This window comes from Lactuca virosa, chromosome 2 (assembly GCF_052849685.1).
Source record: "Lactuca virosa cultivar CGN04683 chromosome 2, Lactuca_virosa_CGN04683_v6, whole genome shotgun sequence".
Taxonomy (NCBI): domain Eukaryota; kingdom Viridiplantae; phylum Streptophyta; class Magnoliopsida; order Asterales; family Asteraceae; genus Lactuca; species Lactuca virosa.
In genome coordinates this window covers 197,249,875-197,321,963 of record NC_136427.1, presented here as the reverse complement: position 1 = coordinate 197,321,963, position 72,089 = coordinate 197,249,875, and the positions used below count along the sequence as shown (strand labels likewise).

At 39.1% G+C, this 72,089-nt stretch overlaps 1 long non-coding RNA gene and 1 pseudogene across 2 annotated transcripts; both read right to left on the bottom strand.

Moving 5' to 3' along the window:
• Positions 1-26,859: 26,859 nt before the first annotated feature.
• LOC145156713 (uncharacterized) lies at positions 26,860-28,492 on the bottom strand. 2 transcript variants are annotated; one of them, XR_013736878.1, is made up of 3 exons: positions 28,346-28,492; positions 27,221-28,256; positions 26,860-27,146 (listed from the first exon to the last, which is right to left on the bottom strand). It is a non-coding gene; the product is annotated as an uncharacterized LOC145156713 (long non-coding RNA). The 2 variants fall into 2 exon arrangements; XR_013736877.1 differs by having other exon boundaries at positions 28,174-28,256.
• A 6,030-nt stretch (positions 28,493-34,522) lies between these two features.
• On the bottom strand, positions 34,523-52,011 carry LOC145158115 (uncharacterized; annotated as a pseudogene).
• Positions 52,012-72,089: the final 20,078 nt, after the last annotated feature.

Genomic DNA, 72,089 nt, shown 5'->3' with positions numbered 1-72,089 from the left:
TTCCTTAGGATGATCCTTAGGAACGAATGAACAAGAAATAGTTGATTCTTAGGGTAGATCCTTAAGAGTAAATAAGATAATGGGGATGGGTAATTGGGTTAATTGTTTGATGATTAAACATAATAACTATATTATTATGTGTTGAAAACCCTATGTACTCACCAGGTTTCCCAACCTGACCCACTCAGTTTATTTGTATCACAGGTCTCTATATGAAGTTACATTACACTGAGAGATTTAAAAGAGATGTAGATCACTAGTGTAAATGAATGTAAGTTCTGTTTATGATTATGTTTCTGTATTGACGATGACATCCCAATGTTTTAAAATGAATAAAAATACATTTCTTCGGAAATGATTTGATAACGTATTTATCATGTTTTTCTGGGAACAAATTCCGCAACATTTTCGTTAAAAGAGGTACTCTGATTTTTATAAAGCATAAACAAAATTGGCCTTTTCTGGCCGTGAAAATGGGGATGTCACAGCCTCTTTCTTGGCAGAAACCCTAGCATGCTTAAATATGTCAAACAAAGCATCCCTAACTATATCGTTTCGGTATTTGAACCTCGAGAGTTCTTTACAATGAACTGCATGCTCTCCAAAAAAAGTCCAAACATGCCTTGTGGCACACCAGACACATCTCATCAGCTGGAAATATTGGGATCATGAGCCGATAGTTAAGGATAGTGAGATACTCATCAGCTAGAAGAAAATATTGAGCATGTGTTGCTCATAAACACTCGAAAAATGTTTTCTGCCAAACCGTCATGTCGAAATGCACTTCCATATCATCGACAGTTTTACTAAAAAGGCCACTCACCAATGTATGTTGGGATTTAGAGGGGTGGTGTCCTTATTAGTGAAACTGTTAAAGTCAATTCTCAGAAGCTTGTCACGAAGAGAATCCAAGGCACAAGCACAATTAGAATCCATACCATATATGTCGCTATGCCGTAAGATATGGTCTTGTAACACCCAAAATTGGACCCTTGAGGCAACAAAATCATATAAGGAGGCCTCTAGTGCCGAGTACAAACCCAACCCACCAAACCCAATGGGTAGGGAAGCAAGTCGTCACTATATGTCGCCAAAGAAAGGGCCACCACATAACACAATGTCCTCAATCACCCCGTGTAGTCCTTTGTCAAAGAGCAATGCCGCCTCCTCCATGTGAATGGTTTGGCATGTCCTCAACCCAAAGAAAATTTTAGAAATACATATACAAGATCGAAGCAAAAGGAGCTCACTCTGGTGGCCCAGCAGCTGTGGGAGAAGGCACATCAAATTCACAACGTTTTTGGCTCTCTTTATGGCTAAACTGCTAATGAAATTAGCATCTCTACTAACAACTCATCCAATAAGCTTCACCCCCAATGGCGGCCTCCTGATGCCAATGGGAAAAGCCCCTCACGAATCTTCCTACCATATCGCGAGGGCCAAAAGAGCTCGGTTTTCTTGATATTTAACTGAAGGCCCATTTTTGGACCCATCACCTGAATGATGTCCAACGCTTTGGCCACCTCCTACGAATCTCCAATAAGTGTTCCATCATCAAGGTACCATGCATGGAGAATAAGCTTGCAATTGCCTCTAATATTATACAAGAGCGGGTGCAACACAAGAGCAAATAGAAGTGGTCCTAAGGGGTCTCCTTGTTGAATCCCAGTGGTGGACCAGATATGTGTGCCTTCTAGATACAACCTTGTTGCATGGCCATATAAGAACCCTACCCACAAGGATATAAAAGGGCAGCTCAATCTGACCTCATGAGGTAATGTAGATATGTCCACAAGGTTAAAGGAATTCGAATGGTAAGCATGGAAAGAGACTCATCGTCGTGACACTCCCTCAACAACCTGTTGATGCTATGTAATACGGCCTTAGTGCCACCCGACACTCCGACCCCGCACTGAAAATCATTGAGATACTTGGTAATTTCTTTACCAATACCTTTAATAGCCAACTTGGAAACCAATCATCTCCATATAGTGCCTACTGCAACAGGTCATATTCCATTGTCAGGTTTTAAGAGCGGCATAAGAGGAGTAGAGGCAAAAAATTCTACCAAACTCAATAGGCATCTTCCCCCTAGCCATAGTATAATGACATTTGTAATAGCATGTAGGAGGTCTTTGGCTATATTTGAACCTTCACGACAAAGAGCATCCAAAATGTGTTAAGCCCTCAACCCATCTCTACCACATAAGGTTCCTTTAGGTAAGGATTTAATGCCCCTAAGGACATTGTCAATATCCATGAAAAGGGGAGGTTATGAAAATATGGAACTCGACATTGATGGTGGTGGCTTTTATGGATGCTTATCCTCTAATGCCTTTATGGTATCACCCCCGTATAGAGCGACCCTGAGGAACATAAAACTTTCACTATTGCTATAAAATGCCCATATGTGACCTTAAAGAGACATTGCCTGAAGTTGGTGTTGCCCGGTGTTCTTTCCTACTCAATGTACTTTTTTTGCCTTGTTGCTCCATTCTTGCTATGTCAACCATGTTTTTAACAAGCTTGGCTATACCGTCTTCTGTCCCCCAAGTAGCTAATGTGCTTAGGATATTACGATGTTGCAAGGACTTCCTGTTACCATACCTACCTTCTTGCCTATTCCTGGGTCTAAACAATTGTAGAGTGCATCTAGGAAGAATTAACAATGTTACCCACGCTTCAACAGATCCGGGATGAGAAATCACCTTGAAAAGGGTTGCTTTCAAAGCATGGGAGAATGTCATACGATAGTTATGAGGGATGTTTTGACAATGGTGATAGGTAGTTTAAAAATATGATCAAGGAGTTGAACATCCAACACCAACCCCTCATTGAGGTCGGCCTCCGATTCATTGGGTGACGGCTTTTGAATACTAACAATATGTCTACTCATGTCATCAGCCCCATCACTAAACTTAACTAGTCCACCAGAGTGGTGAAAATAATGACTCAGTGCATGTAGACTCATGCAATCCCTACATATCCACTGACCAAACACCTTCAATGTTGTTGCCACTGACATAAACAATCCATGGTCTGAAGTAATAGCCTCCCGCAACACATCTTTGCGTTCATTAGTTGGAGTAGTAAGGTGTGAGTTTTTTAGATGAGAAATCATATGAGAAAGTCCCCTACTTCCTACTTCATCATTCAGACAACAATGAAACCCCCGAAAAGGACACATCCAATTCCGCTCATAAAAGAATGAGAAGACGTCATGAACACACAAACAAAGCTTGTTTAAGCCTCAAAATGAAGCTTGAAATTAAACCTAGAACCCCAAAGTAAAATGTGACACCCCAATTAAAGTTTGGAGTGTGCACAATGTAACACAACACTGAGTAGGAACTCTACATCTTCTTGAGCCTAAAAATGATTGCAGCACTTGAAAACTTTATTTAAGCATTTTATCGAACGCTTGGCGGGCAGAAAAAGAAATGACTGATTTGCACCAACAAGACTTGAAAATTTTACCCATGCATAACCCTTGAAGAGGGCATCAAGCAAACAAGCATCAAACACAAGAGTACAACAATAGCAACAACATTACATATAAATTTATTTGAAGGTTTATGGTTTGAAAATTGACATTCTGATGAGCTTCGTTTCTTGTTATTAATTCAGTTGACTTTAGAATTGTGTTGATGTTATTAATCATTTCAAGCTTGTGTGAAGTCAAAATCAATTGAAGATTGTATGTTGTTCCGATGGCTACCAATACCTCCGGTCGAAGGCGGATATCATGAATTGTAGTTGTAGCTTGTTAAGGCTTAAGTTGCACCTCAATGGGTTTGTTGATTGTTCATTTTCTTGTTTGATAACGATTGATTACTCAAGAACTAATTACTGAAATGGTCCCTGTGGTTTGCACAAATTTCATGTTTGGTACCAATTGTTTATGTTGCACGTTGGTCATCCCTAACATTTGCTTTTAATACGCGTTTGGTCCCTACGTCCGTCTGTCGTTATCCCTCTCAGTTAATACACCCTACGTGCCTGGCACACCAGGTGTATTTTTGTCTTTTTAAACATGGCACCTAATATGAAATAGACTCTAGTCTTTTACCATTCCGATCATCTTCTTCCCTATGTCAAAAACCTCTCCCAAATTCATCACCCCTTTTGGAAAACCTTAACGTCAAAACCCTCTCCTAAGCAACGATGGTTAGATGGAAGATTAGAGCATCTATGGATGAAATTGACCTTCATGAAGTATATAGTAAGCATATATTTATTGTTCATTATATTCATTTTAGAACATAAATGTAAGAGAGTAAAGCCAAGTTTTTCTCTCCACAGCTCGTCACTCGACTGTGTTCTCAATCAAGTTGCACTATAGTGGAGAGTTCACAACGTTCCCTGGCAGAATATATGTGAAGGGAAAATTCAAATATATTGATCTTTTGGATAGTGATACATTTTTTGTTCACGACATTGATGAAATAATGGAGGAGCTTCATCAAGTTGAGGAGGGTAAGTTGTTATATTATCACTTCAGAAAACCTTTATCAGATTTGGACATTGGTTTGTATGCTTTGGCTAGTGATAGTGACACTAATCACCTGAGTACATTCATGGCTAATAACAAATTGATAGATGTTTATACTGAGCATGGTAAAACTATGTTGCACACATACTTTGTGTCCCCTAACCCAAGTAAAGTTAGGATAGAAGAAGTTGTTGAACCCCCTCGTAGAAGGCTAATGTTGGAATGGAAGAGCTCTAAAACATGGGATTAAGTCCAAACATAGGATATTAGTCAAGGGGAGAGTAGCCAAGGGGATAATAATGTAACACAACTTATTGAGACTAATGATCAATCCAAACATGGGATATTTATCAAGGGGAGAGTAGCCACGGGGATAAGAATGGACACCACCAGTTGAGGCCAATGATCAAAAACAAGCACCCCATATTGACCAAACAGTGGATGATGATGAAGTTCAAACACCACCTTCTACAATTGATGGAGTTCAAACACACCCTTTTACAACTAGTGATTACTTGAATTTGGAAGATTTCATTGTCTCATTGATGGAGTTCAAATTCAAGCACCACAAAACAGCTCCCTTACAATGCCAACTAAGCACCACAAAACAACTACCAAGCAAAACCTTATGGAAACAAAGTCGCACACGATCTACAGATACGATAACGGTTGCACTCTTGCTCCAAATCGGAAGCTGAAACCCAAGAGAACCAAGCACATACTCAAACCAAGATCCCCAAATCCATCTTGACCAGCTCACACGGAACACCCCTATACACATAATTAAGGAATCCATAAACTCATCCGAAGAGAAAAGAAACACTAGAGATAATCGGAATGCCACCTTAACCAAAACAGAATCCCCATGATCGGACAAAACAAGACCCCATACTGGACTGAAAGGATTTCATCACTACCCAACTAACTTGAGAAAATCTCCAAGATGATCCTGAAGGCTACCAAAACCTAAGTCTGCTATGAACCAAGCTCCCACTCTACCACTAAGGATAAACACACCTGAAGACCGAAGGAACATGGAATATACTGAACAAGAGGGTATGTGACGCATTCCTTGCTCCAAACTGCCACCACTTGAATCCTTTGGAGAATTTCCGCTAAATAACGAACTAAACGACCAATGGTATCGAATACCTTGACACCCAAACCAGAGAAACCCCAACCCACTTGGAGCTGAACACCGGCTTCTGGAAAGGGTTCAACGACCGACATCTGCCCAACAAAATTGAAAGCATCAAACCCAACAGCGAACTGACAGAACCCTCAGTGGCTGATGATCAATCTAAGGATCCCAATTCTCCCCCACTTAGAACTTGAACCACCGCCCGCTGGTGGTGATACCAAAACATAACCCAAGCAGCCCTTCCAGGTACAACCACACTTGACCATGAAATGAATATCATCCGCAGAATGGCCCTCCAGGTACGGACCGAACGAACCCCCAAGAGAAACCTGAAATCCAACTGAAACCTCTGAAATTCTAATAATAACCACTTATAGAGCATAGACAACTACCGATTTACGATTCAATCATACACCCCTTGCTTGCAACCTTTATGACAATCCAGCACCGAGCTCTTCCCTCTCCCAAGGATACGACCCTTGCTCGCATCACTAAGGTACTCGAGCCACATCAATCCATTTCCGCACACCGGTGCTAACATACGGTCGCCGAATATCATGACCAACAGACCTGAAGATGAGAATCTGACCTACTCAGGAGGTCACAAGCCTGCCTACTCCTTCGGAATCAGAAAAACTGAAGGGAAAGATCCCTGCCAAAGATAATGACAATCTAATCCGAAAATCTGCCACTCAAATCCCATATGCAATTTCCAAGCCGATCATATCCACCACTTCTCGTGTCTCGAGGTCCGAAGCATGACCTTTAACAAAACCCCTGAGACTTCCAACCAACATACTTATCTGCATTTGAACCACTCATCCCACATCAATATCGCCACAGGGTCCTCTCGGGTCCTCTAAGACCTAATCATCAAATACTCCTGAAACCTGCTCAACACCGAAACAACTGCACCATAATACCCCCTAGGCTATTCTAGGATTCACCCACACCCCTCTGCCATCAACTGCTGAAGAACCCCTACCAACGCCAGCTAACCACTTCACGAATACAATTACATGCAACCATGCTTAAATAATCCTCTAGCTAAAGGACTCAGCCCTATAACGGCTGGACTCAGACAAGAGCTGCGCAATAGGTCCAAGTCCTTCATCCTAAGATTATTTAACCCTCATAACATATAATCTAATGTATTCATTTGATGGTTAGCTCCCATCAGCATGGGTCCCAATAAGCACAAAGCAAGAAACATTCGAGCAAAGAAGCCGGCTAACACTCATATATAATAAAACCAGACACATCCTCGTGTGAACTCCTCGATTTTCAACTCCCAACACCACCGGTACACTTTCGTCCTGATCACACTTCCCCCGGGTGGCTAATCATTCCTCGTGATGACCTGTTATACACTACACCCGCTCATGAAACTTCCACCAACCCTGCAGCACTCACATATGCTAGCCATACATAACACTAGATCCTATAGACAGTCGAATACTCGGTCCTACTCTAAGCCCACAACCAGACAAGGAACAGGAAATAAATCCAAACCAAATATTCTCGGGCTATATAATCTTAGTTATGTACAACTATGATGCATACACTAAGCAACTACAACAATAATGTCAATTTCATATAAGGAAGAACTCTAGGCTATCAGGCATCATATAATCAGGCAACTCTATCAAGCAATCCTGAAGATCCCTAGCCTATCACGAGCATGTTGTTCTAACATATCACAGGATCAAATAACAGTGTCGCAATTTGGGGTCAACTTACTGACTCCGACTGATCGTACACATCACATCTTCCTTGATTATTTCGAAAACCATTTGAAAATTGTTTTTTTTTTTAAATTTCCTTAGTTTGAGGCTGGATTCACACGGGTGTTCCTCCAATTCACTCAAACCAAGGCTCTGATACCAACTTTTAACATCACAAAATTTTCAATAAATTTAAACTTTTCAAAACAACCCTTTTTCTATAGAGGTGTTTAGAAAAACTGTTATTCCCAAAACATTATTTTAAAAGTCATAATCTTTTTCAAAATAGTTTTCAAAACATTCACATTATCAGAGTTTCCCAGAAATCATAAGTCCAAAACGTGAGGATGTGTACAGTCACGCTTTTACCCAAACAAGATCCACTGAAGTACCTGAAACCATAAACCAAAACTATAAGCACGAAGCTTAGTGAGTTCCCCCAAAGTACCAACACCCAAACAGAGAACATATACAAATAACAGCATGCATACAGAGCCTTCAGCATGTCTGGACCGCCTCAGCATGCCTACAGCCTGTCTGGACCGCTCATAGAACCTTCAGCATGTCTGGACCGCCTCACCGAGCCTACAGCTTGTCTGGACCGTTCTCCAGGCCTTCGGCCTAACTGGCCTGCCTCGCAGGCCTTCAGTCTATCCGGACCGCCCTGTGTATATTGGCCTTCAGTACAAAGCAGGGCCGCCTCAACCCAACCACACACACAAACACACATGTCGACATATACATAACAATAAACATATAACCAGTCAACAGACAAACATGCAGATCTTACAGATCACTAAGCATAGCATCATCCTATCTACCAGGATACAGATCATAACAACGTATAAGCATACGATCAACCTGGATAACAATCCAAGTAGGCCGGCATTGGTGCCTTCGACCCACAAATACAGTAAGGAAAACTATCCTCGAATGCAGAAGCTCCCCAAAAGAAAACTCTAGCTACTGCCTTGCCGGCATTCCGAGCTATCAATACCAACAATACTCCCAATTAGCTATTGGATTCCATGCTATAATCCCTAATCCTTACTTGGGGTAAAATAACCATTTTACCCCTGACCTAACATGAACCAAAACTGAGGCCCAAAACCAAAGGATCCACAAGGCCTACTAATGACCCAATTTTCCGAATTAGGCCCAACCCCATATGGATCTTATTGTAAGTCCATACTTTCCTTAAATATAATTTGGATTACCACAAACACCCCTTGGGAAAAACTTGGTCAAGGGCATAACTTAAAAGTCAAAGTCAACGGTCCAAGTTGACCCAACTTGCCGAGTTGTCCTTCAACTCGTCGAGTTTCTCCATCAAAAAGCATAGATCGGGAAAAACCAAGTCAACTCGCCAAGTTTACCCACCAACTCGTCAAGTTCTTCTATCATTCCGAAATATCGGGAAAAACCGTGCCAACTCGCCGAGTTGACCCACCTCTTAACATATTAAGCACTTAATCCATGAGGTCAAGACTCCAAAACATAGATCTGACTTCCTTGAGCTGGAAAACCACGTAAAGTTGCCAACTTTACGTTCATGCATGTCTAAATGAAGCTCTTAAGCTTGGAATGGACTTAATGATTGACTTAATGCATGCATGACAACAAAATCCTCTTAAATTTTGCACCTTTAAGCTCAAGGGCACCAAAACCATCATAGATCTGAAAGAAAAACTTCTAAAATGACTTCATTGTTGGATTAGATGTCTAAGCCCAGAAATATTATTGGTATGTACTCGACCCGAGGGTAGCATGGTTCATTTGGGTTGCACTTCACTGGAACAATTTGTATGGATAGTCTTTTCAGAATAGTATGTCTATGGTTTGTTAATATATTATAAGTTATAATATATTTATATGACATCACATTATTTAATTAGTATTGGTCAATAATTAATTTGGAATTAATTATGTGATCAAAAGGAGACTAATTAAATATGGACTCTTATAAATATATAGAATGGGCCGATAATTATTTACTATTTAGGATGGGCTAAGCTTACATGGATAGTCCATGGAGCTTTGAACCCATGGATACTATGTAAATGAAAGGTCATGAGTATTAGGTTTTACATGAATGTAACCCTAATCCACCATACTATATAAAGAGGTCCTTGGCACTTGAAATTGGCACTAGAGTGTGAAGAAAGAGGGCATAGCCGATTTGAACACGTGTATACTATTCTCTTAAGTTTTCCAAGTTGTTTTGGTGATTTGTGATTCCATTTGAGGCTTCCACACTATTGGGGCTAAGCTCATAAAGGTTCAAGACTTTAAGCTCCATCAAAAGGTATGTCATCTAACTAGACTTTTGTAGTATAATTGCTCCATAATATGCAAGTTAGGATGATGCTTTGGAATTTAGTATATTTGCATGTATAATAGTGAAAACATAGATCCAAGGCACATAGGGTTGCATGCACACCATAAGAGTGTTAGAATGCTCAAAAACCATCATTCATTTCATTATCATCCCCAAAAAGGAGGCCAAAACACTACAAGACCCAAAATAAGGAGATCTAATCAAATAGTGAGCAAGGTTAGAACTTTATACCAGAAATGAGTTGGAAATGGAGCAGAGAATCTAGATCTGAAAGCTCCAATTCGATCCACCACCTTACACCAAGATTTTCTTCCTTCGATGATCTTCAAACACACCATAACACACCCACAATGAGCTCATAATACTCAAGGAAGCTCTAGGGTTTCACGATTAGGGTTAGGGGCTATGGAGGATGGAAATGAGGCCAACACCTGGGACTTAAGGTGTTTAAATAGGGTGCAAAACCGCAAAATTAGGTTTTCTTAAACAGCATCCAACTCGTCGAGTTGGCTCCTTAACTCGCCGAGTTTTCTCATTAAACCCCGCGACCAAAAAAACTTCTACTCGCCAAGTTGAGGCTCCTCAACTCGTCGAGTATACCCTTTAAACCTAATGATTCTTCATCTTCAACACGTCGATCTGGCTCCTCCAACTCGCCGAGTTCAACTCCAAATTAGTCTAAATTCAAAAATTAACCTTCTAGATTCTAGGTGTTACAACTCTCCCCCACTTAAATCAGATTTCGTCCTTGAAATCGTTCCTTGCTAAAACTCATATCTAAACGAACAACGTGAGAGACACAAACGAAAAATTTTGCGCATAGAACAACCTTCGCAAAACATCCAAAACCCAAAACGAAACTTCCATCCCGAAGACACTAATCAAACCTTCAGCCCTTGCAAACCACCTCTGCCTTTCTGAGACCCAAAATCTACAATGACCTGACTTCCCGACAGACCGCCCACGCTAAAACAATCCATACCAACTCTCAACGAATAACTAATCGATCATAACACTTCCAACTCTAATCATACAACGGCCTATCCAGGTCTACTGAAACCACCTTCAAAATAGTTCTTCAAGCCTAATGAAGAAGGAATCCTCAATTTTTTGAATATAACCAATCTTACCTCCCCTAAAATCCGAAACCGAAAGTCTCAATGGTATGACTCCCTATTAGACCTCCCCCACCGAACTGCTACCTAGCCAATCTCATAAACTCTCGCACCAAACAAACGGATTCTAACCCCTGATAACATTGTTGCTTCAAAGGGAAACAAGGTCACTGACCATATACAGCGACATAACACTTATACTTGACAGAAGGCTCAGATAATCCTTCGAGTAGAAGATCCACCCCAGCATCGGTTTGACTCAGACGAGAGTTGCGTAACAGGGTCAAACCAATTACTCTGAGATTATTTAACCATGCTACGAGTGACTTGTCATTTCCCAAACACCCAGACCCTCCACACTCACGCGAAATCCCACGTCAGTAATACAACCCGAACATTGATACCACCCGAAACATTGATACTGCCCAAAACACTGATACTAGGAGCCTGAACGCTCCGATTGATGTCTTAGACATACGGATTTCTTAACTCACATCGATATGAATACAGACCTAGCACATACCCACTCGCGATTCCCAACACAAGTTCCCACCAAAAGCCTGCTCGAAAATAGCTACCCATGATACCTACTCACAGAACCTTCCCTAAAACTGATGAATATCCATTTGATTCTACCCCCAACCCCCGAATAGGGAACTACCAGAACCATGCAGAATGATCCTTAAAACACACCGACCGCAAACTTATCCCAAAACCGAACCATATGATGAACCAAAAATCTTAACACCCTTAACTATATGATATGCCATTACCGACCAATACTTTGACGAGCAACTACGATCAAACCATGAACTTTTACGATGCATCCAATCCTTACCGACCCCGGTGTACTCCCACTTGGGCACCTACTCGGTACAATCACCAAGTGTAAGTCCCCAAAATGCTTGTGTATCAATCAGATCCGTTTGATGGTGCGAAATCCCAATCAAACGGATGATGTCAGATCAAAATAGAAGAGAAGGAGAAGAAGAAGATGATGAATCTTGTATGTATTGATATGAATGAAGATTCGGATACAAGATTCACACACACTAACACACACTCTCTTTTCTCTCTCTGTAGAACACCTTCAAATACACACACATAAGCTCCTCTAGACCGTACACTCTCTTCTGTTCATCAATCCCTCCTCAACCATCTAACACCTATATATATACTTGGGGAATATGGGCCATAAATGGGTTTACGGTCGGGCCGTAAACAGGGTTTACGGCCGTAAACACCTCCCTGGCCGTAAACCTGACCGTAAACTCATAAAACATTACAGAAAAATACAGTTGCCTAGAAAAGCAAAGTATAAACCATAATTTTGACCCAACAATCTCCCCCTTGGTTTATAGCTTTCTTTTCTTAATTGACCCAACAAGCTCCCCCTAAAAAGTAGCTGGCTTTTCTTGATAATCTTCATTGGGAGCTTGGCTTCAGCATTTATCTTCAATTTCTTCACAACTTCAAGATGAACTTGATTAATCTTCAATGAATGACTTCATCTTGAGCAGTTGGGCTTTTCTGTAGAATTTGACATTGAACGCACATTGGATGAGGAGGCTTGACGTACTGATTCTTGAAAGATAGCGCTTTCAGCTTGAGAATCTTCAGAGAGAACATCAGAGAGAACTAATCTTCTGGATCACTTCAGCAGATTCAAGATAGCAACAGACTGATTGAGGAGGCTTCAATGCAATCCGTCACATAATCTTCAATTTCAGCTTCACCTTGCTTCTGGGGTTGAAAGATTGAATGTCGAAAGAATAATCTTCATTTCTTGCTCCTTCAAATGAGAATTCTTCGATGATCACGGATGAAGCCTTGGCTCAGAAATCTTCGACACAAACTCCATGAGTTTCATCTTCACCTAAATTCACTATTCAAGACAAAACAAAATTAAAAGAAAAATTTAGCACACAATATTTTTGGATTTTTCATATTTTCTGAAAAAGAAATAAAACTATTTGTGGATTTTTAATTTTCTGATTTTTGTTTGGTTTTTAAAATTTTTAATTCTCCCCTAATATTTAAATTAGAAGAAACTATGAACAAATTTAACAAAAATAAAATGATATCTAACTTTAAGAGTGATTTGGGATCAAAGTTTTTAGACAGCCTTTATCCGTTTATTAGTACCTCTCCCTTCATGAATAGATCTGGTCAATCACCGGTATTGTGGTCCACTTAAACACAAGAGATTGTGACAAAATTAGGACATACTATAAGTGACAAGACAATGTGATCCTAAGATCCTAGATAATATTCCTTAAGGACCATTCAGCTGACGACGACCAAAGATATTGTTGTCCACCTAAATTGAGCAACGAGATCTACAGACAACCTAGTGATTGTTCAATTTTAAATGTACTAGAACATGTTTCCCGCTTCCTGACATACCCCAATAATCAGGAACTTCCTAAGTACTCCTTACTTTAGGTGAGCAGACAATTATTATGAGAGAAGTCAGATTCAGAGTGCATATGCTATACACCCAGGTCAGATCTCTTCTAATCTCGCAGAGGGTGAAACATATGACTAACCAGATTTAGAGGGATTGAGAAGTAGAATGGTGCATATGTTGTGTACCAGGTCGGATGTATTTCAATCACGCAAAGGAGACAACATATGACTAACAGACAGGAAGAATTGCATAGATAGAAGATGCAGAGAAATAGAATTGCATATGTTGCAGTCCAGGTCGGATGTATTTCAATCACGCAGAGGAGGCAACATATGACTAACAGAAAGAAAGCAAGAAAATAATTTCCTACAGACCTACTTTATCGGAATTCCCCAGTCGCCCCATCAATACCGGAATTAAGGACAGAGTCCGTACATCGAGGAAGAGTTAAACCACAGTTCTAGATACGGATTACTTTAATGTGACCGGTGGATTATCATGTATATCTCCCTGCTCAACCTATCTGAGCGTCGTATTTTCAGGCTAAATGGATCTATCTAGGTCAAGATTTTTCAAGTCTCTAGCTTCCTTAAGTTCATTAATGCCTAGTCAAGTCCATTTTAATCTTTCGTTCCTACCAGCGCATCGAACACAGAGCCTAGACAATTCAGATTCAGTCCCTTACACAGATTCAGATTGCCTGTTATCACATGATTATATCACTTCCCATCACATCACTTGCAACCACATTTCATTAACACCATATTTTTGGATTTTTGGATTTTCTAATGTTTTTGGATTTTTTTTGTTTTTATTTCTCCCCCTAAATTTGTGCATAGGAGAGAAACGAAAGTAAATGCGCAAATTTAAACTACCCTAAAAAAAAAATTTGTCTTTGAAGCGAATCAGCATAAGAAAAACTCAGGAGTATAGAGAAGAAAACTCAAACCGTAAGTCACCGATTGAATTTGCATCCAGAAGGTCTGAGAACAGCACGCGTAATCTCAGAACAGATCCAAAAATTCTTCACATCGTTAAGCACTAACCCCATGAGTGATCCCTTCCTTTTTTCCCTTCCCGCAAAGGACACATACTCCCAAACAAAGTTATGAATGTTGTACAGTTGAGAGATGTCCCCTATCATGTGCCTGGAACAGCCACTACCAACAAACTGAAGTCTGATGATATGCCTCCATAGCTGCTCCGACACAGAGCGGGATCAGTTGGTCTTTGGAACCCATTCCATTTTGAAACTGGGTCGACCTTTGTCATCTTTGCAAGGAACATTCTCCCATGACATGTCCTGTTTATCACAAACAGAAGATGAAGAAATATTAGAATCATTTGTTGATTTGGGAGAGTGAGCCTTCGGAACCTATTTGTAGTTGGGTTTAACCCATTTCTTTTTCGATCAGATGGGTGGTTCAGTACTTGCTTTTGATCTTGATGTCGGCCGTTGAGATGACTTTGACCTAACCGGTCTTTGTTTCACTGGAGCATCTCTTGGATTGGGCTTCTTGGCCGACATTCCCTTCTTGCCCTTGGGATTCGGATTCTTGGCCTTGTGGATTTGATTCTTGGCCTTCTACGCATTCCAGTCACCATTGTCTGAACGTGACCTTGAGGGGTTTCTTTTGGAGTATCTCCCTCTTGGCGCGTTCTGCCAACCTTGTGCATAGTAGGGAACGTATGCGCGATTAGGACAATTTCTGGCAATGTGTTCAGGTGTTCCACAGTGAAAACATGTCTTTTTCTTCACTTTGAAGTTGTTTCTTCCTGCCCCTGGTGGCGTATCCTTGCATTGTCTCTTATTTTTCCCACAAGCACAATTACAACAGGCACTCTGTTTCATTGGAATTGGTGGCCTGTATTTCTCAATAGCAGGTTGATCAGAAGCAGCTGAGTTCGAAGCAACAGATTCAGAGTTCAAGGAGATGTTGGTTTGTTCAATGGTGTTCTCCTTGTTCTCATCCTCTGCTACTTTACCTGCACATGAAGTAGATGTGCTAGAAACAGGAACATCAGTATTTTCAAACAAATTATCAAATATGTCAAAAAAATTTAACTCAACATGATCCGATGTAGAAGCATCACAAGATGTATCATCAATTTTAACATCAGAAACAATAGAGTTTTCATTCGAAACAGAAACATCATGTTCAGACTCAGTTTTGTTATCAGAAACAGATCCTTCAACTTCATGCGTTGACTGATCTAAGGATTGATCTGCAGGGGAAGTAGAAACGTTAGTACTTTCAACATTAATAAATCCTCCTGAAACAAAACCAGATGGCCTGCCATACACCATTGAAGGTTCGTTGGCAATCTCCTCTTTAGACAAAGGTTGATACTGATATGTATGATTAAAAGGAGGAGGTACATTATCGTATCCTAAACCCTTTTGCTGGTTTCGTTTGAACTGCAGGCAATGGTCAATCATGTTGGCAACTACCTCGCTTGATACATCAAACCTTTTAAAATCAAAATTCGCAGTTTCAAATTGTCTCTTTAATGTATCAAGCTCAGTAATTAACCCATCATTTTGTCTCTTGATATAATCATAATTTTCACATTTTTCACTGTAGTCTTCCTGATTCTCTTAAAATCCTTTATTTTTGTTTCTAACTGGGCCTTTAGGGGTTTCTGTCCTTTCCTGAGTTGATATCCTTCATATCTCAGGTCCTCAACTTCTCTTTTTAATAAATCAATTTGTTCCCGAAGAAATTTAATCGTAGTTTCACAAGATTGAGAACATGAAACTTCATTGACTGGAACGTTTGAAAAACTCATTTTTTTTTAATTTTAAATATGCCTTTTGACTAAAAACTCAAAAGTCAACTTTAAAAAGTCAAACTTAAAAGTCAAACCGAAAAGCTAAATTTGAAAATTTAAAAGTTAAACAAGAAAGTCAAAGTTTAAAGTCAAAGGTCAAACTTTAAAAGTAAAAGTCAAAATTTTAAGTAAAAAGTCAAAAATAATAATCAAAATTTAAAAACTAAAATTTTTGATTGAAAATGGAATTTTAAAATAAAAGATTTTGAATTTTGGGCTAAAAATGACAAAGTTGCGAAACTGGGTTCGAAAAGGAGTGTTTTTGAATAAAGAATGCGAAGGAAAGGAACAAAGGTGATGCCAGAGGAGTTGGTTAAGGCGCTGAGTTAATCAACAAGAGGTCTAGTGTTCGAATCCAGGCAGCCCCAAAACTCCTTTCCTTTTTTTTAGTGTATGCTGCGCTGCTAGGACTTCACTTGTGAGGACGTCTACTGAGATGCGAGGTGAGGACGAGACGAGGTGCGAAGCGCGAGATCGAGGCTGATGGACCGTAAACGCCGCCGCCGCCGACGACCGTAAACTCCGGCCGTAAGCTCTTCGCAGATTACGTGAAAAACATCGTTTTTCACCTCTTTTTACTCCAAAAATCGATCGAAAACTCGTTTCTATCAAAAACGCGAAGAACAATCCCCCCCTAATTTTCAGAGATCTATCCAAAAACGCAGGAATCCTTCAAGAATAAGATCAAATAAGCTCCAGATCTGACAAAATTGACTGATACAATCCAAGCTCTGATACCACTTGTAAGTCCCCAAAATGCTTGTGTATCAATCAGATCCGTTTGATGGTGCGGAATCCCAATCAAACGGATGATGTCAGATCAAAATAGAAGAGAAGGAGAAGAAGAAGAAGATAAATCTTGTATGTATTGATATGAATGAAGATCCGGATACAAGATTCACACACACTAACACGCACTCTCTTTTCTCTCTCTGTAGAACACCTTCAAATACACACACATAAGCTCCTCTAGACCGTACACTCTCTTCTGTTCATCAATCCCTCCTGAACCATCTAACACCTATATATATACTTGGGGAATATGGGCCATAAATGGGTTTACGGCCAGGGTTTATGGCCGTAAACCTGTTTACGGCCGTAAACACCTCCCTGGCCGTAAACCTGACCGTAAACTCATAAAACATTACAGAAAAATACAGTTGCCTAGAAAAGCAAAGTATAAACCATAATTTTGACCTAACACCAAGAACTTATGACTGATGACTACATAAGCAATTTCCAACTCGAGAATCACAAATCTAACAACCGCTTGCGAACAACTGGAATTATTGCATACAACCTGCCGAGACTTTCTGACACATAATTGATACTTCCCTCAATCCTTACTGTTTTCCCTTATCCAACCAATAAATTTAATATTCGTCTGACTGCCCGTCAACGCGTCCACATCGAAAGCACTACAAGTAGAAGAAATGAACCATCATGATCACCAGGCCCACAACCTATGAATGGAATGCTCCCGATAACCTACCGAAACTGTCATCCTCACATCATTTATCACACCCCCAAACCGGAACGGCGGAAACGTTTGGGGGCGGAGGACGTCATGTACAGTATCACAACAATTGCATAATAGTAATCAAAGCAAACACAACCATTACATTGATAAAATATAGTATTTACATCTGTTCGATCCATTGTTTTGTATGAATTCAAAATGTATAACAAAAGTATAAAAGACACGACTCTAAAAGCTCCGTTTTCTCAAAAGCTGTGGGTGTACCTGTCTACCGGTTCCCTGAGAATACAAGTGGTTTTGAAAGTGTATCAACATTTAAGTTGGTGAGTTCATAAGCATGTTTTTGTAATGAAAACTTGTCTTTGTTCTTTGAAATCGTTAGTATGTTTCTCCAGAAAATCCAATATTTTCTTAGTAAATGAATTGTAGTCTTAAGCCTTAAGACCGAAATGTATGTGTTGTTATTGTACTATGTAATAGTAAATCATAGTCTTATTGTTAAATAAAACTATATCATGTATGTTTTCCTTATACTGTACGTAGTACTAGTGTACTCTATACTAGGAAAGTAGTGTATCGTAGTAGTGTTTGTTATGAAAACCTTTGTATGAATCCATGGATACCACCAGTAGTAATGTATAGTAGTGTATTGTATGAAAACCTTTGTATGAATCTCTGGATACCACCAGTAGTAATGTATAGTAGTGTACTGTATGAAAACCTTTGTATAAATCCATGGATACCACCAGTAGTAATGTATAGTAGTGTACTATAGTTTTATTACTTAAAATAAAACCATTTGAAGAAATGTTAATCCCATAATCAAATGTTTTAGTTTATAATGTTGTGAGTTTCGTATAACCATGCTTGATATGACTGGTGACCTCTACGACGTTCTTCAGGCGTTGGAAACATTATGACATTTGTCACCCCAGGTCTGTCGGCCTAACTGTAGCTAACAGTTCAGGTGCGGGATTGTCAGTCTCTTATAGATCTATACACAAATTCACGCTCTCCCTACAGGAGACTCTGGTTATATTGTAAAGGATTTAGACCTGTACCCTGGTGGGTACAATGAAGTAGTGCCTCACAACCTTGTATTAACTAGTTTATGTGTAGTGTTGTAGTGTTCTCTTGTATTAGAAACTGTATGTATCCCTTTGTAGTAGTGTACTTGGTAATGTAAAAATAATTATACTTAAATAATTATTTAGTAGTGTATCCTTGAATCGATGTAATAGAGTAATCTTCTTGAACTTGTAAAATAGTGTAGTGTCTTCCAAACTATACCTATTATAGTTTTAGTGTATGTTCTTGTTCGGTGTATTGTACCTAGCAAAATAGTGTGGCAGTTCACAAACTATGCTAATTATAGTTTGAATGTAGTATTCTGTAATGTACTGAAAACCTTTGCAATTTAACTGTATGTAATTAGTAGTAGTCTGAAACTTGTAATAAACACCCTTTTGCTCGACATGTTACAAAAGGGTTAAAAATATATAAACGTATATTTTTATAAAATGTAGTGATAAATCGGTTGAATCAATTGCAAATGGTTTTGAAATTGGTTGAGTCAATTGCAAATGGTTTTGAAATCGTTTGAATATTAACACAAGAGTCCTTGTGTTTTACTTGTATTCCCCCTAAGCACCACAAAACAGCTACCAAGCAAAACCTTATGGAAACAAAGCCACACGCGATCCGCAGATAGGATAACGGTTACACTTTGATCCAAATCGGAAGCTGAAATCCAATAGAAGCAATTAAGCACATACTCAAACCAAGAGCCCCAAAACCATCTTTCCCAACTCACATGGAACACCCCCATACACATACTTAAGAAATCCATAATCTCATCCGAAGAGAAAAGAAACACTAGAGATAATCGGAATGCCACCTTAACCAAAACAGAAAACATCCCCATGATCGGACAAAACAAGACCTCATACTAGACTGAACGGATTCCATCACTACCGCACTAGCTCGAGAAAATCTCCAAGATGATCCTAAAGGCTACCAAAACCTTAGTCTGCTATGAACCAAGCTCCCACTCTACCACTGAGGATAAACACACTTGAAGACCGAAGGAACATGGAATATATTGAACAAGAGGGTAGGTGGCGCATTCCTGGCTCCAAACTGTCAACACTTGAATCCTTCGGAGAATTTCCGCTAAATAACGAACTCAACAACCAATGGTCTCGAATACCTTGACACCCAAACCAGAGAAACCCCAACCAACTTGGAGCTGAACACACCCGCTTCTGGAAAGGGTTCAACGACCAATATCTGCCCAAAAAATCTGAAAGCAGCAAACCCAACAGCAAACTGACAGAACCCTCAATGGCTGACGTTCAATCTGAGGATCCCAATTCCCCCCCCCCCTATTTAGAAAATGAACCACCGCCCACTGGTGGTGAAACCAAAACATAACCCAAGCACCCCTTCCACGTACAACCACACTTGACCATGAAATGAATATCATCCGCAGAATGGCCCTCCAGGTACGGACCGAACGAACCCCCAAGAGAAACCTAAAATCCAATTGAAACCTCTGCAATTCCAATAATAACCTGTTACAGAGAATAGACAACTACCGATTTACGATCCAATCATACATCCCTTGCTTGCAACCTTTATGACAATCCAGCACCAAGCTCTTCCCTCTCCCAAGAATACGGCCCTTGCTCGCATCGCTAAGGTACTCGAGCCACATCAATCCACTTACGCACACCGGCGCTCACATACTGTTTCCGACTACCACGACCAATACACCTCAAGCTGAAAATTCGACCTACTCAGGAGGTCACAAGCCTGCCCACTCATTCAGAATCAGAAAAAATAAAGGGAAAGATCCCTGCCACAGATAATTACAATCTAATCTGACAATCTGCCACTCAAATCCTAGATACAATTTCCAAACCGATCATATCCACCACTTCTCGTGTCTCGAGGTCCAAAGCATGACCTTTAACAAAACCCCTGAGACTTCCAACCAACATACTCATTTGCGTTTGAACCACTCATCCCACATCAATATCGCCACAGGGTCCTGAACAACAAAAAACCCATCCTCGCCTGAGCGGCCCAATCCAAAAGATCAACATATACGGAACCACTATCTCGAAACATGGTATCCAACAATGCTATCTCACCCTGATCAGTCCTTAGAATCTATGAGATTCTCCTTGATGTGAGTATGGATCCTGTGCTTCTAGTAGTACGGGCCCAATACTACCTTCCACACCTATCCATACTCTCCTCAAGAATCCTCTCGGGTCCTCTAAGACCTAATCATAAAATACTCCTGAAACCTGCTCAACACCGAAACAACTGTACTATAATACCTTCCACCCTACCAACACCAGCTAACCACTTCACGAATACAAGTACATGCAACCAGGCTTAAATAATCCTTCGGCTAAAGGACTCAGCCCTACAACGGTTGGACTCAGACAAGAGCTGCACAATAGGTCCATGTCCTTCATCCTAAGATTATTTAACCCTCATAACATATAATCTAATGTCATCATTTGATGGTTATCTCCCATCAACATGGGTCCCAGAAAGCACAAAGCAAGCAACATTGGAGCAAAGAAGCCGACTAAAACTCATATATAATAAAATCAGACACATCCTCGTGCGAACTGCTCGATTTTCAACTCCCAACACTACCGGTACACCTTCGTCCTGATCACACTTCCCCCTAGTGGCTAATCATTCCTCGCGCTGACCCGCTATACACTGCAACCGTTCATGAGACTTCCACCAACTCTGCAGCACTCGCGTATGCTAGCCATACATAACACCGGATCCTATAGACAGTTGAATACTCGGTCCTCCTCTAAGCCCACAACCAGACAAGGAACAGGAAATAAAGCTAAACCAAATATTCTCAGGCTATAGAATCTTAGTTATGTGCAACTATGATGCATACACAAAGCAACTACAATAATGATGTCAATTTCATATAAGGAAGAACTCTAGGCTATCAGGCATCATATAATCAGGCAACTCAATCATGCAATTCCTGAAGATCCCTAGCCTATCACTAGCATGCTATTCTAACATATCACAGGATCAAATAATATTGTGGCAATTTGGGGTCAACTTACTAACTCCGACTGATCGTACATATCGCATCTTCCTTGATTATATTGAAAACCATTTGAAAATTGTTTTTTTTTTAAAAAAAATCTTTTTTCCCTTAGTTTGAGACTGGATTCACATGAGTGTTCTGTTGGATAAGGTGTCTAAGTCCATAACATTATTTGGTATATACTTGACCCGACCCGGCATGGTCTATTTGGGTTGCATTTCACCCGAACAATTTGTATGGATAATCTTTTGAGAATAGTATGTTTATGATTTATTAATATATTATAAGGTATAATATATTAATATGAAATCATATTATTTAATTAGTATTGATCTTAAATTAATTAAGATTTAATTTAGTGATCAAAAGGTGACTAATTAAATATGGGCTCTTGTATTTATTTAGTGTGGGCTAATGCTTATTTAGTATGGGCTAGGCTTGCATGGGAGTCCATGGATGGTCCATGGAGCTTTTAACCCATGGATCCTTGGAAAGGAAGAGTCATGGGTATTAGGGTTTACATGGATGTAACCCTAATCCTCCACACTATATAAAGGAGTCTTTGGCACTTGATTTGGCACTAGTTGTGTGTGAACAAGAATGGTGGCCGATTTCAAGAGTGTGCATTATTCTCTCAAGAGTTTTCCAAAGTTTGTGGTGATTTTTGATTTCCATTTGAGGCGTCCACACTATTGGTGCTAGGATCTCAAACTCCAAGCAATCAACCACCACTAAAAGGTATGTCATTCTACTAGTAATTTTATGATTCAAGTTCCCCATGCCATGCTAGTTAGGATGTAAACCTTGAAAATTCTTATTTGCATGTATTTTATAGAAAACATAGATCCAAGGTTTATAGGGTTGCATGTACACCATAGGAGTGTTAAAATGCTCAAAACCCAACATATTCCTCCAATTCACTCAAACCAAGGATCTGATACTAACTTGTAACATCCCAAAATTTTCAATAAATTTAAACTTTTCAAAACAACCCTTTTTCTATAGAGATGTTTACACAAATTGTTATTCCCAAAAAATTATTTTAAAAGTCAAAATCTTTTTCAAAATAGTTTTCAAAACATTCACATTATCAGAGTTTTCCAGAAATCGTAAGTCCAAAACGCGAGGATGTGTACGGTCACGCCTTCACCCAAACAAGATCCACTAAAGTACCTGAAACCATAAACCAAAGCTGTAAGCACGAAGGTTAGTGAGTTCCCCCAAAGTACCAACACCCAAACATATAACATATACAAATAACAGCATGCATACAGAGCCTTCAACATATCTGGACCGCCTCACCGGGCCTACAGCCTGTCTGGACCGTTCACAGAATCTTCAGCATGTCTGGACTACCTCACCGGGCCTACAGCCTATCTGGACCATTCTCCGGGCCTTCGGCCTAACTGGCCTGCCTCGCAGGCCTTCAGTCTATCCCGACCGCCCTGTGTCTTTTGGCCTTCAGCACAAAGTAGGACCGCCTCAACCCGACCACACACACACATGTCGACATATACATAACAATAAACATATAACCAGTCAATAGACAAACAAGCAGATCTTACAGATCACTAAGCATAACATCATCGTATCTACCAGGATATAGATCTAACAGATCATAACAGCATACATGCATACGATAAACCAGGATAACAATCCAAGAGGGCCGACGTTGGTGCCTTCGACCCACAAATACTATGAGGAAAACTCACCTCGAATACAGAAGCTCCCCGAAAGAAATCCCTAGCTGCTGCCCTGCCGGCATTCCGAGCTATCAATATCAACAATACTCCCTATTAGCAATTGAGTTCCATGCTATAATCCCTAATACTTAATTGGGGTAAAATGAGCATTTTACCCCTGACCCAACATGAACCAAAACTAAGGCCCAAAACCAAAGGATCCACAAGTCCCACTAATGACCTAATTTTCCGAATTGGCCCCAACCCCATATGGGTCTTATCCTAAGCTCATACTTTCCTTAAATACAATTTGGGTTACCAAAAACACCCCTTGGGGAAAACTTGGTCAAGGGCATAAGTTAAAAGTAAAAGTGAACGGTCCAAGTTGACCCAACTCGCCGAGTTGTCCTTCAACTCGTCGAGTTTTCAATCAGACAGCATAGATCGGGAAAAATCAAGTCAACTCGTCGAGTTGACCCACCAACTCACTGAGTTCCTCTATCATTCTGAAATATCGGGAAAAATCGCGCCAACTTGCCGAGTTTACCCACCTACTCGCCGAGTTGACCCACCTCTTAACACATTAAGCACTTAATCCATGAGGTCAAGACTCCAAAACATATATCTAACTTCCTTGAGCTGGAAAACCATGTAAAGTTGCCAACTTTACGTTCATGCATGTCTAAATGAAGCTCTTATGCTTGGAATGGACTTAATGATTGACTTAATGCATGCATGACAACAAAATCCTCCTAAAGTTTGCACCTTTAAGCTCAAGGGCACCGAAACCATCATAGATCTGAAAAAACAACTTCTAAAATGACTTCATTCCATCATCATCCCCAAAAAGGAGGTCAAAACACAACAATACCCAAAATAAGGAGATCTAATCAAATAATAAGCAAGGTTAGAACTTTATACCAGAAATGAGTTGGAAATGGAGCATAGAATTTGGATCTGAAAGCTCCAATTCGATCCACCACCTTGCACCAAGATTTTCTTCCTTCAATGATCTTCAAACACACCATAACACACCCACAATGAGCTCACAATACTTAAGGAAGCTCTAGGCTTTCGAGATTAGGGTTAGGGGCTATGGAGGCTGGAAATGAGGCCAACACCTGGGACTTAAGGTGTTTAGATAGGGTACGAAACTCCAAAATTAGGGTTTCTTAAACAGCGTCCAACTCGTCGAGTTGGCTCCTCAACTCGACGAGTTTTCTCATTAAACCCTGCGACCAAAACAACTTCTACTCACCGAGTTGAGGCTCTTCAACTCGTTGAGTAGACCCTTTAATCCTCATGATTCCTCATCTTCAACACGTCGAGTTGGCTCCTCCAACTTGTCGAGTTCAACTCCAATTGGTCTAAATTCAACAATTAACCTTCTAGATACTGGGTGTTACAGGAGATTATGCACTAATTAGAGACTTTGGTTTTGAACTTCAAACTCGTAACACTAAGACAAACAGTTAAGATTGAAGTGGTAACTTAACCAAATCCTTCTTCTGAAACTAGAGCTTTTTAAAGGATCTATGTTTGCCTTGGACCATTGAAGAAAGGTTTTGTAGCTGGTAAAAGAGATTATTTTGGACTGGATGGATCTTTTATGAAGGGGCCTTATCTAGGAATGATCCTCACGGCAGTGATATGTTTGGTTATTATTTTAATTTTTTTTATTTCATTTAATTTCTAACATGTATTTGTTTCTATTTTTCGTACTGGGTAAAATTGTTTAGGGTCTTGATCGAAATAGGTGTACATACCCTTTGGCATACACTATAGTAGAATCTGAGAATATAAATTCATGGACTTGGGATTTAAGTTGCTTAGCTGATGACTTCAACCTTCATAGGAATTCAAATTTTACCTTTATATCAGACAGAAAAAAGGTACATTTTGTACATATTTCTTTTTAACTTTCTTAATTCAGTCAACATTACAATATTAATATCCATTGGTTCTTGTAAGGGTTGTTGCAAGCAATCGCTACTACACTTCCATGTGCAAAACACAGGTTTTATCTGCATCATATACAAGAAAATATGAAATCTAAGTGGAAGAATAATGTCTTTACGGATGCATTATGGAAATGTGCTACTACAACCACATTAGTAGAATTCGACCATGAAATGCAAGAGTTAAGCAAACTAAATAATGATTGCTGCCAGTGACTCAAAACTATTCCACGTCAACATTGGACTAGGTCTCACAAGTTCTATTTTTATTTTCATCAACTTAGTTTACATATGTATTCTGACTTTGTAATTCCTATATAAGTAGGGCTCATTGTGATGGTCTTTTGAATAACCTTTTTGATACTATTAACAACCAATTTAAGGAAGGTCGTGATTAACCAATCATCAGTTGCCTTGAATTCATTAAAGAGTACCTCATGGTAAGGCTTGTGATTGTTTAGAAAGAATTTGATAAAGCAGCTGGGCCTCTGAATCCAACTGCTACACCTATATTGGGAAAAATAAAATAAGCTACAGCAGAGTGCATAGGTGTCTACTGTGGGAATGACAAGTATCAAATAGCAGGTCCAAGGATGGACCAATGTGTGGTGGACATTAACAAACACACATTCTCATGCAGAAGATAGGAATTCACTGGCATTCCTTATAAACATGCATGGGTGGCAATTTGGGACCTGAGGAAAAACAAGAAATATGTTGATTTACCTGAAATTGGGAGCATCCTACTTACTAGTTGAGCACATGGAAGGAGATGTATTACTTCAAGATTGAGCCTATTAATGGACGAAGAATGTGGGAAAAGTATGACTGTCTTACGACATTGCTTCCTCCTAAGCATCATGCTCCCATTGTAGACCTAAGAAGAAGAGAAGGAAGTCTGTGGTTGAACTGGAAGAGATGGTGCAAGGTGGCAGGGCTTCAAGGAGAGAGAAATATGTCACATGCTCAAAATGCAAAAACCTTGGCCATAACCAAAGGAGTTGCAAAGGTCAGAGTAATGTAAGGGGTGCAGGTCAAAGCAAAGCTATTGGTGCAACTGGTGTAGGTCAAAGTAGTGCAAGTGGTGCAGATCAAAGGAAAGCAACCGGTTCAAGTGGTGCAGGTCAAAGTAGTGCAAGTGTTGCTGGTAAGAAGGGACCAAGTGAGGCTGGGAAGAGTAGTGTAAGTGGTGCTGCTAAGAGGAGACCAAGTGTGACTATGAAGAAGGGCAAGACAACAGATTGAAAGCATCCTACTTGTTTTATTTTGTGGCCTAATGTAATGGATTTCTAGACTATATAATGTGTTGATGTTTTTGTTAACATTATGATGATCTTTTGATAATATCTTTAACTTTTGTTAACATTATGATGATCTTTTGTAATGTGTTGATGTTTTGTTATTATCTTTTGTATATCATTCCTTCTACAAGCATGTCAAATTACCTTCCAATTGCATTACACAATTCCATTCCAATTACAATCAATACACAATTACATTCCAATCATGCCAAATTACCTTCCAAAGTGCATTCCAATTACAATAAAACCAAAATACATTCGATTCCAGTAAATTACATTCCATGCGAGTCAATTACAATTCATTTCATTCCACTACAATTACATTCCATTCTAGTCAACTACAATTACATTCCATTCCAGTCATGTACAATTCATGCCACCTAGTCGATCATAATCTAATACCTTGCAGTTACATTACAATTTGTAAATTAGAATTGCCACAAAAAAAACCCAACTGCATAGTAGCAAAAACTTCAACTTTTTTTTCTTTTTTTTCCTTTTGAAACTCTTTCATTAAGTCGGCATTACCAGACCTATCTTCATCAACCCAAGATAGAAACCCACATCGTGGTCCCTGCAATTTCAGTAAGGTGTAACTTCGATTAAGTGTTGAGAGCAGACAGTAGAATCGATTAAACCTAAAATTACCTATCCAGTACAACAGCAGAATCGCTTTCCAAGGTTTTTCTTGGTCGTTGAAATTCGTATAACAGTTGGATAACCACAATCACACCTTATCGTCATTATTGATTTCTGAAATCAACGAGTTGCAGAGAAGAAGAGTAGAGATCGAAGGCGTAGGGAAGAAAGATTGGATTCATCTCGTATTTGAAAACCTTTCTTATAAGGCTTTTATTTTAAAAGGACAAAAATACCCCTGGCATGCCAGGCACATGGGGTAATTAACTGAGAGGGCTAACAACAGACAGACGTAGGGACCAAACGCATATTAAAAGCAAATGTTAGGGATGCCCAACATGCAAAATAAACTATAGGGACGAAAAGCGAAATTTATGCGAACCACATGAACCATTTTAGTAATTTGTTCATTACTATATAATGATTATTCGCCACAAGCTTTTATGAAAGAAATATATATTCCTGGAGTTTAATGAGAGAGGAGAGCCAATTAACCAAATAAGCCAAGACAGAGGTTCCTACACGAGCGATGTGGCGATGAATCGCAATGATAAATCACAAAGAGAGATTCTCAACTGAGCAATGTGGCAATGAACCGCGATGAATAACATTAAATTTTTATTAGTTAGCTTGATAACCTAATTAAACCTAATTAAGTATATGCAGCTCTATAAGTCTGATTACGATGAAAAGGAATATAAGAAAGATTTGAGATGGATAGTGCTGATCCTTGTTTGCTAAGACATGTTGACTGCTGATCAGCTACAACTTAATTAATCTGTTAGAAACCTCCCTCAGGCCTCAATCCTAAAAAGCTCCATATATAATGAAAAACCTTTAAAAAATTTGTGGTTTTCAACAAAACTTTGGAAGAACAACATGGATGTAAATTAAAAAAATAGTAATAATAATATGATGTTGCATATAAATTAAAAAAATGTAATAACAAAATCAGATTATACCTTCCGAGACCACCAATTCCAATAACGAAGGCATAGGGAGTGGCACCACCAATCCCAATAATGAAGGCATAGGGAGTGGCAAGCTGCATAGCAACATACAAGAGTTGATGCTTTAAGATTTTTGGATCAGAATTCATGGATGCATATATACTAAAAAGAGAAAAAGGGAAACCTTATCATCATTTGACCCAACATTTGTATGTGTGTGAGAATCCAAGATAGGAATCCCTTTCCAGCTTCTACCATGGAAATTAGGAGGTATTCAATCCTCTGTAACTGTAGCTCAAGCAAATATGATATGTAGCTCAACTACTTAAAACAAACCAAAATGCCAAAAGTGTGTACAGTTCTTAATTCTCTGCATGTGTTGTGTTGATAAACTCATTAAATACAAAAAGCAAAATCGTACTAAGTACTTTCTGGAAATGCATAGAGTTAACTTTGACTAAAGAATTGTAAAACTGTTTGTAGTATGTATTGAGCTGTACATACCATTTTGATGTTCTCCTGTAATAGCTTTCCGGAATGCCTTTACCCAAGAAAAGAAATTTATCCCTGCAACAACAAATTTTTAATTACTTATATATGTTTTTACTAAAGACAGCAATTATATGTTTATGTCAGTTATTTTATTTTTGCTTGACTTTAATTTGATTTAGCTGTCTTTTAAACTATAAAGATAATAAGATATTATACTTACAATTTCACAATAAAATAAATAAACTATAAATTAATACATTAAATAAAATATACCAAATATGAGTTAAGACCAACATCACTCAACAGGAAAACAAAAAGACAAATATGAAACATACTTTTATATATTTTTTATTCAATGTTGATCAAGTTGCGTCATTCAACAGATCAAAAATTATTGGGGATGGAACATAACCAATATGAAAATATACTTTTATATGAATATGGAAATTTTCGATTATGGGGGTTAAAAAAAATTGAGGAAGGAGAAAATTAATAATGGGGAGTTTACTTCGATTCTTGGCATCCTCTTGGACCACTTGTCATACTAAATTAAAGCTTGATCTTTTGAATGTGAAGTTTTGGTCAAGAATAAAAGGAAACGTTAGGTTTCCTAATGATTGGTGTTTTCATTGAGGAATTAAAAGAAAATTTGAAGAAAATATGTTTATTAAAACACGTTGTATTTTCCTCATTTGCAATTGTACAATTTGCTATCAATATATACAAAGAGCCTATCTCTATTTATGGGATTTATATCAACAATAAAAGTGAATAATCTACTTTCTATAACAAACCTTCCTCATATTGAGGAAGGGAATAATCATCGGCTAATATACCCCCGCAGTCGAATCGGGAGAATGATGAATGTTGAGACTGTTTTTGAAGTCTTCAAAGAGGACGAGAGGTAGACCCTTAGTGAAGATATCCGCAACTTGATAACGAGAAGGAATGTGAAAAATACGAACTTGACCACGTGCTACTTTCTCCCGAACGAAATGAATATCGAGTTCTATGTGCTTGGTACGTTGGTGTTGAACTGGGTTACATGATAGGTAGACGGCGCTAACATTGTCGCAGTATACCAACGTGGCTGTAGTTTGCGGAATATGAAGCTCAAGCATTAAGTTTCGAATCCAACATGTCTTGGATACTACATTTGCGACTCCCCTATATTCCGCTTTTGCGCTTGATCGTGAGAGTGTTGGCTGGCGTTTGGAGGACCATGAAATGAGGTTGTCTCCTAGATAGACACAATAACCCGATGTGGAACGTCTTGTGTCCGGACAACCTGCCCAATCAACGTCTGTATAGGCTAGAAGTTTCTTGGATGGTGATTTTGTGAGTAGTAACCCATGAGTGATTGTACCTTTGATGTACTGTAAAATGCGTTTTAGAGCATTAAAATGCGATGTGCGAGGAGCATGCATGTGTATGCAAATTTGTTGAACGGCATATCTGATATCTGGTCGGGTGAAAGTCAAATATTGGAGGGCCCCAGCAAGTTGACGATATTGTGCACCCCCATTAGGTAGCGGAGTACCATCGTTGTTGCTTAATTTTGCCTTGCTATCAACCGGCGTGGAGGAAGGGTGGCAAGAACTCATTCCCGCCCTTTCGAGAATTTCGTTGGCATATTTTTGCTGTGATAAGAAAAGCGAGTCTTGTCGGCGGGTTACAGATATGCCAAGAAAATAGTTGAGGGGTCCGAGGTCCTTCATTGCGAACTCTTTTGCTAACAATGCCATAAACTCATGGAGAAGGTGAGGTGATGAGGTAATAAGCAGGATATCGTCGACATAAAGGAGTAGGAATGCCGTGTGGGTACCCTTTTTGTAGACAAATAACGAGTGGTCACATTTGCTATGTTTGAAGCCCAATTTGGAGACGTAATCAGCAAATCGTTGATACCAAGCCCGTGGTTCTTGTTTGAGGCCGTATAGAGACTTTTTGAGTAAACATACATGATTTGGGAATGAGCGGTCTCGAAATCCGGGTGGTTGATGCATGTAGACCGTTTCGTGAAGTTGTCCGTGGAGAAAAGCATTTTTCACGTCTAGTTGGTGAATTTTCCACTCATTCGAAAGAGCTATGGACAGGACCGTACGGATTGTTGTCGGTTTGACCACAGGGCTGAAGGTATCTCCACAATCGATGCCTTCTTTTTGAGACCTGCCATCACACACCAAACGAGCTTTGTATCGCTCTAAAGAACCATTAGATTTAGTTTTATGACGAAAAATCCACATACTTCGCACTATGTTCATATCGTGAGTTCTTGGGACTAACTCCCACGTGTTATTATCAATAAGGGCCTGGAATTCGTCGGTCATGGCACGTTTCCAATCTGGTTTTTTGAGAGCATCAAGAGGGTTTCGAGGTAAAGGAGAAATAGAGCTGGTGGTATGGAGACTGTAATGTTGTTTCGGTTTTGAAATACCCGACATACTTCGGGTATGAATGGTGCGAGTAGTGGCAGGAGCGGTTTGTGATGACAAAATAGGAGTTTGGGCAATTTGTGGTTGTGTTTGTGAGTTAGAGGTAACATAAGCATCCAAATGTGCGGAGATGGGTGTATGTGGGTTCGAGATTATAAAGAAGATGTGTATGGGTGAGGTTTGCAAGACGTTTGCTAGGAAGGATGTTTAGGAGATATGTTGTATGTTGGAGGGCATGATGCCAAAAATTGGATGGCACATTGGAGTGAGTGAGAAGAGTTCGGAGGATGTTATTTATGGATCGTATTTTGTGTTCCGCTTTTCCATTTTGAGGTGATGTGTATGGGCAAGAGAATCTGAATTGGATTCCATTTTGTGAACAAAAAGTGTGAAAGTTTTGATTGTCAAATTCTCGGCCATTGTCACATTGTATGGTTTTAATAGTGCGGTGAAATTGAATTTTGATCATGGAAAAGAATTGAAGAAAAATAGAAAAGACTTGGGACTTTTTCGCAAGAGGATATGTCCACAGGAAGTTTGTTTTGTCATCTAGAAATAAAATATAATATCTATGACCACTTGAACTTGGTATGAGTGAGGTCCATAAATCTGTGTGAATAATATCAAAAGGTAAATGAGTAATAGATGTAGAACTAGAAAAGGGAAGTTTTATTTGTTTACCCAACACACAAGATTGACAAATAGAAGATAAATGTTTAGAACTAGGAAAATGTAAACTAGAACGTAAAGAAGATAAAACATCCGCGCCCGGGTGTCCAAGGCGATGATGCCATAAATCTTTGGTTATTGCAGCAAAAACAGACGGTTGTGTGACTTGGGAGGCAGACTGGAGAGTGAACGGGTAAAGATCGACATTGCTATTGCATCGAAGGAATGGAGTCCGCGTCAGGAAGTCCTTCACATCAAAACCAAATGGGTCAAATTCAACAGAAACATTGTTGTCAGTTGTAAAACGAGGAATAGATAAAAGGTTTTTGATAACATTAGGAGTGTGAAGAACATTTTTTAGATGTAAAGGAGGAAGAGGATAAGGTAGAGTTTGATGACCTGTACCATGGATTGGAATAGTAGAGCCATTACCAACGACTACGTTCCGAAAAATACCATTATTGACATAAGACGTGAAGTTACCTGAGTGGTTAGTCATGTGAGATGTTGCTCCGGTGTCGGTATACCAGGTTTGATCCGGTGGGTGCATTGTCATGGTGTGAAATGCTTGCTCGAGATTTGTTGGTGTGTAGTTGGCTTCAGATGCAGCATAAGCTTGTTGAGGACGGTTTCCCAAAATACCAGGGCCATGTGAAGGTGGTCTGAATTGTTGAGTTGGTTATGGACAGGGAAGGTAAGCTCGTGGTGTGTAGTTGGGATATGCCCATGATGGCGGTGTAGACCATGGTTGAGAGGGACGGGAACCCCGGTTAAATGTTTGTTGTGGAGGATTGTGGTGGGTATTGCATCCTCTTCCACTCGAAAACCGTCCACGGCCTCGTCCGTTTCGTCCTCGTCCACGCCCACGACTGTAGTCTGTTGATTGATGTTGATGGACATTGTCTGATTGGTGGAATCGGTTGTGATTGTTGGGGTTTGAATGAGAGCCAACGGTTGTTGAAACAGATAGGGCTGTGGCAGAAGTGCCATTTGTGACAGCAGAAGCAGCAGCTTGATGAGCTTTTCGGGATTCTTCCATGACAAGTTTGGACCGAACTTCATAAAAGTCAGGCAATGGGGTTGTTTGTTGGATGAGCATGGCCAGCTCTTCATAGCTTTCATTGAGGCCGGCAATGACCTGTAGAACAAGGCATTGATTAGAGACTGGATTGCCGACATTTGCAAGTTGGTCGGCTAACATCTTCATAGCTTGACAGTAAGAAGAAATGTTGGGATGGTGATCAAGTCTCATGGAGACGAATTTGCTGTCAAGGTAGACAGCTCGGGTGCTTTGGTTGTCTTGAAAAATGTTTTCAAGGGCAGTCCAAGCTTGCGATGCAGAGGTGTTGGGTTTCAGAATGGTGTGTAGAAGATCATTTGAAATGGTCTCATATATCCATTGGAGGACGATGGCGTCAAGACGTAACCATGTTTCATATTCTGCAGTAGCTTTGGTTTTCTCGGCCTCAGCAGCTGTAGCAGAAGATGGAGTAGCAGAAGGTGCTTTGAAGTCAGAGTCGATGTGGTCACCAACTTGAAAGGCCCGACAGTGTATACGAAATAATTCCGCCCAGGAGGTGTATTGTCCATTTTCCATCTCAAGGGTAAAAGGAATGAAGTTCCGAATGTTGGTTACTGTGATGGCTGGGTGGTTCTTGGGATCCATTGAAGAATAGATGGTTGTTAGAAGAATGGAGAAGATGAACAGAGGCGGCAGAATGGAGAAGATGAACAGAGGCGGCAGAATGGAGAAGATGGACTTTTTAGGGTTTTTGGTAATCTTGCTCTGATACCATAAAACACGTTGTATTTTCCTCATTTGCAATGGTACAATATGCTATCAATATATACAAAGAGCCTATCTCTATTTATGGGATTTATATCAACAATAAAAGTGAATAATCTACTTTCTATAACAAACCTTCCTCATATTGAAGAAGGGAATAATCATTGGCTAATATTTATTGGTAATGTTATAAGAGAGAAATGAAAGATGGTGATTGTTTGGTCTTGGAGGAAAGTTAAATGGTACTGAAAATATAAAAATAACCAAATTTTGTTGTCTAATTGGAAAATATATACCAGTTTCAATGGAAAAGAAGGTGTTGTGGTCAATCAAGCATGGTAAGATTAAGTGAAAAATCTTTACTGTTCAAGTCTATATATTCAATGGAGTCAATGGGTCTTATAAAAGGAAAGGTGGTGGAGATAAAAATGGAGCAATAAGATTCGTAGGAAAGATAAGAAAAAGAGCTGTGCTAAATCAACCATTTTGGAAGTTTAAACTACCTAATATTATATACCCATCAAAACTACATATACAATGATTATTCGTATAAAATAAATTAAATATTAACAACAGCTAATTTTGGTATCTAAAAATTTTGAAAAGTGGATTTTGATATCTAAATTTGTATACGAAAATTCAGACATCCGTATTTTCAGATAATTTTGGATCGGATTTTCGGATTCGTATATTTTTTATCACCCCTAGATACACCCAACTTGTACTAGAAAGTTTGTGAGTTCTCTTAGGTGTCACTAAGTTTCTAAGTTGTGCCGATCCGCCCCATTCCCCAAAACTGGCAAAAATGCTTGCAAGCTGCACATATGCATCTAGATTATTTGGATCCATCCCAATCATTTTCTCTGCAACTTTCTTCCCTAGAATTTTATCTCCATGAGCCAAACACCCTCTTAATATTGCTGACCACATGCTTACATCATCCTCAAATTCAGGCATACACACTATCAAATTCTGAAGCCTATTTATTTAACCTTGATATCATTGAGTTCCAAGAGATCAACGTTTTAGACTGTATACTATGAAAAACTCGTATAGCGTCTTCGATTCTTCCACAAGAACAATAAATAGAAATCATGGAATTCAAACAAACACTGTGTCGTAGGTATTTACATTTAGCTCATTAAATAACTTAAAAGCACTATTAGGCCTTCCACATTTTGCGTAAGTATCGATAAGAACAGATGCGACTATAAGATCATGAATTACTCCGAATTTACAAACATGTGCATGCACTTGTGTCGCATACACAATATCACATGAGGCACTTAAAACACTAGCAATGGTAGGGGCGTCACACGTGATTCTGTTGGCATATTATTGAAAATGTTTCCGGAAATCAAAGAATTCCATAAAGCAACACAAGGGGGTTTGTCTTTCTTTATAGAAAATACTCTTTTGGGATCAGTAAGTTTATTGGTATTAGAGTATGCAGAGATCAATGATGAGAGTGAAAAATCATCAGGGTATGGCAGACTATGCAGCATTAGACTTGTAGTATCAAGATCACCACATTTTCCATACATGTTCACAATTGAACTTCCCAAGATTGGATCGATCTCCACCTCATTAACAATTATAAAGCCATGTATTATCTTTCTTAATCTAAGAGCCAACAAATCAGTACACCCACCAACAACTGTAGCCAAAATATATATATCCACATCACAACTTGATTTAAAATCTCTATACAGACTAATGTTTTGGTTTTAGCATATCCATGGATCATTCAATTCAAAGCTACCACATTTTTCACTGGCATTTCATCGAACAACTCTCTTGCCAGATTTAGATTACCTACCTTAACAGACCCCGAAATAATCATGTTCCAAGAGAAAGTATTCTTGTGGGGCATTGCATAAAACAAATGCAAAGACTCTTCGGTATTTTATGATTGGGAAAATGACTTATAAGCCTAACAAATAGATAGAATATGAACATGTTCCTCCGTTCTAATGACTTCCAAGAGAAAGTATTCATGTCCATTTTAATAGGTTTATGATTGGGAAAATGACTTCCAAGAGAAAGTATTCATGTCCATTTTAATAGGTTTTTGTTTTTAAAAGAAACCAAACAAATAGATAGAATATGAACATGATCCTTCGTTCTAGATGATCCTCCATTCTAGATGTCCAAATCCGAAAAGGTTGTATACATCCACAAGAGTTTGCATCATAAAATATCTTCTTTGTAGATCTTGAGTTGGACATCAACGATTGAGAGGAAGAAGAAGAAGTAGTTATTACAAGAGATCGAACATAGACGTCGTTCGTTTTTCTCTTCTCCAAGCCCTAAATCGATATATAAAGGGACATTCTAATATGTTTATTCTATGTCATTAAATATAATTCCATGTTATTTGCCAACTAGTTGTATACCTAATGAATTCAGTTGCCTCTAAGGAGAATTGAACAAAAGCGTAAGTTCGTTGGGGTTTTTTCAACAAACAGAACATGATTGGGGTTTTTTGAATAGTTTTGAAACTTCGTTGGTCTTACAAGTCATTCTCCGATATTTAATTACACGTCATCAGCCATGTCGTTGACTTTCATAGCCGGTTGACCCTAAATGAGAAGTGTAAGTTAGTTGGGATTTTTTAGACAAAAGGTTAAGTTCGTTGGGTTTTCTTGAACAGACAAAACATAATTGGGGTTTTTTGAACGGTCTGAAAACTTCGTTGGGCTTATAATTTATTTTCCCTTTGTGATTTGACATAGCCTTTGATCATGGAGTTCCATGTAAAGCAATTTCTTGTGGCATTTCATCAATGTGACAACCGTAAATTTCTGGTCAAATCAAAGTCAACTAGTCAAACCGGTAAACTCAACTAGTACTTGTATGATAGGACTTACTCTATGTTTACTAATGTACAACTCTCTATTTTAATACAAGTATCACTCGGAAGTTTCATATGTTCAAAATTCCAAACCCTAACCAGGGTGAGTGGTGTAACGACTCTATAAAGCACTATTATGTACCCTTCGGGGGCATAAAACACTCATAACAAGGCATAATGGGGTTTACAAACCTTGCATTACGAGGCCAAATACTAACAAAGGTCACAAACAAAGTCTCTCTCAATCTCTCCCACTCTATCTCACTCTCTCCCAAATATCTCTTCGTATCCCAAATCTCTCTCAGATCTCTCTCAACTTTTATAAAAACATCTGCACCATCCCAACCCATTCCTTTGTTGAAAACAGCTCAAAACCAAAGGAGAAAACCCAAAAGGACCCTCTTGGTCCGGAACACCTTCTCAATAACTGGACAATTTCGTTCCGGAGGCCTTCTGATCCGGACTCCTCTCAACCGGGTAATCTCGCAAGCTCCGGAGTCTCCCTTATTTCGGAACCCCTCATCTGGACCAACCTGTTTCGGAACCTCCCATCCGGACACTCTCGCTCCGGAAGACTTCGCACGCACCGGACCATGTCGCCATTTCGGAAGGCCGAGCCAACTGCGAAAGCTGTTGACTCCGCACCACTGCTCCGGAACCAAGGATACGCTTCGAAAATGTCCCTTTTGACTCAGGAATTTGCCCATTTAGCTCCGGATCCCTCACAGGCCCGAAACCCATTTCGGATATTGACCATTCCGGACCTTTTAGCAATTTTAGGAGTATTCGACGTCGAAAACACCCTCAAACTCGTATTTCTCATAACTAAAACCCTCTAAACTCCTATTTTATGCCAACATTGAAGAGTTAGAACATATTTTCATAGAATAACGTCTAAGGCTCATATTATTTTCTTCATAAAGTAATCACCCACTTTATGTCACTATTCACACTTTACATAGTCAAATCATTGTCCTTTTTAAACTCATCCCAACACTCCATCAGAATTGCCTTAACCAAATCCACCCAAGAGATCTTATTCCTCACCTTCAAGGTCTCATTTGTCTCCACCAAAAACACACTTTCTCTCTCCCTCTTTCTCAATCACGATCTTCTTAGCAAAAAGTATTCAGGAGATTTCCTCCATTCTAGGTAAGTTCCTTCATTCAACTCCTAAATACTCTACATTTCTTCACACGAATCATGAATCATTCACACAAATATTCACATATTTGTTCTTAGGATCTTCAAATCTTCAAGCATCTTTCAAGTGTCTTGACTTGAAACTTCCCTTCTTCAACCTTCCACCTCAGGAAATCACTCAAGGTGAGTTCATACCCCTATCTTTTCATGTTTTCTTCAAGTTTTAAGGGGGGGAATACAAGTTACAACACCAATACATAATTTAACTCAACCATCAGCTTTCAACAGAAACGTTAGGGTCCATTCACGAACTGTTTTGACCATCTTAAACATTATATTTTTCAAAATTGTTCAACATGCAAATAGTTCACTTTTATACCTTTCAAATGACTACTTGCACACATTCATACGATTTTTCTACAATTTATGGCGATTTTTACAAAACTTTCTATCATTTCAGAAATGATTTCGGACCAGTCTGTGAAGATGGACATTTTCACGCTGGTTAGTGACCACTAAAAATCATAATAAAAATTATGAACAAACTAGACATATTTTCTAAACGCTCGGAGTTTATGGATTCAATTTTCGACTTATAATGATTTTTTTATGAATTTTCAAAAACTGTGACAGAAAGTTTAAAACTAGTAAAATAGTTTATAAGTTCACTAACACTTTGTAACATGTTGAGCAAAGTGTATAACAATAAATAGCTACATCTTGATTGTATTTCATGTTAGTTTACTTTCATGAAACAGAAATAGTCATTCATCATAAGGATTTTCATCCACTACAAACATATAAGATAAACTATATTAGGTATAGTTTATGGTTCGTTACACTACAAATTCACTATGAAAGGTTCCATTTACACTACAAAAAGGGTTTTCATTCACTACAAACTTATATGATAAACTATAATAGGTATAGTTTATGGTACATTAACACTACGAACATAATAAGAAAGGTTCCATTTACACTACAAAAAGGGTTTTTCAGGTACACTACACGTAAACTCGTTGAATCAAACTTGTGAGACATTACTTCATTGTATTCTGTAGAGTACTAGTTAAAGTCATGTATCATAACCATAATCTCCTGTAGGGAGAGCGTGATACTTGTATATAGATCTATATTGGGACTGACAATCCCACACCTTAGCTGCATGCAACAGCTAGACCGGCAGGGGTGACAAATGTCAAAATATTCCGACGCCCGAAGTACGCCGTAACAGGCTTACTATGTCAATTGCACGGTTATAATAACTCACACAGGGAAACAACGACACCAATAGTTTACGGGAATTCTTACATTCAAAAGGGTTTTATTTATTTAAAACGGCATATACTATCGTAAGTACGGAAAATACGTGTACATTTCGGTCTTTGGGTCTTAAGACTACAACTCATTTTATAAGGAAAATATTGATTTTTCTTAAACATACACTACATTTACAAAGAAAGGTTTTCAACACTACATACAAAAGCTTATGCACTCACCAACTTAATTGTTGACACTATTTCAAAATTACTTGTATTCTCAGGTAATCAATAAAAACATGTAACTACCAGCTTTTGAGGATGGAACGCTACGGCATCAGACAAACCATTTTATCATTATATTGTAATCGATTTTGAAACATGTAACTCATGAAACCATGTAACTTTCTCGATTATATTTATGATGGTTATATTTACTTTGATCACTATTATAATCGTTGTTATCATACTATACATGAAGTCCTCCACCCCCGGACGTTTCCTCCATCCTTGGTTTGGACGTTGTTATCATACTATACTGTGCATCATCCAAATGCTCACACCTAACGTACACCTGAAGGAGATGGTTAGCCAAAGTAATTGAGGAAGGAAAGACACCCCTTTTAAGAAACAAGAGGTGTAACGGTTTCCCTTATTTGTTCAACAGATAGGAAATGATGGTTTGTAATAAACGGGCACATGTCTACAAATCAAGATCCAAATGGTTTTAACAATTAACACAACTTAGAAGGCATGTGGGTAGTTAGGTCTAATGAAGCTTTGACCAACACAGGAAGTCTTGTTGTGTTTTATTTACAACATTTTCGATATGTGGAAGCATATCAAGTTGACCAAAAGCTTTAAAGTATCGAGCAGTAATTTATTTCCAAGAGTAGATGTGGTAAACGAAAATAGTTCTATACAACATTGGAAAGGAGGAATGGAGGATTTGTTGATAGAAGTATATAATTAGAACAACAAAGGTTGGAAAGCGGACATGAACATAAATGATAAATAAATGGAAAAATTGAAAACTAAAGATATTAAGATAAAACAATTTAGGTTTGAGTGTTTGACGTACATGAACATAAGTTAACATTCGAAACCAAAATTTTAAACAAGATATAACCAAGTTTAATTTTATTTAAAATGTATATAGTATATCAAAATTCTAAATAAGATGACTAATATGAAAAATTATTACATTGATAAGTGGACTCGAACTGCTGACGTCCGCCGCAGGGTAAACCACCGTCTCTCAGGTCCCCCGACTGATTCTACCATAGGGGCCAACAACGTCAATAAATAAATAAATAGAAAAATAAATGTGTTAGAAGTAAAAAAAAATACAAGTTAATAATACTATTAGGGTTTTTAGGACTATCCGGTTCTCGTTTTAGTAACTAAAACCAATTCAAATTTTAAATGTAACGTACCAAAAATTCATAGTAAAATTTTCATTTGTAAAACAATAAACCATATAAACGAGTCCTTCTAAAACCGGTCAAAGAGAATATATTATTTAAACATTAGAGTAAAGATCATAAATCGCCAATGCGGAAAACTCTGGGGACGCTGTGCTGTCACGTCGGGCCCTTCCCTTTCGTACCAGAAGTACCTGAAACCATAAACATAAAACTGTAAGCACAAAGCTTAGTGAGTTCCCCCAAAATACCCCATACTATACATACATAACAGTCAAAACATAATTGGGTCTATTTCACCCTCTTCGGTCTCTTTCAACCGGTATTGAGTCTATTTCACCCCTTTCGGTCTCTTTCAACCGATACTGGGTCTATTGCACCCCCTTCGGTCTCTTTCAACCAGTATTGAGTCTATTTTACCCCTACAACTAAGCATACAATAATATCAGCAAGAGTCACAAAGACAACAAGCACATATATGCATAACAGTAAGTGTCACAAAGACAATTATCATCCTATCAACATAATCCAGTGGGCCAACATTAGTGCTTTCGACCCACGAGTATAGTGAAGAGACTCACCTGAATCACAATACTGACTAAAAACCTCGCGCAATGCCGCACCAACCACACCCAATAGCTCTCACAGCCAAAGATGGGTGTTAAACACCTCATACTAGTCCACACAAGTTAAACCCTAAATTTACCTTCTAAAAATAGTAATTTGACCAAGAGTTAACGGTTAAAGTCAACGGCTAGAGTCGACTTTTGTCAACTGCCACGTCGTGGGTACTAGGTTTCCAGCAACTTAATGGATTAAGCCGCTTTCCTCGATTCCAAGAGCTCCAAAGCTCATATCTAGTGCATATTATGGTCTAAATGTATAAAGTTTCCAACTTTATCCATTAAGATACCCAAAGAGATCATGATCTCAAACCTTAGGTCCAAATAAAGCCAAAACCCATAATGTCTTAACCCTTAAGCTCTTAATCCAAAAAAGTTCTTAACCCAACCACTCCAGAAGGGTTTCTAATGCTAGATCTATCATAAAGGTGGAAGCTTTATAGACATGTTTGTCCAATACATGTCTAAGATCCATCTTTGGTCAAATATGAGAAAAAGTGACCAAAATTTATGCAAGGCTAAGAATCCCAACCCAAAGTCTAGATCTACAAGATATATTGCTCATGGGACTCATGAGAGTCATAAAGTTGAACCCTTTATCACTTCAAACCAACCAAACATCGCTTATGGACCAAAATAAGCTAATAAAGCTAGATTTACAACTAAAGAATCATCAAGGTGTAAGCTTGAGGACTTACAAATGGTCCAGAGACAATATAAGGTGATGATAATGTTTAACCCTTACGAGCTCCACCAGAAGATCACCTTCTTCTTCTTCTTCTTCTCTTCTTCAATCCAAGAAAGCTCCAAAAAGACCAAGAATCAAGCAATGGATGAAGGCTAGGGTTTTCTGAGGTAAAAATGGGCTTTGAGGCTGATGATGAGCCCTAAAATGGATTTAGAGAGGTTTAAATATGAAGGGAACCCTAAAAGGGTCATGGGCTCGGGTCTGATCAGCTGCCACGCCATGGTGGTCCAAACATTACTCGACCAATTTAACCATTGCCACGTTGTGGCCTTCCTTGGCCACGTCGTGACATAGAGTTTCCTCTAAAACTTCCTTCTTAGGTCCTTGATACCAATGAGCTTAACCAATCTGGAACACGGGTGTTACACTAATACTAATGATTAAATTTTGTGTAAAAAAATATCCAAATAATCAAATAACAAAACCGTATGGTTTAGTCCAAATTCTCCAATTTGACTATTTAGGTTTATCCAAACAGCGAAGTGGCCTAGGCTTTGCGAGTTGGATTGCAAGGCAGGAAAACATGTAAAAACTTCATGACTAGTGAAGCCTCGAAGTTTTTAAATGTTTATATGAATCATGATCATGAATAAAAATAAATATGTAAAAACAGTAATTTCATGATAATATGTTTAACTGTGCTTAGCCATTTATATGACATAATAATGGACATAGTTTTGGTTTCCCGTTTATATGCCATGATGGGCTTAACTTTAGTACATGATATATTTAGAACAGTACTACACCGACCTCTCATAAAATTAGTCAATTTAGAAGTATTTTGCATAGTTGTGGGTGGATTATATATAGAAAACAAATGGGTCAATTGGGCCTCATTAGAGGTCCCCTATGGACCTCTGTATGCATGTGTTACAGTTTAAGCATATTTCAAAAAATGATTCTTACTATTTCACACAAAGTGATAATGCAAAAAATCAAGAACACAATCAATTTACAGTTCACGTGATCAAAGTGATCGGTTACGTCCATGGAGAGAGAGAGAGAGAGAGAGAGAGAGAGAGAGAGAGAGAGAGAGAGAGAGAGAGAGAGGTTACACAAAGTGATTTGATTGATTTATGCTTAATGGCTTGGTGCATTAGGTTACACAAATTCAAGGGATATAAATACTAGTAAGTTGACCTAAAAAACCTATCAATAAAGTCAGGCCCAAAGACTCTGACGAAACTTTTTCAGCCCATGATGTAATTTGATTATGGTATAGAAACTATCCGACGAAAGTAGTGGCAACCCTCACTTCATCATATTTGTTTATATGTATGACAAGGCTTTCTATCCCTAGCCAATGCATTAAATCAAGTAAAAAAATCATTAAAAAGAGTAACATTACCAAGTAAATGCAGTAATAGTAAGTGGCTATACAAACTAATAAATGGAATTTATTTTCATCATGATGGATTGAGTTTTTGTATTTGTACATGCCTATGGTATTAATAGTATCACTATTCATGATATTGAAAGTATGTCTAATCTAAGTCCTCAGCATACACTTAGAAGTCAAAAGTAGATCGATTTATGACTAGCATCTATACCCTTCAATGTTCTTGTTATGCCATGATTGTTTTGATATTTATAACCTCTAATATTCTTTGTTTTTTATGTTTGTTATGATATCACAACATTGTACAGTTAATCTGATGAAGCCGCTACAAATAGTGTGTACCTAACATTTATGCCCTGAAGAACGGAACGGCTGAGAAGAGAGAAAATGTTGTAACAACAAATGAACACAACCTTACACTAATTTATGCTCATGGGGTGATTATAAAAAGACCATAATTTGGACTTTTCTAAGGTAATGCCAAAACAGAAAGGGAATTTCCAAAGGTAAGTGATTTGTACCAGATAGGTATCCAAGTCATGCATTCAAACGAGAAGTGTTTAAATAACGTACTAAAATGAGGACAAAGTGACATGAAATAGAGGCATAGAAGATAACTACTTCTTAAAAGCTTAGTTGTTACTTCTGTATAGTTTACTTACACTTTTGCTGAACTTATTGGTACATTTTTTTCGTTTATTTTTCATTGTAGAATATCTGATGAAATCGTAGATATCTTGTGATAGAAAGAAATACCCGAAAAACAGAAACGTAGGTCAAAACTTACAAAGTCTAAAATGAATTACTATAACTTGATTTTCTGTGTTTCTAAATTTTAGAAAATGATTAAAACTGTTTATATTTAATTTGTGTCATCATCAAACAGGGGATTGATAATCTCAAATACTTGTATATATTTTATTAATGACAAACCCTCCCTCATATGCCCAAACACTTAACGGATAAAGGATTAGAAGCATCCCATCTATAGATAAAACATGGAATGGCATAGCAACAAAAGACTTATAGCTATTAAAGTTGAACAAGCACAGCCACCGGAGATGATCAGCTATAGAAAATATACCAAAAAAAACAATGTAGAAACTGTCTATGGGTGGTTAGTAAGGATACGGTTAGCATATTTATTTATTCATCATAAAAAATAAGAGCTAAGAATACTTATAAGGAGGATACAGAAAGCATAATGAAATCTGTTTTGTGTTATTGTTGGGGGCTTAAAGTAATTTTATTTATGAAAGAGTTGTAATCTTAGTGGTGGAGTTTAGACCCTATCAAATTAATTTGCTATGAGTTTATACTTTATATGCACAACAAGAATTATACATAGTGGAATTGTATAACATTTATTGTTGGGTTAATCGTTTATTTATCGGGTCACGGGTACGGGTCGGTGGATCACGGTTCAGTAGTTAAGGGTCACATATCAATTTTTTGATGAAGTTTACGTTAGCATATCCATAAATAATAACTTGTAATGATGCAAAATAAGAAAGTTTTAGGGAGTGTTTGATATACGTCTGACCGAATCCGGTCAGACGTTTTTGGCTGACTCGGTCAGCAAAACATGTTTGGTAATCAAAATTTTGGCATCTGACTCGGTAAGAAAAATCTGATTCGGATAGAAGAAGGAAGATAGTTGACTGAGAAAGGAAGATACGCTTTCCAACTTTACCCTCGCCCTACCGTTCTTTTCAGCGCCTCCATCCTCATTCTTCTCCTTCTTGCATCGCCTCCATAGCCACGCATCAACCAACAAGCATCAACGATCTTCTCCATACCAACGATCCATCGACTGCCTCTTCTCATCAGGTATGATTTCTACATAATTAGGTCTAATAAATTATGCGAAATTTAATAGAAGATTGACATATTTATGTTCCTGTTTGATTTCTGATTTTTCTAATTTCTCTGATTTCTACATAATAGTCGACTGAGAATAGGTTTCGATTTCGTATTTTTCTGTTGAACGTGTTTATAGCTTCCGATTTCTGTCATGTTCATAAGTGAATGGTCCGATTTTTGTTGTTCTGTTCGTGTTTAAACTTCTCAAAAAGTTCTGATATTTTGCTGTTATGTTCTTGTTTGAAAAGTTATGATTTTTGCTGTTGAATTCACATATGTTCATACACATATCTGTTCTATAGCTTGAAATCATTTATGTTGTTGAATTCATATATGTTCATACATATTTTTTGTTGTTATGTTTCTATTTAATCACTATTGTTGCTCCAGTTATGGATGCTAATTATAACTAAATAGCATTTCACCTACAACGTTATATTGGGGATCATCATCCTTAAAATTGATTGAGGATAGGCTTTGTTTAAAGAGAAGCAATGCAAGGGTCTGTTGAGGAGAGCATTTTTAGTGGTGTTGGAAAAAGAGGAAAAAGCAAAACAGATGAAGGAAAAGATAAGGGAAAAAGGAGAGAAACAACTTTGAACTACTCATTCTTTTAAATTGCTATGAATGTTCACACGTGCTACAAATATAGTATTTTAGATAGATTGAACTTAAATCATTTTATAATGTCATGCTTGTGACTTGCAACTAAATGAAGTTAAAATTCCAAAAAAGATAACCGTCTTTGTTAAGGATTGAAAGTGTGACTTTTGTTTGAAATCTCTTGTTCTTGTTCTTGATATTGGTTTGGATGAATTGTGCTGCTAGTATTTGGTTTGAAATCCCATGTTCTTGATTCTTCAATTGATGAATGTGAATATGGTCAATGAATGGATTTTTTGAATTGTTGAAAAACAATGAATTTATTTATAACTTTATAAAAACAATGATTTCTTTTATAATTTTTATTTGGATTTTTAAACGATTTGTTTGTAATTTATATTTTTTATGATATTTGTAGCTCTTCAATAACTTCATGCATCATTATATAGAGCAGCATGGTAAAATGGTAATTTTTTATCAGTCAGCACATTCGGTCAGATGTATAATCAAACAATATCATTTCTTACTCGGTCAGAATTTCTTACCCAGACAGTCATTTCCCAGTCAGCATTTTCTCAATCAGCAACTGTCAAACGAGACCTTACTTGTTCATGATGTAGACCGATTCTTGTGGGTTTTAATCCCATATTTTCTTGATTTTAGGAGTAAGTTTGGAAACGTGGTATATTTTCTCTTTTAAATAGTAGAGTAGTATTCTTAATTAATCTGTAACTTGTTTTTGTTGACTATAACAAGATTTACCAATTTCCTTTTATCTTTTGCGAGTTTCATTTCACATACATAGGTGAGTTCTTTTTTTTTTTTTTTTTTTTTTTTTTTTTTTGTCTACCTAAATACGGTATTTTGAAAAAATAATTATGATGTGTAGTAGTTTTAAAAATAATTACTAAAACATACTGAAAAAGTTTTAATAAGGATGTGGAACCCACATTTTATATTAAAAATAATATAAACTAATACACTCCTCTATTCCAATCTTCTAATTCATATTGCTCACCTAAAACTTATAAATGTGAAACTTTTATATATTTAAATATCATATCCTTTAATTTTTGTCGCGTCGGAGGAAGATACGAGGGTCCCAGGTGACATGTGTGGGAGAGGGGAGTTCATTGATGAAATGTTTCATAAGACGAATGACAGGTTTGTCAATGGTACACAAACGGTACTTAGACACTCCACTAGGGGAGGCAATGGTTCATCTCTTTATGCATGCGGGTAGGGCTGTAAACGAACTGAACGTTCGGCGAACCGTTCGTGAACTGTTCGCGGGAAGTTCGTTTATGTTCGTTTATTTAATAAATGAACGAACATGAACACAAATTCTCGTTCGTTTAGTTAAACAAACGAACATGAACAATGATCTTGTTCGTTCATTTACGTTCGTTTATGTTGTTCGTTTACGTTCGTTTATGTTCGTTCGTTTAAGTTTTTTTATGTTCATATATTTTCAATTGTTTTTTATTACATTACTATATTATAGTTCGTTTATTTTCATATATGTTCAATTGTGTTTGTTTATCTTTGTTCGTTTAGCATGTTCACGAACATGAACAAGACAATTTGTTAAACGAACGAACATGAACAAGAAAACTTTGTTCGTTTATCCGTTCGTGTTCGTTCGATTGTTCGGCTAACTTAAACAAACGAACATGAACAAGCCTTTGTTCGTGTTCGTTCGGTTCGTTTACAGCCCTACAAGTGGGCAAGTAAGTTCACCCGTGGTGGAAAGTGTTGTTGGCGATTATCTATCAACTTTTTTTGGGAAAGTGACTCAGGAGAGTAACCAATTGTTGATTTTGTTCATATTTGGTATGTTTCTTTTTTTTGTACGTAATATACCATCGAACTTGTTGTTTGCGTTTACATATACCACTATGACCGACTAATGTAGGTTTAGCAGGTCAAATTGAATTCTCTGGCCACTATATGAATTTTCCGGTGACTATATGAATTTCTTGGTGAATATATGAATTTTTCGGCAAAAATATGAATTTTCCGGCGAATTTATGAATTTTCCGGTGATTTCAGTTTTGTTCATCAGATTCATTCCTGAAATCGTTGGTTCATCAGATTCGTTCACCATATTCGTTCCTTAGATTTGTGTTCATTAGATTTGTGTCTAGAAATTGATTTCATATGCGTCTTCATCAGAATTGTTCCAGAAATTGTTAGTTTCAGATGTGTGTTCAACAGATTTCTGGAACGATTTCAGATTTGTGTTCATAGTTCATTCTATGTGTTTTTGGTTTGTTCTTGTTCTTGAAACAATTTTTGAAACCCCAGAAATCATAAACCAAAGTTGATGAACAACATGGAATAATTCAGAATGATTTCCAACACACACACACACACCTGCTTGTTTTCTCAGATCCGATACACACTCCATGGATGAAGTCGATTTGAAGGTCGGGATCCGGAAAATGGGTTTAAAGCTACATCCATGGCAGAAATGTGTTCTAAGTTCATGTTCTTATTCTTGCAAACGATTACCGAAATCCAAGAAATAGAGAACTTAAGCTCATGAACAACCTACTGATGAACGATTTATGGAACCCTTCATCTCCATTCGAGTTTAAACCCACGAATCTAGAACCATTCGAGTTTAAACCGATGAATTTGGAACCCTTCAAACTCGTTGGTTTCTGGAGTTAAAAAAAGTCACCGAAAAATTCATTTTTGGTCGGAGACTCGCCAGAGAGGATGATCGGAAACTCATCGGAGATGAAAAAGTCGTCGGAAACCTTCAATAGCAGGTTGCAATGGTTTTTGTAAACATCTACTTCAAGTTAAATGGTATATTGCATACAAAAAAAAAGGAAAGGGACCAAACAGGAACAAAATCAACAGTTGGTTACCCTCCTGAGTCATTTTCCCTTGTTTTTTTTACATGTTTCTTGTTGCATATGAATTATAGATAGGTAAAGCAACTAAAAATATAATCAATATACAAAACATGGTGTCTACAATTTAGAGGTGTTAAATTATCTTCAATGGTTTTCAACTTTGGATCATGCTCATTAAAAAAATTTCCAAGGAACATAAAAAGAATCATCATATCTAATTACAAAAGACTAAATCCTTGTTGTGCAAAAAAAAGTGTAAACTAAATTCGACGAACTAAAACTTTTATAATCAGTCGTGATGAATGTAAAAGCTCTAAAGACAAATGAGGGCAAAAATAGAGTTATAAGCCTGAATAACAACCAACGACAAACATATGTACCACAGGTGAGCACCCCCTTCCACCACTGGCAGATTTGGCGAGCCTCCACGTCCCAAATGCATTTTCGGTGAACCATTGCCTCTCCTCCATCACCAATAGTTAAGGATAAATTATAATACAATACCTATGTTTCCGACGACTAAGGAGATGGTCGTCGATTGGTAATAAAAGAATATGGATTTATCCTCACATTTTTTAAACTGACATGTATCTTTCCCTCACCGAACAAGCATTTCTTCCTCCCACTTAGAATCAATTTCTCCACTTGTCGATTGAGCTATTGCCTTCCATCCTCTGCCATGACCTTGTGAACATTGTTCCTCACGTTCTTTCTATTGGATTAAGGTGTCTAAACTCATAACTAAATTGGTATATACTTGTAATTAAAAGCAAAGTCCTTTTTGGGTGGCCCTCATAGCTAGAACTTGGTTAAAATGACATTTGAATAGAGAGGATAAATTGTTAGTTTATTATGTGATTGATAAATTAATTGGAAGTTATAATAAATGATTTGTTAATATATTTTATGATTAATATATTAATTAGCAATAGATAGTTGATTTGTTGATTTTGTTAGAAAGTGTATCCAAGGTCATTAACTATTTGTAATATTTCTAATATTGGCAGGGTTCTCTTGGGTTGTCCTCAAGACTCAAATTAAGTGGAATCAGTAAAGGAGGAATTAGTTTATTAATTATTATGGTTTAATAATTAACTCTAACTAACTGGAAAAACAATTTGGGAATTAATTAACAGTTTAATTAATAATATGGTTGAATATCAATTAAAATCATAAATATTCCAGATGCTTATGGAGGATGGGGGTGGATGAAAATTCTCTTTGAAATAAGGGAATTTTGTTCATAGAGTTATCCTATCCCACATGGGTGGAAGGATAAAACCCTGGAAGATATCCAAGACTATAAATAGGGGCTTAGGGATGCATTCTTCATTGATCATTCAAGGCTTGAACTTTTGCCTCTTCTTTCTCCCTCATTGTGGACTAGCGCTCCTTATAGTTTTTTCCCTACTAGTTATTTTTTATTCTAATCATTTGAGTTCATTGGGTGTGAACCAAGAGAGGGATTCTGGTTTGGGTCATTTACATCCAAAAAAGGTAGCATGCACGAGAGCTCAAGCGCCAAGGTCTTTGGCTTCAAAAGAGGTATGTGATTCTTCATTTGTGTTTTCTTTCGGGAATAAGATCATGATTCATTCGGGAAAAAGACTATGATTCCTTCGGTAATGTAGATAGATGATTCCCACAGGAATGAGATTATGATAGTTGGAAGAGATATATGAAGGTTTCCATGAGTGGAAAAAGATAAGAGAGTTCTTTAAAAGAACTTAGATATAATTTTTTACATATTAAGAGTAAGGAATCCATGAGGGATTCAAGAGAAGAATAATTTGTAAGGATCTGCAAGGGATTAAAGGAAGGGGATCAAGTTCGGATGAGTGTACCTGGTGATGATAAGGAGATATCATTCCCCTGTATGATAGATGAAGCTACTCTAAGAGATTAGGCTGCCGGTTCTAGATGAGAATAGAATACTGAGGCACGAGAAGTTGAGAATATAGAGATTGAGTGTGAGTAGAGTAGGAGAAGGCACGCTAAGAGTAACAGACATGATAAAAGTATAGTAAGAATATTAGAAGGGCATGCATAGAGTATGAGAAGAGCAGAGATAGATAAGATGAGATAAGAGTATAATATAAGATAAAGAGAGGAAATGAGAAAATTACGAAAGAGGTAAAGATAGAGAAGAAGATATAGTATGAGGAGAGGTTGAGAAGAAAAGAAAATAGAGTATAGAGGAGTATGATAAAAGATGAGAAGTGATGTGAAAAGAGTAGAAGAGATAGATGTGTTGAGAAGGAATGGGAATAGAGCAGAGTATTTGATGAGCCTGAGAAGAGGGTAAGATTGAGTATGAGATGAGAAGGCAAGATTAGAATAGAAGAGTATGTAAAGAGAAAGAATAGTTAAGTAAGATATGAGAAAGAAGATATATATTAAGAGCAGTTAGGGGCAAACCTATAATGGGGGCAGCTGACCCCACAAAAAAAAAAAATATTTGTTTTTTTCTAAATAATATATTTTGAATCTTCAAAATTTTTTTGCCTCCATAAAAAATTTCAAACTTTTTTGCCCCTCATAAAGAGTTGGTTGTCAATTTGCATCAAGTCATCATAGACTAGAAAAATGGGGGCCTTTTTTTGAGAGGGTGGTCTAGATGCAAGTGAACATGCATCTTATTTATGATGTATACATAGGTGTCCCTTTCTCCTAGCTTTACCACTGCATTATAGCAATATATGGACCAAACTGCCTTCCTCAAATTTGTAGAATCTGTTTGGCAGGAGGTCAGTGGGATCTTAAGGGTTTTAAGAATTTTTTTTTAAATCGGACCTCATTTTGTTGTGCTTCTAGAAACACACTTAGTTGAATACATTTCTTGGCATACCATGATGTGCTTTTTAATCTAGAGGCCTCCTAATTCTGGTAGAGATACAACAAGGTGAGGTGATCGGATTGGTGCTTGAAGTGCTTGGCTACATCAAGGTAACTCTGTGATTCGCTAGAAGTTTCCAAAATCATTGATACCACTATTAAGAGTTCTTACACACATCCGTACTCTTGTCCCACCAAAATTCGTTTACCCAAACGGGGATCGAATGGAAACCATAACATGCTCTTTCCAAGATTCGTTATGCAGCTCACATTATTCATAACACCGACAAGCCACAGGTCTATCAAGGCAGTTTCAAAGTTTTCGTGAGAAGGTTTGTCCATAAAAGGGTATGAAAACAAGTCCTCAACATTAAAGTACTTTAAAACTAGTGCCAAAATAGCCAAATTGGACCCCTATATCTCAGGAACGGCCTCAACCAACATCTCCTTTTCAAAAGCATTTTTTGTAAAAGGCCGATAATATCCACCACCACCCCGCCAGTCAGCATCACCGACTAATCGGTATAACCCAATGAGTATCCACGCACAATCACAGATTATAAACCCACACTTAGATGTACCCCGAATCGATCACATAGAATATCCCACGTACTTTCTTAAACAAGTCCACTCCAGCATCTGTAGCAACAATGTAGATCCGTATCCTAACACTGATCCTCTTGAGTCTAATATCATCTTCTAATATTTTTGACAGGCAAAGCAGTTTAGATATAGGTTTTTTAGTACTTGAACGTATATTTTTCATCTCTTCATGTATGGCATCACTCGTTGCAGTCACATGATCAAAATTAACCATGAAGATTATAATGTGTTCCACAGGGCTAAAAAGATGTATTTTAAGGGTTTGTGATGTAGCAGCCACTACGTGGTCTTCCACTAAAGTCTCCATGTACAAGATCCGGACTTGGCAGCTAGACAGAGGAACGTTAACCAAAGGAGGTCTACAAAACCAAAAATTGTAATTTGTTTTAAACAAAATAATAATAATAATAATAATAATAAGTACAATTATGTTGTTTAAAAGTAAAAAATATCTAAATAATAGAGATGGAGTAAGATATTACCCTCGGCAAAAGTTTGAAACTTTTTGTGTGTACTCATGTGTATCCCACGTGACTATTAGGCTGAAGGGATTGGTAGAATGCTTAGCATGTTGCCACATCATATTTTTTTCATGCCACATAGGCTAGAAGGAGTGTTAGCATCAAAGTTGTAAAAAGGTAGGGAATGGTGGTGTGTTAGTTTAGTAGGTCTTTGCAACACCGCAAATTTCCAAACAAATTTTTCATTTTAAATTCATATAAATCTCATAACGCATTTCACAAAATCTCATTTATTTATTTTACAAAAAGCATCTCCATAATTATTTTTTTAATAATCCAGGATCCTCAAAACATAACTCTTTCTCTGGTGTGTATAATCGAGCCGGTGCCTTCCCGCGATCCTGAGAAAATCCTGAAACACATAACACATAACACGGTAAGCACGAAGCTTAGTGAGTTCCCCAAAATACCACACACATCTCATTAACCTCTCATGGCTATACTCAGATAAGACCCTCCGGTCAATGTGTCTCAGTGGGACCCTCCAGTCCCAGAAATCAGGTGGACCCTCCGGTCCTAACTCAATAAGCTCATAATAACAATACTCAGTATAAATCACAAAGACATAATGCAGAATATCACAATACACAAATAAGCACATAAGACATCTCAGTCACACAAGGATACCACTCATGGTAAGTATAGTGAGAAGACTCAGCTCGGATGATGAACAACCCCTATAAACGATGTTGCCACGCACCGGCCTCTAACTCTGATCCAAATCCACAATTAACCCAATTAGGAACTAAGTCCAGACTCTCACTCATTAGGTCTAAAGGAAGACCACTAACCAGCCCATTAATAGCCTAAAACCCATTGGGCCCACCAAGGCCCAATAATAAATGGGCTCATCCGAGGCCCACTCTCAAAACTAAATGGCAAGCCCAAATCAAGGGCCCAAGCACGAATATATATATTCCTCTAGTCCAATACTCTATTGTATCAAGCCCAAACTCTAGGCCCAACACTCAAGGCCCAAAATGTGACTTAGCCCAAAAGTCCACAGTGAGGTTACGCGAGGCGTACCTCCCTTGGTACGTTTAGCGTACTCACAATCCAGATTGGCCATCGGGGACAGTGGGGCAGTACGCGGGGCATACAGGAATTACGCTCAGCGTACTCCCCATATTCACTCTTTCTACTCATTTGGTCTTAATCAGTTAAGACATTAACTCAAATCCCAGATCTGGACTCCCTAATGGCTCTTACTCCATAAAGTCAGTGACTTTAAGCCTTTGCATGGCTGAGGAGGCCACAACACCCAAATCACTCACTCTCTTATCTCAAAAAGCTCATAACTCATGCATGGTTTGATTCCAACGTCCAAGACCTCATTTTTATGGATCCTCTCCACTAGAAAAACTTTAAAGGACAAACATTAGGCTCTGGAGTGCAACAACTCATAAAGCTTCAAGCTTTGAGGACCAAAAATCCTAAAATGGACCATAACATGCACAAATCAAAAGGATGGGAAAGCTTTGAGCTTTATACTTTCAAATGATGCTCCTTCCACAGAAAAGCTCAGATCCAAAGCCTGGACTCCAACTCTATTCTCTTCCATGCTCCTTCTTCACTCCAAAAAAATCTCACAAGAACACTTAAAACACTCAAAGGCTCTCAAATGCATCCACAAACTCCATGAACGAAGGTTTAGGGTTTAGGAGGGTTTAAAATCTGAGGGTGGTGGCCAGGAATGAGGCCATCTCATTCTTTATATAGGGACACACCCAAAATTAGGGTTTTCACTCTGTGCCTAGTACGCCCAGCTTACCCACTGGTACACCCAGCGTACTAGGTGGCTTCGCTTAAAAACCACGCACATGAGTACGCTAAGCGTACACAAACGTACGCCCATCGTACTCAGCTGCCACCTATCTCAAATTAAGGGACTTATCCTGCCAACACTTCAAACTTCCAATGCTTCCTCAATATGACTCTGTTTCCAAAGAACCTCATACCCACGGAAAGGTGACGAGATGCCTTACGCTTCTAGTAACTCGTCGCAACCCCGAGACTTCCTCATGTTCGGGTTGCAGCCCACGAACCCTAACCACTGGCGACCTGAAACAGGATGTTACAGTTTTATTTTAGTAAAAAGAAAAAAAAGAAAGAAACAAGAACCAGCCAATCAAAATCCACAATTCCATTTTATCTCACCTCTCTCCTCTCGCTATGCTGGTAACGAGTTCTTCTTAACACCCCTCTTAGCGCATGGTAGGGGGTGGTGTAGCAAGTGCTAAGAATGCCTTGGCGATAGCTCTTATCGAGCCCACTCCCTATAGCCTTAGTCTCAAATCTTTGTCTCGAAAAGGCATCCTTCAATAAAACATACAACAAATCCATGGTAAACCTTATTTCATAGGAAGCATCAACTATGATTACACTATCACAATGCAAGCACTTTCAGGGAATTATATATATATATATATATATATATATATATATATATATATATATATATATATATATATATTAAGAGCAGACAAAGACAGACCTATAATGGGAAACTGCCCCCACAAAAATAATTCAAAATATGTTTTTTTAATAATATAATTTGACTCTTCAAAAAAAAATTGCCTCCATAAAAAAATTAAATTTTTTTCCCCTCTTTGAAAAATGTCAATGTGCTTTACTAGGAGCTCGATAAGACAATTTCGTAGGGATGCCGGTAAGGTTGGACCTTACCGACTTCCTTGAGTTTAGTATGCAGGATTGATGATGATCATGTACGATTCTTCTTTTTTGGTTCTTGGATTTTGTTCTAGGGTATATTTTGTTTCAACCATAAGGTTTATCGGTGGTATTAGCAATGGCTCGCTAATAAGCGTTCCTATGCACGGTGGTCTTCTAAACTTGACTGCCCCATGTATGGTGGATGCAACTGTTTCGAATTTTGCCATTGGACTACGATCGAATATTATAACATCTATCAAACATATCATAGTATAAACATCCCTGGCTGAACAAATGGTGTGTGCACTGCAATCATCCTGAGCTCCTCTTTTGAAAACCGAAGTACCTGAAACCAAAACTGAAAACCGTAAGCACGAAGCTTAGTGAGTCTCCCCAACTACCACATACCACACATAATCATGCAACTAGGAGATATGGGCCCCACCCGCTCTCGTGGAGATTTGGGCCCCGCCCACACTCCGCTGTCTAGGAGATTTGGGCCCCGCCCACACTCCTTTGTCTAAGAGATTCGGGCCCCGCCCACATGATGGGTTTTGAGCATTCTAACACTCCTAAGTGTACATGCAACCCTAGAAAACCTTGGATCTATGTTTGTCTAAAATACATGCAAAATACTTTTTCCAAGGTTCATAATCCTATCTAGCATACATGGGAACTTTAATCATAAAAGATGGCTAGGATTACATACCTTGTAGTTGTTTTGATTCCTTGAAAACCTTGAGAGCCTAGCACCCCAAGTGTGATGCCTCAAATGTTTCACACAACACCAAATGCTCTTGGAATAAACTTTGAGAGGATTGTATAACACTTGAAATCGGCCTTGCCCTCTTGTCTCTCTAGTGTAGCCGATTTTGGTAGATAACATGTTCTTTATATAGTGTGTTACATTTAGGGTTACACCATGTAAACCCTAATGTAACATGGCTCTTCATTTCCATGACCCATGGGTTTGTAACTCCCATGGAGCATCCATGGAGCATCTTATGGACCTTAGCCCAACTTGATAACCCATGGAGCCTTTAGCCCACTATACAAGTTATGGATGATTTACATAATCAACCTATATATTTAATTAGTCTCCTTTTGATCACTTAATTAATTCTAGATTAATTCTTGATCAATACTAATTAAATAATACTATTAATATATTAGAACTTATAATATATTAATAAACCACAAGTGTTATTTCTCTCATTTAGTCTATCCAAATGCATGATGCCATGCAACCCAAATGGATCATGCCGGGTCAGGTCAAGTACATACCAGAAATAGTTATGGACTTAGAGACCTTATCCAACAGTCTCCCACTTGGATAAGTCTAATAACTATAACTACAAGTATGACTTCAGGAACCGATCAGCAATCGTAGCTCTTTTCAATGTCTCTAGGAACTGAGAAGATAATGATATGCCATTTAAGATAAGTGATCATATAATCCTCTGTTCTAGATATCAGCCGGACAAATACATGGAACAATGTCTTGCTTATTGTCCAGCAATTTGTTTCCCGATTTCCGATTTGTTTGACATAGAACTTAATTGAACACATCAATTTAGTTCTGACCGGGCCCAGTACATAGGCAAAACAAAATCATCGAGGGGCCCAGACATCGCTTCTAATCCAAGAAGGAACAGATAAACTTCGACTCATATGCTTGTTCTACTACTTGTTAAATCACACACAAATGCACGTTTTATAACATCGAATTACCAATGCGTTTTCACACGATCAATCCATAACCAACTCATAGACAACAAGTCATATCTCTAGGTTTGAAGACTTATATGATATTACCGTCTCGCGATCACTCGAGATAAATTCCATGAAGTGATACCAGCGAGCGTGGGTTGAATCCAATACTCAGAACTTATGAGCACTCATGAGTGTTGAGGCCATGTCCAACATCTTAGACCTCTACAACCAACTCATGACAGTCTTAATTCATATCTACTTCCAACATATGACCGAGTGTGGATAATTTGAATAATATGCAAAATACAACATAAATATTCTGGAAGTCAAAACATGCAAAAGAAATAATAGTACACGATCGACACAAGATAACAACACTTTACTCATAAATAAAACACACCTTTTATTCATCATCAAATTTCAATTACACTTTACAGATTTCAAAATTATCTAACTACTAAAACTAATATCATCCTTCAGCCCTATGCTCCTTGCATGCTGGAGATGCTTAACCCTGCCCAGTCCCTTCGTGAGGGGATCTGTCGGGTTCTCATCCGATGATACCCTCTTTACCACGAGGAGTCCTTCTTCTATTCGATGTCTGATGAAATGGTATTTTCTGTCAATGTGTCTGGATCTCCCGTGATCCCTTGGTTCCTTCGCTAAGGCAACTGCACTTTCACTATCACAGAAAATCTCTATGGGCTCCTTTATAGCTGGTACAACTCCAAGGTCTCCAATGAAGTTCTTTAGCCATATCGCCTCCTTTGCTGCCTCGCTTGCCGCTATATACTCTGATTCGCAAGTTGAATCAGCCACTGTTTCCTGCTTGGAACTTTTCCAAGAAATTGCTCCTCCGTTTAAGGTAAAGACCCAGCCCGAGTGAGAGCGGAAATTATCCCTATCAGTCTGAAAACTAGCATCACTATACCCTACATCTCTCAAGTCATCACTCCTACCGAGGGTAAGGGCCCAGTCCTTAGTCCTCCGCAGGTACTTGAGGATATTCTTTACCGCAGTCCAGTGAGCCTTACCAGGGTTTCCCTGATATCTGCTGACCATGCTCAATGCAAAGGCCAAATCAGGACGAGTACACGTCATAGCATACATGATCGAGCCTACAGCAGACGCATAAGGTACTCGACTCATTTCTGCTATCTCAACCTCGGTACTCGGGCTCTGAGTCTTACTCAATCTAGCGTTACTCTGGATGGGTAACTCTCCTTTCTTGGAATCTTGCATGTTGAACCTCTTCAGCACCTTATCCAAGTATATACTCTGACTAAGTCCAATTAGTCTTTTACTCCGGTCTCTCAGAATCCTTATCCCTAGAATATAGGCAGCTTCTCCTAGGTCCTTCATAGCGAAACACTTCCCAAGCCAGGACTTCACTTCCTGCAAGGTTGGGATGTCATTTCCTATGAATAGTATGTCATCCACATATAGTACCAAAAAGCTAACTATACTCCCACTAGCCTTGACATATACACAAGATTCATCTTCACTCCTCGAAAAGCCAAACTCTTTGACTTTCTCATCGAAGCAAAGATTCCATCTGCGAGGTGCTTGTTTCAATCCATAGATGGATTTCTCAAGCTTACACACTCTATTAGGGTACTCTGTACTGACAAAACCCTCTGGCTGACTCATGTAAACATCCTTAGCCAATTTTCCGTTAAGGAAAGCAGTTTTGACATCCATTTGCCATATTTCATAGTCATGAAATGCAGCTATGGCTAACAATACCCTAATAGACTTAATCTTGGCTACTGGTGAAAAGGTCTCATCATAATCAACTCCCGGAGTTTGAGAAAAGCCCTTTGCAGCCAGTCGCGCCTTATAAGTGTGTACATTACCATCCATGTCGGTCTTCTTCTTGAAGATCCATTTGCACCCAACGGTCTTACGACCTGGTACATTGTCAACCAAGTCCCAAACCTGATTGTCATACATGGACTGTATCTCGTTGTCCGTTGCCTCTTTCCATTTAGCATACTCGGGGCCTGCCATGGCTTCCGCATAGCTGTTAGGTTCATCCAGACTTACCAGTGTCTCACCTTCTGCAGTAATATGGAAACCATAGTAATGCTTAGGTGCATTCCTAACTCTCATGGAACGCCTTAGAGGTACAGACTCGTCAATTGGATCAACAGGAGTTTCCTCCTCAAGTTGACTGCTAGGGTTTGAGGTTCCTTCACCACTTGACTCTTGAATTTCTTCAAGGTCAATTTGCCTCCCACTGTTTCCTTGGCTTATGAACTCTCTCTCTCTCGAAAGACACCCCTCCTTGCTACAAAGACCACATTCTCACTAGGTCTGTAGAAGAGGTAACCAAAGGATTTATGTGGGTAGCCGATGAAAATACACTTCTCACTTCGAGGTTCGAGCTTATCGTGAGTCTCGCGTCTCATGAAAGCTTCGCAACCCCAAATCTTGATGTGGGCTAGATTAGGAATTTTCCGGTCCACATCTCGTGAGGTGTTTTGGCAACCTTCTTTGTAGGGACCAGATTCAAGATATGAGCGGCAGTCTCCAAGGCATACCCCCAGAATGAGATTGGTAGCGAAGCTCGACTCATCATGGAACGAACCATGTCCAACAAGCTTCAATTACGCCTCTCAGCTACACCATTTAACTGTGGTGTCCTGGGAGGTGTCAATTGTGAGACAACCCCACATTCCTTAAGATAGTCGAGGAACTCTGTACTAAGATACTCACCACCACGATCGGATCGAAGCATCTTAATGTTCCTGCCCAATTGATTCTCTACTTCCTGTTTAAACTCTTTTAACCTTTCAAAAGTTTCTAACTTATGCTTGATTAAGTAGACATAACCATATCTACTATAATCATCAGTAAAAGTCAAATAATAACGATTAGCATCCCTTGTGGCAGTTTTGAACGGTCCACACACATCTGTGTGCACTAGATCCAACAAACCTTCACCCCTTTCACAAGAACCAGTAAAGGGTGACTTTGTCATTTTTCCAAGTAAGCATGATTCACAACTATCATCTGACTTTAGGTCAAATGACTCCAAGACTCCATCCTTTTGGAGTTGGCCTATGCGTTTCTTACTTACATGTCCAAGACGACAATGCCATAATGATGCTTTATCCAAGTTATTATCATTAGTAGAATCAATACACAACACATTATTTCCTAAGTTATCTACAACAAACACAACTTCATACACACCATCACAAGGTAATGCTTTAAAATAAAACACATTATTAAAGAAAGCATTTATTCCACCAACTTCATTATCAAAACAAAAGGTAAACCCTTGTTTGTACAAAGCAGGAAAGGAAATAACATTTCTTGCCATTTCAGGCGAGTAACAACATTTATTCAAATCTAAAGTAAACCCACTACTTAGCAACAATGTATAAACTCCAATCTTGGTGACAGGTGAAACTTTCCTATTCCCCATGATCAAGTTTATCTTTCCATGCTCCATATTCTCACTTCTTCTTAGTCCCTGCAAATCAGAACAAATATGAATACCACAACCGGTATCAAGGACCAAAGAGTTAGAATAGGGTGAGTTATTAGATAATATAGTGTAAATACCTGCATGGTTGGGTTTTACTTTCCCATCCTTCAAATCTTGCTGGTACTTTGGGCAGTTCCGCTTCCAGTGCGCCTTTTCATGACAATAGAAGCATCCAGCCTCTTTTGGTTCAGAAGAAGGAGTGACGAAACCTTTCTTGGTTCCACTTGAAGATGATCCATCAAGGGTCTTACCCTTGGTACCCTTCGAAGGGTTCTTCCTCTTTTTCCCTCTACCTTTCCCGATTGCCAGGACAGTTGCGGAGTTTTGAGTAGGAGTAGGATTGGTAACAACCGACTTACCTTTAAGACCACTTTCGGCGGTCTTCAAGAGTCCTTGAAGTTTGCTGAGGGTGACTTCTTCCTTATTCATGTGGTATGTCATGCGAAATTGATCATAACACGATGGTAAGGAGTGCAAAATGATATATATTGCTAACTCCTCGGGGAAGTTCACATTCAGCTTCATTAAACGGTCCACATACCTTTGCATTTTCTGCATGTGGCTCGTGATGGGTTCACCATCCTTCATTCGGGTTGTTATCATGGAGGAGATGATTTCATATCGCTCTTGACGAGCACTCTGATGCTAGCGGTCCATCAAATCCTGGTGCATCTCAAAAGGATAGTAGTCCTCATAGGACTTTTGGAGCTCGACTGTCATACTGGCCATCATGATGCATGCCACTTTGGTAGCATCTCTTTCATGTGCCTCATATTCAGCAAGCTCGTCAGGAGTAGCAGTTGGCTCGGGTACCTTAAGCTCCTTGTCGAGAACATATTCTTTGTTCTCATACCGAGTGACCATCCTGATGTTCCTGATCTAATCTGTAAAGTTGGATCCATCAAAGATGACTCTCCCACAAAGGTTCATGAGAGAGAAGGAGCCGGTAGGGTTTGAGCCAATAGTAGCATTGTTGGAAGACATCTGAAAAGAAGAAAAGACAAGTTTAGTTTAGATATAAAGATAGTCCTTAATAAAACACCCAAATGTAATATTAAGGCTAGGATCCAATCACAATATATTATAACTTAGAAGAGGGATGTCGTAATCCAAGCTATAACATATTTGAAAGGTAGGTGAATGACGATTCACCAATTTCCACCATAAAAAACGAAATATATAAGTATTAGGTTTTATTTGGTTCTTAGAAACTACTAGATTCTTTTGAGATTCATTGAACTTTTCAATGGCATGTTTCAATCTCGAGTGTGCCCTTCATGTTTTGTGACTGGGATACCGAGGATCACAAAACAAGGTGTGAAGTAACCATGCAAATTACTTGGTACCCTTAATGTTTTTCACTTAATCGATGTACCGGTTAACCACACACGCTCCACCAACCTATGAAAAACCTTAAGTCACCCTTTGCCTACCTTGTTAAGTCCAAGTTAGTGTGCCGGTTAACCACACACGCTCCACCAACGACTTAATCAAAGTGCAAAGTGTAATTTCATGGGTTAGCACCTTATTCACATTTTCCTAAAGTAACTAAGATTGGGAATTTATAAAAACATTTAGTTACTTTATAATAATCATTATACTTTTAATGAGAAAATTAAGTAATTTTCCTACCCGTTCGGCTAACGACCCTTCACCAATCAAGGAAGCGGTGGGTGAGAGTGGACACCCATTAAGCTGCCATTTTATAGGCAACAACCTTATACCCCCTTATAGACCGGCTTCGTGAATGAGGCCTACTAACGGTAAAACGACTTTGATCTTATATATATATATATATATATATATATATATATATATATATATTATTAACTTATAATATTATAAAGTATAAGGGTTGATTTTTAACTTTTAAAAATCTAGGGGTTGGAACTAAAGTTTATTAGATGACTTTACATGTTCCAAAACTTGAGGGCAAGTTTTGTAACTTTCAAAACTTTTCATCTTTCATTACTTATGAGTTAATGATGTAATAAAATGAGTGACTTTTCATTTTATGTAACCTATGTGTTTAATAATGGACTTTAAAAGAAAGACTTTTGGTAATCCATAACTTGAGGACAAATTATGGATTCCATTAAAACACATAATGATCATGAATTAAACTAACAAGAAAGTTACAAATAATTCCTAGATCTCATAAGTTCATGAACATGCATATCAACAATTGCAAGAATCATAAAATTAACCATATAGAACTTGAAATTTTGATAATAGCTATTGAAAATGGATTAGCATAACCATTACACCATCTAAAACAAGTTTTATAACATCAAAACAGTTTAGGGTAATGTTTCTAGTCCATTTCCAGCAGCAAAGCTCCAAAAACTGCTTACTCGATGACAAACTCGTCGAGTTCATCAAGGAACTCGTCGAGTTTATGAAATAACACATAATCTCGACGAGTTTTTGGCCAGAACTCGTCGAGTTTTATTGTCTGGGTAGTTTTTGGCTTTTGAAAAACAATTTTGCATCAAGTATCAAATAAACAAACCTAGGCTCTGATACCACGGATGGGTTTTGAGCATTCTAACACTCCTAAGTGTGCATGCAACCCTAGAAAACCTTGGATCTATGTTTGTCTAAAATACATGCAAAATACTTTTTCCAAGGTTCATAATCCTATCTAGGATACATGGGAACTTTAATCATAAAAGATGGCTAGGATTACATACCTTGTAGTTGTTTTGATTCCTTGAAAACCTTGAGAGCCTAGCACCCCAAGTGTGATGCCTCAAATGTTTCACACAACACCTAATGCTCTTGGAATAAACTTTGAGAGGAATGTATAACACTTGAAATCGGCCTTGCCCTCTTGTCTCTCTAGTGTAGCCGATTTTGGTAGATAACATGTTCTTTATATAGTGTGTTACATTTAGGGTTACACCATGTAAACCCTAATGTAACATGACTCTTCATTTCCATGACCCATGGGTTTGTAACTCCCATGGAGCATCCTATGGACCTTAGCCCAACTTGATAACCCATGGAGCCTTTAGCCCACTATACAAGTTATGGATGATTTACATAATCAACCCATATATTTAATTAGTCTCCTTTTGATCACTTAATTAATTCTAGATTAATTCTTGATCAATACTAATTAAATAATACTATTAATATATTAGAACTTATAATATATTAATAAACCACAAGTGTTATTTCTCTCATTTAGTCTATCCAAATGCATGATGCCATGCAACCCAAATGGACCATGCCGGGTCGGGTCAAGTACATACCAGAAATAGTTATGGACTTAGACACCTTATCCAACACCACACTCCGCTATCTTGGAGATTCGGGCCCCGCTCACACTCTGCTGTCTAAGAGATTCGGACCCCACCCACACTCCGCTGTCTAGGAGATTCGGGCCCCGCCCACACTCTGCTGTCTAGGAGATTCGGGCCCTGCCCACACTCCGCCACTAACATGCATACAAGTATCACATAGACAACAGTATATCTATTCCTATCAAGCAGTCACATATCTATACTCAAATAATACTACGAGATTCGGGCCCCGGCCACACTCACATACATAAACAAAACACATACAAGTATCACATAGACAACAAGTATAGCAATCCAACAATCTGACTGATATCTATACTCTGATAATAATGAGATACGGGCTCCGCCCACACTCAGCTACTAACATATCACATATACGGGTCGACCTTGGTGCCTTAGACTCGTTCCTACTAAAGGAAAACCCACCTCGCATTGTTGGAGTCCCGTGAATAAATCTTTGGCTGCTAGCTGACAGATCCCTAAACTGTCAACATCAAAATAAAACCCAATTAACCATTTGGCCTTCCAATGTATAACTCTAAAATCCCCACTTAGGGTAAAAGGACCATTTTACCCCTAACCTAGTTTGGTCCAAGATTAAGGCCCAGACTCATACTCTGAAAGCCCAAAATACCAATAGTCAACCAAGGCCCAACTATGGCCCAATTTTCCAAATTGGGCCCAAACCTCTACATGGTCTTGCCATAAGGCCCAACCATTTATTCTTGGTCCAACACTTGACATTCTGATGGTCCGATATCTTACAATCATCAAGGCCCAGTTATAGCCCATCTATGGCCCAATTTTCCAAATTAGGCCTAAACCTTTCAAATGGGCCTTATCCTTAAGCCCAATCCAGGTGTTCTAGTCCATTTACTTGTTAATAGTTTTCCCATCAAGAGTCCAGACATATAGGCCCAACAGAAAGGCCCAACTCTAAACCCAACACAATTAGGGTTTTCATATGAAATGACGATTAGGGTTAAGTGTTCTCACTTAACCCATTAAGTCCATTATTCCACTAAGCCAATATGCAATGGAATCGACATAAGTCATAACTTCAGTCCACTGGTCCAAACGCGGGTCCCGACAATCCAAAACTAACGTTTTCTAAATTAGGGGTTTCTACACCCTAATTAGGGTTTCTAACCCAAACACAAACCAACTAAGTCCAAGATTAAGCTATTGGGCCAATTAGGGTTCCACTAGGCCGGGCACCACCCACTGCCACCTCTGGCAGTGGTGGTCGGTGGCGGCTCATGGCGGCAGGCGGCGGTAGCCACCATTTCCAATGGTGGTAGTGGTGATTCCTGTCTAGAAATTGCATATACAAATTTATACCCACAAATTACACATAATAACACACACAACCACCCTTCACGGTGGCTGGTGGCGGCAGAAAATGGTGGCAGCCACCACCTTATGGTGGTGGCGGTGGGTTTTTGGCCAGTTACCTCTCATACAACACCACAAATACCAACAACAGCATGTATACTCGATTGCACTCATATTTGCCATCTCTTAGGCGGCAGGCGGCGCCGGAAAAACGCAAACAGTGGCCCCCATGGCCACCGATGGCGGCGGTGACAATTTTGGCGTCTCACCCACAAAAGAACGAGAGAGAGAGAGAGAGAGAGAGAAGAAGAAGAAGAAGAAAAAAAAACGGATTGCTGATGGGCTTACCATGCGTTTCCGGTGACTCACGACCTGCACAACGACGCACAACGGGTTTTTCTCCGGTTCTCGGCGGTTCTCCAGCGGCCCCCGACGTTTCTGGCAGCAGACGTCGCAATGGCGGCCTTCAACGGCAGTGTAGTAGTCGGCGATCGGACCTATGATGCAAGCGGCGGCTGAAGATGCTACAAATGGTGGTGGCGGCTGGTGGTATAATGTTTTAGGGTTAGGGTTCCAATATTCCAACGAGAGGAAAGAAAAGAAAGATACGGGATTAACCCTCCCATTTCAACTTTGCCCATATTTCTGAAATCAGCCCCTCCTTACAAAATCTTTTTAGCTTTAATCCAACATTTACCCTTTAGCCCCTGATTCCATAAATTCATTTCATTTTAGGTCCAAAACTTGCCATTCAGCCCCTTAGCCTCTCAAATCTCTTCAAATTAAGTCCTAATAATTTACCAAGCAGTCCATGCCTTCATAAATATTTAAAAACCACTTCGGAACTTACACTTTTAACCCCCAACTTCCAAAATTGTATCAATCAACTCCTCGAGACCAACACCTTGCTATATTATTATTGATTTTTGGGCTACTATTCATTCCTTAATTTGTCTATTTATTTATTTAATAAACGGGATGTTACAAATCTCCCCCACTTATATTAGATTTCATCCTCGAAATCATTCCTTACCATCCCTGTTACGCCAAACCACTCGAGTGGCATGGCCACCATCCCGAGCATACCCTAGCCTTCCCAAGGCAAATTAAGCCAACCTTCACAGGGTTCTAAAACCCGAAGATGTACGAATTCCTGGTGTTATGATTACATTACTCAATCTGAACTTCGAAGTTTCGATATGGTCTGACTCTCTGACAGACGCCCAAACCAAAACCTTATTGTTGAATCCAGTCAACGGATCTCTCACCTGACTACTCAACTTCTGATAACTCGAGGTTCCCACTAGAAAACAGAATCACATACCCAATTATCACTGCAAATCACTTTTACTTGGTCGCGGCTCAGATAATCCCGTTGTGAGTGACTTAGCATAACCCAAGCTATATGTAACTCTAACCATACATGAAATCCTAAAATACCATTACTGCTTAAGACATTGAAACTGTCTGAAGCACTGAACTGCCTGAAACACTGAACTGTCTGAAACAGTATGTTGCACCCTGACTGCCTTCCAAAATCCACCGAGACCTACCTGGTCTCAATTTGTTTTTCAGTCATCTGAAATATCGGGTTTCGGCCCGGTTGTGGAGCCAACAGACTCCTCCGTGGTCGCCCCATACGGTTTCCGAACGAAATCCTTGTCTGTCAACAGTTGCCACTAGTTATCTGGTCACTGTGGCTCTAACAACCTTTTGATCCAACTGATCGGGTCCAAACGTCGGGTCCTGACATTACCATATCCAAGGCTAAAAGTGATTGCCACATGACCAAGGGTAGCCTTAAACGACCGTAAACTGCCCATCGCTTCCTTGATCCCATGACTGCAGTGATGTTTCTACGGTCTTATCATTGGCTCAAACAGGTCGAATTCATCTGGGGAAATCCGTAAACCAATCCGTGCAATTGCCACGCCCTCACTGTTGCACCTGAACTGGTGGGTACTACTATTCCTTATGCAATCTAACAACACTCCCATGCTATCTACCAACCTAGTGAATGCCACGGCTACACCCGCAGTCTCACAACACTCTAGCACTATCTGCCAACCTTGTGAATGCTACGGCTACACCCGCAGAATTACAACACTCTAGCACTATTTGGCTGCTAGTGGATGTTACGGCTACACCCGCATACTTACAATCACTCTAACACTATATGGCTGCTAGTGAATGCTACGGCTATACCCGCAGACTTACAACACTTTCTCACGCTATCTGGCTGCTAGTGAATGCTACGGCCACACCTGCAGACTTACAACACTCTAACACTATCTGGCTGCTAGTGAATGCTACGGCTACACCCGCAGACTTACAACACCCTAACACTATTTGGCTGCAAGTGAATTTTATGGCTACCCCGCAGCCTTACAACGTCGAGCATACACACGACCTATCATCCCAAACTGAACTCATGTCCTGACTGGAATCCTCAACCTGATTCTATAAGGCTAGTTATCAAACATTCCAAGAACGTGATCTCATTATTGGCAAGTTTTTCGAACTTCCAACTCACACTATCCTCAATCCATATAGCCGCTTGGGCTGTCTTCCTTCCTGACAAGGATACGAAACTTATCCTAGTTTCAGAACTGCTCCTGCTTCTGGATCCCTGGACAATTCTCCCCCACTTAGATTTGACTAAGTCTTCACAATACATGAAAATTGGAAAATTCCTCATCCTTCTCACTTTCCAACGATCAATCCAATGACAACCAGCTCTTACCAATTAGTGCTCCATTACTAGTCAATCAATAACGGTTACTAAGACAACCGAATCCTATCGATGCTGGATAACCATCCTGCGGAACCCTGACTGTAGACCTTCCACAGAACACCCCTGATCCGATCTCGACCATAAACTAAGACGACACTATACACTCCCAATCCCGCAATTAGGGAAATTACCTTTCACTAGCCGCTAATAATTCTCGGTATGTAATTGGCATATGAATTCTCTTGAAAATACAGTTCAAACACAGACATAGGATAAACCCATAATTACACTTACCCAGACCCTTGGAACGAAAGACTCCATCGTGCAGTTTCCCGCACGTGTTGCACTGAATCTGGCCATGCTGGCCTCTCAAAAGTTGATCCGAAATCTTGGGTCTCCTCCCGAGACCCTTCAATATAAGAACCTACTCGGGTTCCCTCTTCCCAATGTGCTCCAAGTCAATATCCCGTTCTCGGGCTCTATAAGTCATATCATTCAGGGTCTCGCACCCCGAGATACTCACGATCTCCTTGCTATCATTCTGCACTATGTCATGATACCTTACCTTCTTCATTTCCTCATCTGCTTCATACTGCGGTACTAACTAAGCTCTCTCCCGAGACTTGGCAGTGATCTCTGCCTTAGTCTCAATAGTCAGGCAGAGATCTAACAACTCTTGCGCCAACTGTTGCGCCTCAATCGCCTGGGCAAACTCTGCTTGAAATCTGATCGAAAAGTCATCTTATGACATAGCATCGACCGCATCATCACCCAACTCACTACCAACCTCTTCCAATCAATCACGCCCCTGTCCTTCAGGAAACAGGAAGTAAATCGGACCTTATCCCTCTCGTGAAATGGTTGGTACGAAAAGTGTTGGCTACATCTGCCAACCCTCTGCTACTAGCTACGGGGTCCCTAGCCCCATGGTAATCTAGAGCTTCACAAGCTCTGAATTCTCGAATCATCAACGTACGCGTCCCTATCATGGTTGCTATCTCAGTGCAGAATGCACTCAGCCTCTCATCACAAATATCTAAAATGCCCTCCTTGATCATACCGAAGATCACAGGAGTCTGGTAAGTGATATTGTGCGTACACTCAGATGGAATGAACTCCCTCATCTGACCATCAAGCTGCCCGACTCTAGAGTCCGAGCCTGATCCCTCGCCGACACCAGAACTGCCATCTGGTCTACCACATAGCGTCACTATACTCGGTAATATACCATCACCAACATCATAATACTCATCATAACTCGAGGGATCTCACACACTACAAGTTTCTTGGGTTCATCTCAGCTTTCCTTGATTCGAGTATGGATCCTCTGCTTTCAGAAGTGCGGGCCCATACTACCTTCCACATCTATCCGTACTTTCCTCAAGAACTGCCTTGACTCCACCAATTCCCTTCTACTGCTACTGCTCTCTGCTACTCTCATCCTAGGCTTGCCCTAGGGTAATCACCAAATCCACTCTCCGCCATCAGCTTCATAAGAAGTCCCTGGTATCTTCCCCTAACTAGCTCGCGAACACCATTACACATCATTAAGACTAGATAATTCTTCGAATGAGAGGTCCTACCCTAGAATGGTTGGACTCAGAAGAGAGCTGCGAAATAGAGCTAAACCTAACTTTCTGAAACTATTTAGTCCTCGTAATATGTAACTTAACATATTCGTTTACTAGTTAGTTAAAGATAACTAGAACTCCTAAAAGCACAAAGCAAGAAGCATTCGAGCATTGAGTAAACATAATCAAGCATATCCTAATCAGACCATCATGTCACTGACTAATCAGTGCTAGCATTCAGTTCATAAAGCTCATACACATATAACAGGCACATAAGGCATCTTTCCTAGATCCGTTGTCCTAATATAGCATGCATTTCTCATAAAGTTAATACACATATTATAACATAAACTTGTATGTGTAATTTGGGAGTACTTATTTGAGCTCTGCTGATTGCATGCACCACACCCTTTTATCTTTTTCAAAGTTCTTTTCTCTTTTCAAAATTCTTTTCTTTTTCTCAAAGTTCTTTTTATAAAAATGATTTTCTTTTGTAAATTTTCATACCAATTCCTTAGTTTGAGTTCAGACACACCCGAGAGTGTGCCCGAATCCCTCAAACCAAGGCTCTGATACCAACTTGAAACATCCCAAAAATACAGTCTATAAATTTCGTTTTAAATCATTAATAAAACCATAATTATCATTCAACATATAAAAATCATAAATTGTGTATATCAAGAATATCATAACATCTGTCAAACATATCAAAGTATAAACATCCCAGGCTGAACAAATGGTGTGTGCACTGCAATCATCCCGAGCTCCTCTTTTAAAAACCGAAGTACCTGAAACCAAAACTGAAAACCGTAAGCACGAAGCTTAGTGAGTCTCCCCAACTACCACATACCACACATAATCATGCAACTAGGAGATATGGGCCCCGCCCACTCTCGTGGAGATTTGGGCCCCGTCCACACTCTGCTGTCTAGGAGATTCGGGCCCCGCCCACACTCTGCTGTCTAGGAGATTCGGGCCCCACCCACACTCCGGTGTTTAGGAGATTCGGGTCCCGCCCACACTTTGCTGTCTAGGAGATTTGGGCCCTGCCCACACTCCGCCACTAACATGCATACAAGTATCACACAGAAAACAGTATATCTATTCCTATCAAGCAGTCACATATCTATACTCAAATAATACTACGAGATTCGGGCCCCGCCCACACTCACATACATAAACAAAACACATACAAGTATCACATAGACAACAAGTATAGCAATCCAACAATCTGACTGATATCTATACTCTGATAATAATGAGATACGGGCCCCGCCCACACTCAGCTACTAACATATCACATATACGGGCCGACCTTGGTGCCTTAGACTCATTCCTACTAAAGGAAAACCCACCTCGCATTGTTGGAGTCCCGCGAATAAATCTCTGGCTGCTAGCTGACAGATCCCTAAACTGTCAACATCAAAATAAAACCCAATTAACCATTTGGCCTTCCAATGCATAACTCTAAAATCCCCACTTAGGGTAAAAGGACCATTTTACCCCTAACCTAGTTTGGTCCAAGAGTAAGGCCCAGACTCATACTCTAAAAGCCCAAAATACCAATAGTCAACCAAGGCCCAACTATGATCTAATTTTCCAAATTGAGCCCAAACCTCTACATGGTCTTGCCTTAAGGCCCAACCATTTATTCTTGGTCCAACACTTGACATTCTGATGGTCCAATATCTCATAATGATCAAGGCCCAGTTATAGCCCATCTATGGCCTAATTTTCCAAATGAGGCCCAAACCTTTCCAATGGGCCTTATCCTTAAGCCCAATCCAAGTGTTCTAGTCCATTTACTTGTTAATAGTTGGCCCAACAAGAGTCCAGACATCTAGGCCCAACAGAAAGGCCCAACTCTAAACCAAACACAATTAGAGTTTTCACATGAAATGACGATTAGGGTTAAGTATTCTCACTTAACCCACTAAGGACTTAGCCCATTAAGTTCATTATTCCACTAAGCCAACATACAACGGAATCGACATAAGTCATAACTTCAGTCCACTGGTCCAAACGCGGGTCCCGGCAATCCAAAACTAACATTTTCTAAACCCTAATTAGGGTTCTAACCCAAACACAAACCAACTAAGTCCAAGATTAAGCTATTGGGCCAATTAGGGTTCCACTAGGCTGGGCACCACCAACTGCCACCTTGGGCAGTGGTGGTCGGAGGCGGCTCATGGCGGCGGGCGGCGGCAGCCACCATTTCCAATGGTGGTGGTGGTGATTCCTGCCAGAAATTGCATATACAAATTTACACCCACAAAGTACACATTCTCACACACAATAACACACATAGCCACCCTTCACGGTGGCTGGTGGCGACAGAAAACGGTGGCAGCCACCACCTTGTGGTGGTGGCGGTGGGTTTTTGGCCAGTTACCTCTCATACAACACCACAAATACCGAGAACAGATTGTATACTCGATTGCACTCATATTTTTCTATCTCTTAGGCGGCAGGCGTCACCGTAAAAACGCAAACAACGGCCCCCATGGCCACCGACGGCGGCAGTGACGATTCAGGCGTTACACCCACAAAAGAACGAGAGAGAGAGAGAGAGAGAAGAAGAAAAATAGATTGTGGATGGGCTTACCATGTGTTTCCGGTGGCTCACAACCTGCACAACGATGCACATCGGGTTTTTCTCCGGTTCTTGGCGGTTCTCCAGCGAGCCCCGAAGTTTCCGGCAGCAGACGTCGTAATGGCGGCCTTCAACGGCAGTGTAGCGGTCGGACCTATGATGCAAGCAGTGGCTGGAGATGCTACAAATGGTGGTGGCAGCTGGTGATATAATGTTTTAGGGTTAGGGTTCCAATATTCCAACGAGAGGGAAGGAAAAGAAAGATACGGGGTTAACCCGTGTCTCATTTCAACTTTGCCCATATTTCCGAAATCAGCCCCTCCTTACAAAAACTTTTTAGCTTTAATCCAACATTTACCCTTTAGCCCCTGATTCCATAAATTCATTCCATTTTAGGTCCAAAACTTACCATTCAGCCCCTTAGCCTCTCAAATCTCTTCA